Here is a 63,211-nt window from a genome sequence, read left to right as displayed (position 1 = left end):
GTTGCCAGGGGGCGGGGCCTGTCGCTAAGGGGAGAGAGCCGGCACCGCCCCCCGGGGCCGTTGCCAGGGGGCGGGGCCTGTCGCTAAGGGGAGAGAGCCGGCACCGCCCCCCGGGCCGTTGCCAGGGGGCGGGGCCTGTCGCTAAGGGGAGAGCCGGCACCGCCCCCCGGGCCGTTGCCAGGGGCGGGGCCTGTTGCTAAGGGGAGAGAGCCGGCACCGCCCCCCGGGCCGTTGCCAGGGGGCGGGGCCTGTCGCTAAGGGGAGAGAGCCGGCACCGCCCCCCGGGCCGTTGCCAGGGGGCGGGGCCTGTCGCTAAGGGGACAGAGCCGGCACCGCCCCCCGGGCCGTTGCCAGGGGGTGGGGCCTGTCGCTAAGGGGAGAGAGCGGGCACCGCCCCCCGGGCCGTTGCCAGGGGGCGGGGCCTGTCGCTAAGGGGAGAGAGCCGCACCGCCCCCCGGGCCGTTGCCAGGGGGCGGGGCCTGTCGCTAAGGGGAGAGAGCCGGCACCGCCCCCCGGGCCGTTGCCAGGGGGCGGGGCCTGTCGCTAAATGGGAGAGAGCCGGCACCGCCCCCCGGGCCGTTGCCCGGGGGCGGGGCCTGTCGCTAAGGGGAGAGAGCCGGCACCGCCCCCCGGGCCGTTGCCAGGGGGCGGGGCCTGTCGCTAAGGGGAGAGAGCCGGCACCGCCCCCCGGGCCGTTGCCAGGGGGCGGGGCCTGTCGCTAAGGGGAGAGAGCCGGCACCGCCCCCCGGGCCGTTGCCAGGGGGCGGGGCCTGTCGCTAAGGGGAGAGAGCCGGCACCGCCCCCGGGCCGTTGCCAGGGGGCTGGGCCTGTCGCTAAGGGGAGAGAGCCGGCACCGCCCCCCGGGCCGTTGCCAGGGGGCGGGGCCTGTCGCTAAGGGGAGAGAGCCGGCACCGCCCCCCGGGCCGTTGCCAGGGGGCGGGGCCTGTCGCTAAGGGGAGAGAGCCGGCACCGCCCCCCGGGCCGTTGCCAGGGGGCGGGGCCTGTCGCTAAGGGGAGAGAGCCGGCACCGCCCCCCGGGCCGTTGCCAGGGGGCGGGGCCTGTCGCTAAGGGGAGAGAGCCGGCACCGCCCCCCGGGCCGTTGCCAGGGGGCGGGGCCTGTCGCTAAGGGGAGAGAGCCGGCACCGCCCCCCGGGCCGTTGCCAGGGGGCGGGGCCTGTCGCTAAGGGGAGAGAGCCGGCACCGCCCCCCGGGCCGTTGCCAGGGGGTGGGGCCTGTCGCTAAATGGGAGAGAGCCGGCACCGCCCCCCGGGCCGTTGCCCGGGGGCGGGGCCTGTCGCTAAGGGGAGAGAGCCGGCACCGCCCCCCGGGCCGTTGCCAGGGGGCGGGGCCTGTCGCTAAGGGGAGAGAGCCGGCACCGCCCCCCGGGCCGTTGCCAGGGGGCGGGGCCTGTCGCTAAGGGGAGAGAGCCGGCACCGCCCCCCGGGCCGTTGCCAGGGGGCGGGGCCTGTCGCTAAGGGGAGAGAGCCGGCACCGCCCCCCGGGCCGTTGCCAGGGGGCTGGGCCTGTCGCTAAGGGGAGAGAGCCGGCACCGCCCCCCGGGCCGTTGCCAGGGGGCGGGGCCTGTCGCTAAGGGGAGAGAGCCGGCACCGCCCCCCGGGCCGTTGCCAGGGGGCGGGGCCTGTCGCTAAGGGGAGAGAGCCGGCACCGCCCCCCGGGCCGTTGCCAGGGGGCGGGGCCTGTCGCTAAGGGGAGAGAGCCGGCACCGCCCCCCGGGCCGTTGCCAGGGGGCGGGGCCTGTCGCTAAGGGGAGAGAGCCGGCACCGCCCCCCGGGCCGTTGCCAGGGGGCTGGGCCTGTCGCTAAATGGGAGAGAGCCGGCACCGCCCCCCGGGCCGTTGCCAGGGGGCTGGGCCTGTCGCTGAGGGGAGAGAGCCGGCACCGCCCCCCGGGCCGTTGCCAGGGGGCGGGGCCTGTCGCTAAGGGGATAGAGCCGGCACCGCCCCCCGGGCCGTTGCCAGGAGGTGGGGCCTGTCGCTAAGGCGAGAGAGCCGGCACCGCCCCCCGGGCCGTTGCCAGGGGGCGGGGCCTGTCGCTAAGGGGAGAGAGCCGGCACCGCCCCCCGGGCCGTTGCCAGGGGGCGGGGCCTGTCGCTAAGGGGAGAGAGCCGGCACCGCCCCCCGGGCCGTTGCCAGGGGGCGGGGCCTGTCGCTAAGGGGAGAGAGCCGGCACCGCCCCCCGGGCCGTTGCCAGGGGGCGGGGCCTGTCGCTAAGGGGACAGAGCCGGCACCGCCCCCCGGGCCGTTGCCAGGGGCGGGGCCTGTCGCTAAGGGGACAGAGCCGGCACCGCCCCCCGGGCCGTTGCCAGGGGGCGGGGCCTGTCGCTAAGGGGACAGAGCCGGCACCGCCCCCCGGGCCGTTGCCAGGGGGCGGGGCCTGTCGCTAAGGGGACAGAGCCGGCACCGCCCCCCGGGCCGTTGCCAGGGGGCGGGGCCTGTCGCTAAGGGGAGAGAGCCGGCACCGCCCCCCGGGCCGTTGCCAGGGGGTGGGGCCTGTCGCTAAGGGGAGAGAGCCGGCACCGCCCCCCGGGCCGTTGCCAGGGGGTGGGGCCTGTCGCTAAGGGGAGAGAGCCGGCACCGCCCCCCGGGGCCGTTGCCAGGGGGCGGGGCCTGTCGCTAAGGGGAGAGAGCCGGCACCGCCCCCCGGGCCGTTGCCAGGGGGCGGGGCCTGTCGCTAAGGGGAGAGCCGGCACCGCCCCCCGGGCCGTTGCCAGGGGGCGGGGCCTGTCGCTAAGGGGACAGAGCCGGCACCGCCCCCCGGGCCGTTGCCAGGGGGCGGGGCCTGTCGCTAAGGGGAGAGAGCCGGCACCGCCCCCCGGGCCGTTGCCAGGGGGCGGGGCCTGTCGCTAAGGGGAGAGAGCCGGCACCGCCCCCCGGGCCGTTGCCAGGGGGCGGGGCCTGTCGCTAAGGGGACAGAGCCGGCACCGCCCCCCGGGCCGTTGCCAGGGGGCGGGGCCTGTCGCTAAGGGGAGAGAGCCGGCACCGCCCCCCGGGCCGTTGCCAGGGGGTGGGGCCTGTCGCTAAGGGGAGAGAGCCGGCACCGCCCCCCGGGCCGTTGCCAGGGGGCGGGGCCTGTCGCTAAGGGGAGAGAGCCGGCACCGCCCCCCGGGCCGTTGCCAGGAGGCGGGGCCTGTCGCTAAGGGGAGAGAGCCGGCACCGCCCCCCGGGCCGTTGCCAGGGGGCGGGGCCTGTCGCTAAGGGGAGAGAGCCGGCACCGCCCCCCGGGCCGTTGCCAGGGGGCGGGGCCTGTCGCTAAGGGGACAGAGCCGGCACCGCCCCCCGGGCCGTTGCCAGGGGGCTGGGCCTGTCGCTAAGGGGATAGAGCCGGCACCGCCCCCCGGGCCGTTGCCAGGGGGCGGGGCCTGTCGCTAAGGGGACAGAGCCGGCACCGCCCCCCGGGCCGTTGCCAGGGGGCGGGGCCTGTCGCTAAGGGGAGAGAGCCGGCACCGCCCCCCGGGCCGTTGCCAGGGGGCGGGGCCTGTCGCTAAGGGGACAGAGCCGGCACCGCCCCCCGGGCCGTTGCCAGGGGGCGGGGCCTGTCGCTAAGGGGACAGAGCCGGCACCGCCCCCCGGGCCGTTGCCAGGGGGCGGGGCCTGTCGCTAAGGGGAGAGAGCCGGCACCGCCCCCCGGGCCGTTGCCAGGGGGCGGGGCCTGTCGCTAAGGGGAGAGAGCCGGCACCGCCCCCCGGGCCGTTGCCAGGGGGCGGGGCCTGTCGCTAAGGGGAGAGAGCCGGCACCGCCCCCCGGGCCGTTGCCAGGGGGCGGGGCCTGTCGCTAAGGGGAGAGAGCCGGCACCGCCCCCCGGGCCGTTGCCAGGGGGCGGGGCCTGTCGCTAAGGGGAGAGAGCCGGCACCGCCCCCCGGGCCGTTGCCAGGGGGCTGGGCCTGTCGCTAAATGGGAGAGAGCCGGCACCGCCCCCCGGGCCGTTGCCAGGGGGCTGGGCCTGTCGCTGAGGGGAGAGAGCCGGCACCGCCCCCCGGGCCGTTGCCAGGGGGCGGGGCCTGTCGCTAAGGGGAGAGAGCCGGCACCGCCCCCCGGGCCGTTGCCAGGGGGCGGGGCCTGTCGCTAAGGGGAGAGAGCCGGCACCGCCCCCCGGGCCGTTGCCAGGGGGCGGGGCCTGTCGCTAAGGGGAGAGAGCCGGCACCGCCCCCCGGGCCGTTGCCAGGGGGTGGGGCCTGTTGCTAAGAGGAGAGAGCCGGCACCGCCCCCCGGGCCGTTGCCAGGGGGCGGGGCCTGTCGCTAAGGGGATAGAGCCGGCACCGCCCCCCGGGCCGTTGCCAGGAGGTGGGGCCTGTCGCTAAGGGGAGAGAGCCGGCACCGCCCCCCGGGCCGTTGCCAGGGGGCGGGGCCTGTCGCTAAGGGGAGAGAGCCGGCACCGCCCCCCGGGCCGTTGCCAGGGGGCGGGGCCTGTCGCTAAGGGGAGAGAGCCGGCACCGCCCCCCGGGCCGTTGCCAGGGGGCGGGGCCTGTCGCTAAGGGGAGAGAGCCGGCACCGCCCCCCGGGCCGTTGCCAGGGGGCTGGGCCTGTCGCTAAGGGGAGAGAGCCGGCACCGCCCCCCGGGCCGTTGCCAGGGGGCGGGGCCTGTCGCTAAGGGGAGAGAGCCGGCACCGCCCCCCGGGCCGTTGCCAGGGGGCTGGGCCTGTCGCTGAGGGGAGAGAGCCGGCACCGCCCCCCGGGCCGTTGCCAGGGGGCGGGGCCTGTCGCTAAGGGGACAGAGCCGGCACCGCCCCCCGGGCCGTTGCCAGGGGGCGGGGCCTGTCGCTAAGGGGAGAGAGCCGGCACCGCCCCCCGGGCCGTTGCCAGGGGGCGGGGCCTGTCGCTAAGGGGAGAGAGCCGGCACCGCCCCCCGGGCCGTTGCCAGGGGGCGGGGCCTGTCGCTAAGGGGAGAGAGCCGGCACCGCCCCCCGGGCCGTTGCTAGGGGGTGGGGCCTGTCGCTAAGGGGAGAGAGCCGGCACCGCCCCCCGGGGCCGTTGCCAGGGGGCGGGGCCTGTCGCTAAGGGGAGAGAGCCGGCACCGCCCCCCGGGCCGTTGCCAGGGGGCGGGGCCTGTCGCTAAGGGGGAGAGCCGGCACCGCCCCCCGGGCCGTTGCCAGGGGGCGGGGCCTGTCGCTAAGGGGACAGAGCCGGCACCGCCCCCCGGGCCGTTGCCAGGGGGCGGGGCCTGTCGCTAAGGGGAGAGAGCCGGCACCGCCCCCCGGGCCGTTGCCAGGGGGCGGGGCCTGTCGCTAAGGGGAGAGAGCCGGCACCGCCCCCCGGGCCGTTGCCAGGGGGCGGGGCCTGTCGCTAAGGGGACAGAGCCGGCACCGCCCCCCGGGCCGTTGCCAGGGGGCGGGGCCTGTCGCTAAGGGGAGAGAGCCGGCACCGCCCCCCGGGCCGTTGCCAGGGGGTGGGGCCTGTCGCTAAGGGGAGAGAGCCGGCACCGCCCCCCGGGCCGTTGCCAGGGGGCGGGGCCTGTCGCTAAGGGGAGAGAGCCGGCACCGCCCCCCGGGCCGTTGCCAGGGGGCGGGGCCTGTCGCTAAGGGGAGAGAGCCGGCACCGCCCCCCGGGCCGTTGCCAGGGGGCGGGGCCTGTCGCTAAGGGGAGAGAGCCGGCACCGCCCCCCGGGCCGTTGCCAGGGGGCGGGGCCTGTCGCTAAGGGGACAGAGCCGGCACCGCCCCCCGGGCCGTTGCCAGGGGGCTGGGCCTGTCGCTAAGGGGATAGAGCCGGCACCGCCCCCCGGGCCGTTGCCAGGGGGCGGGGCCTGTCGCTAAGGGGACAGAGCCGGCACCGCCCCCCGGGCCGTTGCCAGGGGGCGGGGCCTGTCGCTAAGGGGAGAGAGCCGGCACCGCCCCCCGGGCCGTTGCCAGGGGGCGGGGCCTGTCGCTAAGGGGACAGAGCCGGCACCGCCCCCCGGGCCGTTGCCAGGGGGCGGGGCCTGTCGCTAAGGGGACAGAGCCGGCACCGCCCCCCGGGCCGTTGCCAGGGGGCGGGGCCTGTCGCTAAGGGGAGAGAGCCGGCACCGCCCCCCGGGCCGTTGCCAGGGGGCGGGGCCTGTCGCTAAGGGGAGAGAGCCGGCACCGCCCCCCGGGCCGTTGCCAGGGGGCGGGGCCTGTCGCTAAGGGGAGAGAGCCGGCACCGCCCCCCGGGCCGTTGCCAGGGGGCGGGGCCTGTCGCTAAGGGGAGAGAGCCGGCACCGCCCCCCGGGCCGTTGCCAGGGGGCGGGGCCTGTCGCTAAGGGGAGAGAGCCGGCACCGCCCCCCGGGCCGTTGCCAGGGGGCTGGGCCTGTCGCTAAATGGGAGAGAGCCGGCACCGCCCCCCGGGCCGTTGCCAGGGGGCTGGGCCTGTCGCTGAGGGGAGAGAGCCGGCACCGCCCCCCGGGCCGTTGCCAGGGGGCGGGGCCTGTCGCTAAGGGGAGAGAGCCGGCACCGCCCCCCGGGCCGTTGCCAGGGGGCGGGGCCTGTCGCTAAGGGGAGAGAGCCGGCACCGCCCCCCGGGCCGTTGCCAGGGGGCGGGGCCTGTCGCTAAGGGGAGAGAGCCGGCACCGCCCCCCGGGCCGTTGCCAGGGGGTGGGGCCTGTTGCTAAGAGGAGAGAGCCGGCACCGCCCCCCGGGCCGTTGCCAGGGGGCGGGGCCTGTCGCTAAGGGGATAGAGCCGGCACCGCCCCCCGGGCCGTTGCCAGGAGGTGGGGCCTGTCGCTAAGGGGAGAGAGCCGGCACCGCCCCCCGGGCCGTTGCCAGGGGGCGGGGCCTGTCGCTAAGGGGAGAGAGCCGGCACCGCCCCCCGGGCCGTTGCCAGGGGGCGGGGCCTGTCGCTAAGGGGAGAGAGCCGGCACCGCCCCCCGGGCCGTTGCCAGGGGGCGGGGCCTGTCGCTAAGGGGAGAGAGCCGGCACCGCCCCCCGGGCCGTTGCCAGGGGGCTGGGCCTGTCGCTAAGGGGAGAGAGCCGGCACCGCCCCCCGGGCCGTTGCCAGGGGGCGGGGCCTGTCGCTAAGGGGAGAGAGCCGGCACCGCCCCCCGGGCCGTTGCCAGGGGGCTGGGCCTGTCGCTGAGGGGAGAGAGCCGGCACCGCCCCCCGGGCCGTTGCCAGGGGGCGGGGCCTGTCGCTAAGGGGAGAGAGCCGGCACCGCCCCCCGGGCCGTTGCCAGGGGGCGGGGCCTGTCGCTAAGGGGAGAGAGCCGGCACCGCCCCCCGGGCCGTTGCCAGGGGGCGGGGCCTGTCGCTAAGGGGAGAGAGCCGGCACCGCCCCCCGGGCCGTTGCCAGGGGGTGGGGCCTGTCGCTAAGGGGAGAGAGCCGGCACCGCCCCCCGGGCCGTTGCCAGGGGGCGGGGCCTGTCGCTAAGGGGACAGAGCCGGCACCGCCCCCCGGGCCGTTGCCAGGGGGCGGGGCCTGTCGCTAAGGGGAGAGAGCCGGCACCGCCCCCCGGGCCGTTGCCAGGGGGCGGGGCCTGTCGCTAAGGGGAGAGAGCCGGCACCGCCCCCCGGGCCGTTGCCAGGGGGTGGGGCCTGTCGCTAAGGGGAGAGAGCCGGCACCGCCCCCCGGGGCCGTTGCCAGGGGGCGGGGCCTGTCGCTAAGGGGAGAGAGCCGGCACCGCCCCCCGGGCCGTTGCCAGGGGGCGGGGCCTGTCGCTAAGGGGAGAGCCGGCACCGCCCCCCGGGCCGTTGCCAGGGGGCGGGGCCTGTCGCTAAGGGGAGAGAGCCGGCACCGCCCCCCGGGCCGTTGCCAGGGGGCGGGGCCTGTCGCTAAGGGGAGAGAGCCGGCACCGCCCCCCGGGCCGTTGCCAGGGGGTGGGGCCTGTCGCTAAGGGGAGAGAGCCGGCACCGCCCCCCGGGCCGTTGCCAGGGGGCGGGGCCTGTCGCTAAGGGGAGAGAGCCGGCACCGCCCCCCGGGCCGTTGCCAGGAGGCGGGGCCTGTCGCTAAGGGGAGAGAGCCGGCACCGCCCCCCGGGCCGTTGCCAGGGGGCGGGGCCTGTCGCTAAGGGGAGAGAGCCGGCACCGCCCCCCGGGCCGTTGCCAGGGGGCGGGGCCTGTCGCTAAGGGGAGAGAGCCGGCACCGCCCCCCGGGCCGTTGCCAGGGGGCTGGGCCTGTCGCTAAGGGGAGAGAGCCGGCACCGCCCCCCGGGCCGTTGCCAGGGGGCGGGGCCTGTCGCTAAGGGGACAGAGCCGGCACCGCCCCCCGGGCCGTTGCCAGGGGGCGGGGCCTGTCGCTAAGGGGAGAGAGCCGGCACCGCCCCCCGGGCCGTTGCCAGGGGGCGGGGCCTGTCGCTAAGGGGACAGAGCCGGCACCGCCCCCCGGGCCGTTGCCAGGGGGCGGGGCCTGTCGCTAAGGGGACAGAGCCGGCACCGCCCCCCGGGCCGTTGCCAGGGGGCGGGGCCTGTCGCTAAGGGGAGAGAGCCGGCACCGCCCCCCGGGCCGTTGCCAGGGGGCGGGGCCTGTCGCTAAGGGGAGAGAGCCGGCACCGCCCCCCGGGCCGTTGCCAGGGGGCGGGGCCTGTCGCTAAGGGGAGAGAGCCGGCACCGCCCCCCGGGCCGTTGCCAGGGGGCGGGGCCTGTCGCTAAGGGGAGAGAGCCGGCACCGCCCCCCGGGCCGTTGCCAGGGGGCGGGGCCTGTCGCTAAGGGGAGAGAGCCGGCACCGCCCCCCGGGCCGTTGCCAGGGGGCTGGGCCTGTCGCTAAATGGGAGAGAGCCGGCACCGCCCCCCGGGCCGTTGCCAGGGGGCTGGGCCTGTCGCTGAGGGGAGAGAGCCGGCACCGCCCCCCGGGCCGTTGCCAGGGGGCGGGGCCTGTCGCTAAGGGGAGAGAGCCGGCACCGCCCCCCGGGCCGTTGCCAGGGGGCGGGGCCTGTCGCTAAGGGGAGAGAGCCGGCACCGCCCCCCGGGCCGTTGCCAGGGGGCGGGGCCTGTCGCTAAGGGGAGAGAGCCGGCACCGCCCCCCGGGCCGTTGCCAGGGGGTGGGGCCTGTTGCTAAGAGGAGAGAGCCGGCACCGCCCCCCGGGCCGTTGCCAGGGGGCGGGGCCTGTCGCTAAGGGGATAGAGCCGGCACCGCCCCCCGGGCCGTTGCCAGGAGGTGGGGCCTGTCGCTAAGGGGAGAGAGCCGGCACCGCCCCCCGGGCCGTTGCCAGGGGGCGGGGCCTGTCGCTAAGGGGAGAGAGCCGGCACCGCCCCCCGGGCCGTTGCCAGGGGGCGGGGCCTGTCGCTAAGGGGAGAGAGCCGGCACCGCCCCCCGGGCCGTTGCCAGGGGGTGGGGCCTGTCGCTAAGGGGAGAGAGCCGGCACCGCCCCCCGGGCCGTTGCCAGGGGGCGGGGCCTGTCGCTAAGGGGAGAGAGCCGGCACCGCCCCCCGGGCCGTTGCCAGGAGGCGGGGCCTGTCGCTAAGGGGAGAGAGCCGGCACCGCCCCCCGGGCCGTTGCCAGGGGGCGGGGCCTGTCGCTAAGGGGAGAGAGCCGGCACCGCCCCCCGGGCCGTTGCCAGGGGGCGGGGCCTGTCGCTAAGGGGACAGAGCCGGCACCGCCCCCCGGGCCGTTGCCAGGGGGCTGGGCCTGTCGCTAAGGGGAGAGAGCCGGCACCGCCCCCCGGGCCGTTGCCAGGGGGCGGGGCCTGTCGCTAAGGGGACAGAGCCGGCACCGCCCCCCGGGCCGTTGCCAGGGGGCGGGGCCTGTCGCTAAGGGGAGAGAGCCGGCACCGCCCCCCGGGCCGTTGCCAGGGGGCGGGGCCTGTCGCTAAGGGGACAGAGCCGGCACCGCCCCCCGGGCCGTTGCCAGGGGGCGGGGCCTGTCGCTAAGGGGACAGAGCCGGCACCGCCCCCCGGGCCGTTGCCAGGGGGCGGGGCCTGTCGCTAAGGGGAGAGAGCCGGCACCGCCCCCCGGGCCGTTGCCAGGGGGCGGGGCCTGTCGCTAAGGGGAGAGAGCCGGCACCGCCCCCCGGGCCGTTGCCAGGGGGCGGGGCCTGTCGCTAAGGGGAGAGAGCCGGCACCGCCCCCCGGGCCGTTGCCAGGGGGCGGGGCCTGTCGCTAAGGGGAGAGAGCCGGCACCGCCCCCCGGGCCGTTGCCAGGGGGCGGGGCCTGTCGCTAAGGGGAGAGAGCCGGCACCGCCCCCCGGGCCGTTGCCAGGGGGCTGGGCCTGTCGCTAAATGGGAGAGAGCCGGCACCGCCCCCCGGGCCGTTGCCAGGGGGCTGGGCCTGTCGCTGAGGGGAGAGAGCCGGCACCGCCCCCCGGGCCGTTGCCAGGGGGCGGGGCCTGTCGCTAAGGGGAGAGAGCCGGCACCGCCCCCCGGGCCGTTGCCAGGGGGCGGGGCCTGTCGCTAAGGGGAGAGAGCCGGCACCGCCCCCCGGGCCGTTGCCAGGGGGCGGGGCCTGTCGCTAAGGGGAGAGAGCCGGCACCGCCCCCCGGGCCGTTGCCAGGGGGTGGGGCCTGTTGCTAAGAGGAGAGAGCCGGCACCGCCCCCCGGGCCGTTGCCAGGGGGCGGGGCCTGTCGCTAAGGGGATAGAGCCGGCACCGCCCCCCGGGCCGTTGCCAGGAGGTGGGGCCTGTCGCTAAGGGGAGAGAGCCGGCACCGCCCCCCGGGCCGTTGCCAGGGGGCGGGGCCTGTCGCTAAGGGGAGAGAGCCGGCACCGCCCCCCGGGCCGTTGCCAGGGGGCGGGGCCTGTCGCTAAGGGGAGAGAGCCGGCACCGCCCCCCGGGCCGTTGCCAGGGGGCGGGGCCTGTCGCTAAGGGGAGAGAGCCGGCACCGCCCCCCGGGCCGTTGCCAGGGGGCGGGGCCTGTCGCTAAGGGGAGAGAGCCGGCACCGCCCCCCGGGCCGTTGCCAGGGGGCGGGGCCTGTCGCTAAGGGGAGAGAGCCGGCACCGCCCCCCGGGCCGTTGCCAGGGGGCGGGGCCTGTCGCTAAGGGGAGAGAGCCGGCACCGCCCCCCGGGCCGTTGCCAGGGGGCGGGGCCTGTCGCTAAGGGGAGAGAGCCGGCACCGCCCCCCGGGCCGTTGCCAGGGGGCTGGGCCTGTCGCTAAATGGGAGAGAGCCGGCACCGCCCCCCGGGCCGTTGCCAGGGGGCTGGGCCTGTCGCTGAGGGGAGAGAGCCGGCACCGCCCCCCGGGCCGTTGCCAGGGGGCGGGGCCTGTCGCTAAGGGGATAGAGCCGGCACCGCCCCCCGGGCCGTTGCCAGGAGGTGGGGCCTGTCGCTAAGGCGAGAGAGCCGGCACCGCCCCCCGGGCCGTTGCCAGGGGGCGGGGCCTGTCGCTAAGGGGAGAGAGCCGGCACCGCCCCCCGGGCCGTTGCCAGGGGGCGGGGCCTGTCGCTAAGGGGAGAGAGCCGGCACCGCCCCCCGGGCCGTTGCCAGGGGGCGGGGCCTGTCGCTAAGGGGAGAGAGCCGGCACCGCCCCCCGGGCCGTTGCCAGGGGGCGGGGCCTGTCGCTAAGGGGAGAGAGCCGGCACCGCCCCCCGGGCCGTTGCCAGGGGGCGGGGCCTGTCGCTAAGGGGAGAGAGCCGGCACCGCCCCCCGGGCCGTTGCCAGGGGGCGGGGCCTGTCGCTAAGGGGAGAGAGCCGGCACCGCCCCCCGGGCCGTTGCCAGGGGGCGGGGCCTGTCGCTAAGGGGAGAGAGCCGGCACCGCCCCCCGGGCCGTTGCCAGGGGGCGGGGCCTGTCGCTAAGGGGAGAGAGCCGGCACCGCCCCCCGGGCCGTTGCCAGGGGGCGGGGCCTGTCGCTGAGGGGAGAGAGCCGGCACCGCCCCCCGGGCCGTTGCCAGGGGGCGGGGCCTGTCGCTAAGGGGAGAGAGCCGGCACCGCCCCCCGGGCCGTTGCCAGGGGGCGGGGCCTGTCGCTAAGGGGAGAGAGCCGGCACCGCCCCCCGGGCCGTTGCCAGGGGGCGGGGCCTGTCGCTAAGGGGAGAGAGCCGGCACCGCCCCCCGGGCCGTTGCCAGGGGGCGGGGCCTGTCGCTAAGGGGAGAGAGCCGGCACCGCCCCCCGGGCCGTTGCCAGGGGGCGGGGCCTGTCGCTAAGGGGAGAGAGCCGGCACCGCCCCCCGGGCCGTTGCCAGGGGGCGGGGCCTGTCGCTAAGGGGAGAGAGCCGGCACCGCCCCCCGGGCCGTTGCCAGGGGGCGGGGCCTGTCGCTAAGGGGACAGAGCCGGCACCGCCCCCCGGGCCGTTGCCAGGGGGCGGGGCCTGTCGCTAAGGGGACAGAGCCGGCACCGCCCCCCGGGCCGTTGCCAGGGGGCGGGGCCTGTCGCTAAGGGGAGAGAGCCGGCACCGCCCCCCGGGCCGTTGCCAGGGGGCGGGGCCTGTCGCTAAGGGGAGAGAGCCGGCACCGCCCCCCGGGCCGTTGCCAGGGGGTGGGGCCTGTCGCTAAGGGGAGAGAGCCGGCACCGCCCCCCGGGCCGTTGCCAGGGGGCGGGGCCTGTCGCTAAGGGGAGAGAGCCGGCACCGCCCCCCGGGCCGTTGCCAGGGGGCGGGGCCTGTCGCTAAGGGGACAGAGCCGGCACCGCCCCCCGGGCCGTTGCCAGGGGGCGGGGCCTGTCGCTAAGGGGACAGAGCCGGCACCGCCCCCCGGGCCGTTGCCAGGGGGCGGGGCCTGTCGCTAAGGGGACAGAGCCGGCACCGCCCCCCGGGCCGTTGCCAGGGGGCGGGGCCTGTCGCTAAGGGGACAGAGCCGGCACCGCCCCCCGGGCCGTTGCCAGGGGGCGGGGCCTGTCGCTAAGGGGAGAGAGCCGGCACCGCCCCCCGGGCCGTTGCCAGGGGGCGGGGCCTGTCGCTAAGGGGAGAGAGCCGGCACCGCCCCCCGGGCCGTTGCCAGGGGGTGGGGCCTGTCGCTAAGGGGAGAGAGCCGGCACCGCCCCCCGGGGCCGTTGCCAGGGGGCGGGGCCTGTCGCTAAGGGGAGAGAGCCGGCACCGCCCCCCGGGCCGTTGCCAGGGGGCGGGGCCTGTCGCTAAGGGGAGAGCCGGCACCGCCCCCCGGGGCGTTGCCAGGGGGCGGGGCCTGTCGCTAAGGGGACAGAGCCGGCACCGCCCCCCGGGCCGTTGCCAGGGGGCGGGGCCTGTCGCTAAGGGGACAGAGCCGGCACCGCCCCCCGGGCCGTTGCCAGGGGGCGGGGCCTGTCGCTAAGGGGAGAGAGCCGGCACCGCCCCCCGGGCCGTTGCCAGGGGGCGGGGCCTGTCGCTAAGGGGAGAGAGCCGGCACCGCCCCCCGGGCCGTTGCCAGGGGGCGGGGCCTGTCGCTAAGGGGAGAGAGCCGGCACCGCCCCCCGGGCCGTTGCCAGGGGGTGGGGCCTGTCGCTAAGGGGAGAGAGCCGGCACCGCCCCCCGGGCCGTTGCCAGGGGGCGGGGCCTGTCGCTAAGGGGAGAGAGCCGGCACCGCCCCCCGGGCCGTTGCCAGGAGGCGGGGCCTGTCGCTAAGGGGAGAGAGCCGGCACCGCCCCCCGGGCCGTTGCCAGGGGGCGGGGCCTGTCGCTAAGGGGAGAGAGCCGGCACCGCCCCCCGGGCCGTTGCCAGGGGGCGGGGCCTGTCGCTAAGGGGACAGAGCCGGCACCGCCCCCCGGGCCGTTGCCAGGGGGCTGGGCCTGTCGCTAAGGGGATAGAGCCGGCACCGCCCCCCGGGCCGTTGCCAGGGGGCGGGGCCTGTCGCTAAGGGGAGAGAGCCGGCACCGCCCCCCGGGCCGTTGCCAGGGGGCGGGGCCTGTCGCTAAGGGGAGAGAGCCGGCACCGCCCCCCGGGGCCGTTGCCAGGGGGCGGGGCCTGTCGCTAAGGGGAGAGAGCCGGCACCGCCCCCCGGGCCGTTGCCAGGGGGCGGGGCCTGTCGCTAAGGGGAGAGCCGGCACCGCCCCCCGGGCCGTTGCCAGGGGGCGGGGCCTGTTGCTAAGGGGAGAGAGCCGGCACCGCCCCCCGGGCCGTTGCCAGGGGGCGGGGCCTGTCGCTAAGGGGAGAGAGCCGGCACCGCCCCCCGGGCCGTTGCCAGGGGGCGGGGCCTGTCGCTAAGGGGACAGAGCCGGCACCGCCCCCCGGGCCGTTGCCAGGGGGTGGGGCCTGTCGCTAAGGGGAGAGAGCCGGCACCGCCCCCCGGGCCGTTGCCAGGGGGCGGGGCCTGTCGCTAAGGGGAGAGAGCCGGCACCGCCCCCCGGGCCGTTGCCAGGGGGCTGGGCCTGTCGCTAAATGGGAGAGAGCCGGCACCGCCCCCCGGGCCGTTGCCAGGGGGCGGGGCCTGTCGCTAAGGGGAGAGAGCCGGCACCGCCCCCCGGGCCGTTGCCAGGGGGCGGGGCCTGTCGCTAAGGGGAGAGAGCCGGCACCGCCCCCCGGGCCGTTGCCAGGGGGCGGGGCCTGTCGCTAAGGGGACAGAGCCGGCACCGCCCCCCGGGCCGTTGCCAGGGGGCTGGGCCTGTCGCTAAGGGGACAGAGCCGGCACCGCCCCCCGGGCCGTTGCCAGGGGGCGGGGCCTGTCGCTAAGGGGAGAGAGCCGGCACCGCCCCCCGGGCCGTTGCCGGGGGCGGGGCCTGTCGCTAAGGGGAGAGAGCCGGCACCGCCCCCCGGGCCGTTGCCAGGGGGCTGGGCCTGTCGCTAAGGGGATAGAGCCGGCACCGCCCCCCGGGCCGTTGCCAGGGGGTGGGGGCTGTCGCTAAGGGGACAGAGCCGGCACCGCCCCCCGGGCCGTTGCCAGGGGGTGGGGCCTGTCGCTAAGGGGAGAGAGCCGGCACCGCCCCCCGGGCCGTTGCCAGGGGGCGGGGCCTGTCGCTAAGGTGGGTGGGGCCGGATGGGTCAGCCATCAGACCGCCTGCCCGCCCATCGCCGGGGGCGGGGCCCGTTGCTAAGAGCGTGGCGAGGAGTATCAGCACCACCCTCACCGGGCTATCGCAAGGGGTCAACACCTGTCGCTAAGGGCTGTGGTACACGGCTCCAGCCCCCACGGTGCCGTCACCAGGTAGCGGGGGGGGGGTGTCACTAAGTGGCGTGGAGAAGTGAGCGCGGCGAAGTGTCGCTACAGCCCGTGCACGGCTGCTGGCTGCAGTACCGCGGTTTGGTCGCACGGTGGCGGTAGAGAGCTAAAATGGCGCCACTGCGCATGCGCGGCTGCCCGCCTGCAGTACCGCGGTTTGGTCGCACGGTGGCGGTAGAGAGCTAAAATGGCGCCACTGCGCATGCGCGGCTGCCCGCCTGCAGTACCGCGCCTTGGTCGCACGGTGGCGGCAGAGAGCTAAAATGGCGCCACTGCGCATGCGCGGCTGCCCGGCTGCAGTACCGCGGCTTGGCCGCACGGTGGCGGCAGAGAGCAGAAAAGGGCGCCACTGCGCATGCGCGGCCGCCCGCCTGCAGTACCAGCATCTGCTTGCACGGCAACAGCAGCGGCCAGAGGAAAACTTCCCCCTCGGGAACGGGCGGCTTCCCGTCTGCCGTACCCGGTTTTGATCGACCGGTGACTGCCGCGAACGGATAAGGGGCGGGTGGAAATCTCTACCAGGGTAGCGGAGCTCCCGCCTGCAGTCCCGGGGTTCGGTCGCTCGGTGAAAGCAGCGCGCAGAAAACAACAGGTGGCCAGTGCGCATGCGCGCCTGCCCGCCTGCAGTACCGCGCCTTGGTCGCACGGTGGCGGCAGAGAGCTAAAATGGCGCCACTGCGCATGCGCGGCCGTCCGCCTGCAGTACCGCGGTTTGGCCGCACGGTGGCGGTAGAGAGCAGAAAAGGGCGCCACTGCGCATGCGCGGCTGCCCGCCTGCAGTACCGCGCCTTGGTCGCACGGTGGCAGCAGAGAGCAGCAAAGGCGCCACTGCGCATGCGCACTGTCCTCCCGCCTGCCCCACTCGCCCCCACCCCACGCCCGAGGGAGGAGAAGCAGCACAAACCACCTGGGGAAAAAGGTCCCCTTTCCCACCCCCACACCCCCCCCGGAGTAAGCCCCATCAGTTGCTGTAGGCCTGCGGCATCAGGGCTGGGACAGGGAGAGCAGCAAGTCAACAGGTCCTGGAGGGTTAAAGAAGAAAATCCATCAGGGGAACACAGCTGCCCTTCTGAAGGCAGGCTGCCCGGGGTGAGGGGGGCAGCCGTGCGTCGGGGCACAGGGCAGCCAGGCAGACCAGATGCCAGCGGCTGCCCTGCAAAGGAGTTGTGCGCTGCTGAGCCTTGGGCTTCGTTGGCTTGGCAGCGCCTCGCCTCGCCACTGCTCATCCTGCGTAAGCACGAGGCTTCAGCGAGCACAGAACAGGAGGCCAGGGGAAGCGGGGGGGAGGAATGTCACCGGGGAAAAAAAGTCATGCAGGGGGGCCATCTCAGGGGACAGCGTCTGGGAGGTCACAGACACACGCAGAGGGAGGGCGGGGGAGGAGGCGGACACTGCCGGACAGGGGCATGTCTGGGCAGACACGCCATGGGGAACGTGCATGGGGATGACTGACACCAGGGGGGTCCCCCCAGGATAATCCCCAACGGGCAACTCACCTGGGCTTACCTGCAGCAGATGATCCGCTCCAGATAACCGACCCACTCCGGAGAATCCATTCCGGATAAGCCCCAGCAATGCCCCTCAAACTGCTGCTGTTTCACCCCAAATTTTCCCCAATTTGGGGTTTTTGGGGCGGTCGTTTGGTGGTGCTGATTTCTGTTTGGATGGCTTGGCTTTTTTTGTTGTTGGGGGTTTTGGGGGTTTTACCTTATGGAAAAGCAAAAAAAGCCAAAGGAACAAAGTTGGGATTGCTTTTCCAAACGGTTCACTTCTGGGTCTCTTTGGCCCTTTCCACAACAAAGAAATCGGTGATTTTTGCTCCTGGTTTTGTGCATGAGAATGGTTAGTGGGGTTCCAACCCATCCAACCCCCCACCGCTTTTTTTCCCCCCCCCGCCCTTTCCAGCTGCACAAACCCAGCAGGAGTGGGCTTTCCCAGGAGCCCCCAATTGTTTTCTTTCCCCCAAACCTGTTTGGGTGTTTTGCCTGTTTGGGGTTTTTCACCCCCCATTGCAGACCCAGACTTGGGGGCTTTGGGGTGTTTGTCTGCCCTGGCAGCAGCTCCCAGGCGGCCTGCGCAGCCCCAGAGGGGGAAGTCCCCATCTGGGGGAATCGGCCCCAAATCGGGATGGGAGAAGGAGAACGGGAAAGGGGCAGCATTTGAAAGCGCTTTTGTGTCTTCAGTTGATTGGGGGGTGGGGGTGGGGTGTGTGTCCAATTTTTAAATCCTCTCTATAAACATCTCTGTCAACATGGTTTCTTTGCATTTTAAAACCTTATATAGCATAGACATTTGCACTTGTGTGTCTACTTACACATCCTTACAGAGTACATCTATATTTTATATATACTATCTATTTTACATTTACATACAACACCTGTTTAGACTTAGCTATTAAATTTACACTTACACCTACTTAGGCTATTTACACTTACACAGCATATCTATTTACACATACCTGTTCAGACTTCCATATTAACACGTATATAAACCACCTATTTAGGCTAGCTATCTGCTTACTTACCCTTTGACACTTCAATCTTTTTCGACTTCTCTATTTAGACATCTACTTACAGTTATACCTAGGCTTATTTCACTCTATATAACCTCTATTTAGATTACACATCTGCTTAGACTATGTAACACACACTAAGCGTAGATGCTCGCTCTAGCCAGACTTTCTTCTGCTTTGAATTCCTTCATCTATCCTTTTTCTTCATTTTAAACTCCTTTATTTTTTAATTTAGATATTTAGACAGTCGAGTTACTTTTGTGGTTTAAAACCCTGTATCTCAATGTAGAATTTTTGTATCCTGAAATCCGTTATATAATATAGGAGAGAGAAGTTCTTATTTTAAAATCCCTTTATACATCTATCAATTAATATGACATGTCAATATATATAAAATAAGAGGTTTTTGTAATAGCCCCCCTCAATTTTCAGGCATTTTGGGGCTGCAACCCCCCTTTTTGGGGGGGAACCCCTACATGACGCCCCCACTCACCTGTTCCTCTGACGCATTATCAGCTCCCCCAGTGACACCGGGGCGCCCCGCATGACATCATCACACCACCCCCCCCACCCCCCCCACCCCAATTTTATTCACCCCCAAGAAGGGCACTAAACAAGGGAATCTACTCCAACCTGCAGCTCATTACTTTAATAGTGCCATTTACAAAGGTACACACACACACACCCCCACACCCCCCAGAAAAGGGGGAGCTCTGCTAAAATCTAAAAGGTGGGGCAGCCCCCCAAACAGCTGCAGCCCCCCCAGCCCCTGTCCACAGGCTAGCGGCCGCCCCACGGCGGAGCGGGAGCGTGCCAGAGGACAGTGTCACATCTCTCTCGGGCTCTGCTCGGCCACGCTCCCGCGCTGGGATGGGCTCCCCGGGGCGACAAACAGCCCCGGTCCCTGGGGGCCCCGACTCTCCCCACCAGGCAGCCCTCGCGGCCGCACCTGCGGGGCACCCGCTGGAGACAGAGCCGGGAGCCCCCAGGCAGAGGGATGGCCCCTTACCTTCACCACGCTTAACGACCGGCAGGCAAACCCGGGCCGGGGGGCATCTCTTGAGCATCACGAGACACTGAGAAGACATCTGAAAAACAGAAATCCCAAACTATATTTCAGCACGTGAATAAAATAGCACAGAAGAAAATGGAGGAACTCAGTCAGCACAAGGGATAGGAAGGAAATTGAGCCGCAGCAAGATTCTGGGCAAACGGGTCACGTCAAAACACAACACCTCCTTTAAAAGCTAGAGGGACTGGAACACTTGAAAACGGTATTAAGACTAACCGATACCATTTTGAACAGATTCTTCGCGTAACACTGAACGCTCTGGCTGGTGCTGGAAAACGTCTCATCCCTTCCTTACGGCACCGCTGCGGGGAGATAACCCCGTGAGGCTGCGGGGCAAAGTTGTACCGTAACCGGAACCTCCGCTTACAGATCCGCCGCAGCAGCTACAGCCCTCGCCCTGCCGCCGCACGTCTTGCTGCCTGGCTCCACGAAGCCTGAAGCGAAGCGTCAAACTTGAAAGAGTAACGTAAAAAATTAAGAATAAATCTCAGTAATGCACTTTGTGCTGAGAAGGCGGGCGCGTGTTTACGCACATCCAATATGAGCGTCTAGGCTCTGAAAGCTTTCCATTTTCCTTCTGCGTTCATTTAACTCGCACAGCCGTTCACACCCGCCATAAGATTATCTATCTCCAAAATACACAGCAGCAACGTGACTGGGGGGTTTTGGCGTGTTATGGAGTCGGGAGGGACGTCCGCCCAGCTGCCCCGCCCAAGAGATGCTGCTGAACTGCCAGGGAAACGCGCATCGAAAGCGAGACTGAAATAAAATACTTAAGAGCGCTCCCTCAAAATACTGGTGGGAAAAAACCGCCCCCACCCCAACATTCAGTCGCCCCTCGTTAAAGGGGAGAAATAAAACATAGCAGCAAGGAGCTGGACAGAGAGAGATGAGGACAAACAAATAGCACGGGTCTACGTGACAGAGAACGTGGAATTAGAACACAGAGAGGGGGAGCCGGACAGAGAGAGAGGCCGAGAGAAAAATCTAGACGGGCTACGGCGGGCAGAGGCAGGAATTAAAACCTAGGGACAGGGAGCTGGACAGAGAGAGACGGAGATCACAGGGAACAGCGGCGGGTGCAGGAAGAACAGGAATTCAAGAATAGGGAAAGGGAGCTGGACAGAGAAGAACTCAGGCAGGCAAGTAACAGTAGCAGGGTACAGAGCAGAGCAGACGAACTAAAAAGCGCGGCGGGAGCGTTGAGGCAGACAGAGAGAGATTAAGAAAAAAGTCACGGGCTACGTGGCAAAGCAGGAGGAACTCAGAAACGGGGATGGCAACCAAGGGAGAGTGAGCTGGTGAAGGATAACGGGTATTCAAAGTGAGGGACGGGGAGCTGGGAAAAGCGAGGCAGAGAAAAACAGAATCACAGAGAGAATCACACAAAGCCAAAAAAGAAGAAACTGAACAACAGGAACAGGTGTAACCAAAGCGATGAAATCAACCAACCAGAGACGGTGTTCCATTACGGGAACACGGAGCGTACGAATCAGCGCATCTGTCGATCTGCATTTTAGTCCCTAGGCGATCGTTAATGTCAGCAGAACAACAGACAACGTGCTTCTGTCAGAAAAGGATGACAAAACGCGGTTTCGTGTAGCGCACTGAGAAAACTAGCCAAGACTGCCAAGATTAAGAGCCAAGAAGGTAAAAGGCAATTCTGGCAGGGGGAGATCGCGACCACCGACTCACGGACCACCACCGAGCCTGCGCAGTGATTTACATACGGAACGAGCCAGTTTGTACCGATCAGTAGACAGGACGATAATGAATATGTATGAATACGTAAAATTTTGATCTACAAATTCTACGGGAAAGGTGTGTGAGGTACGCACGCCAGGAGAAGCGATCCCCCGTGCATCTGGCGCCGTGAATAAAGAACGCCTGCTCTTTAATACTAGATTGGTGTTGAATAGATATTTCCGATTTTACCGTGTTTTTTGGTAACAGTTTTGGCACCCCAGATGGGAACCTGCTTTTGAATCTCGACGGATCCGCAGGACCGTGGGACCTGCAGTCAGCCCCAAGGAATTCTTGGGGAGAGCTTCCGATCCCCAGGCCAGAGAATTCTGAGAAAGATCCCCTGGACTGAAGTAAACAAGGCATTCGTTTAAGAAGAAACTTAGGTAGAATAATATGTGGCGTTAGCTTCCCACATAGGACAGGATAGTGGGTTTGAGTCCCACAGGCCTGCCCGTAAGGCGCGGCGAAAGCCACGCAGGGTTGGGGCCAAGAGGTACCTCGGTTGGTAAGTCTCTGCTAGGCGAAAGCCTGTGGAGCGGGACCCGAGGGTAGGGGGGTCTTCAACAGGGGGTTGAAGTCTCCAGGGATATCTAGCAGGGGGCTACAGATCCCAGTGGCGGATTCCCAGTGAGACCTCTAACGGGGGTTGGAGTCCCTCTGACTACTATTTGTGATAGTGCACTATCACAACTGCTAGTCGACTGGGAGATGGGAGCATTTCTGAGTAAGAAACCTATCCCACAGAGAACACCTTTGGGATGTACTTTGAAGCACTGGAAAGACATCGGGGGTGATGACCCACTAACTCGGAAACCATTAATTGAATATTGCAATCATTGGTGCCCAACGTATCAATTGGAAGGTGGGCACGAATGGCCAGAACAGGAGACATTGCAATATCATACCATCTTGCAATTAATGTTGTTTTGTAAAAAGGGAAGGCAAATGGGAAGAAGTGGCATATGTTGATTTGTTCTTTACACTGTGGAATCATCCAGCGTGGCAGAAACAGCGTGAGATATGTCCACAGGATTCTACAGCAATGTTTCTGAAAAGAGGAAAATGTGGTGAGAACTTGAAGTGTTGCTCTACTTGTGATACTGGATACTTCACTTGATGGAACTGACAAGAAAATAGTATTGAATACAGCCAGAAGGCAGGTGCAGGGAGCACATGCTAACAGGAATTTACAGAGAACAACGAATAAGAATTTTCCATCTACAAATCCCGAGTGGGACCCTAATCAGCCAGGACCCAGGGGAATGTTGACTAGATGTCAGAGACAGATTTTATTTGGAGTAAGACATGCAATGCCAAAAGCCATAAATTTTGACCCATTTATTAAGTGAGACAAGAATTAAAGGAGTCCCCCCCTTCAGCCTTTATGGAAAGGCTGAAGGTGACCACCAGAAAATATACTCATTTGAACCCAGAAAAAAACAGAAAAAGCAATTCAGTTGGTCTCTATATTCATAAGACAATCAGCCCCAGATTGGGGGGGGTGGGGGGGGGGAGTAAAAAAACCTTCAGAAACTAGAAGAACCTGAATCCAGAGATCTGGGTAAAATGCTTGAAGTAGCTTGGCATGAAGGAGACCAGAGGAATCAACCCTAGCTGAACACCTGGTTACACTGAAGCTAGGGAATGAAGAAATAGAATTTTTGGTAGATACGGGAGCCACTTCTTTGGTATTGAATACACGTAAAGAGAAAGTTGATCATAAACCAGTAGGTGTTGTTAGTGCGACAGGGCAAAGAAAAATTAGCCTTTCTTAGAGCCATTAAAGTTTAAATTGGAGAAGCAATGGGCAACTCACCAGTTTCTGTATATGCCTGAATGTCCACTGCCTCTGTTATGATGAGATCTATTAAGTAAATTAGATGCTCAAGTAACTTTTAAAGATGGAGAGATTAAATTACTAATACCAGAACAGAATCAAAAGCCACAGAGGCGAGAGCGTTTATGTTACAGGATTCCTCCAGGGAGGAACAGGTTCCCGAAGAAGTGGAAAACGTAGTAATTCCTTTGGTTTGAGCGAGCGGAGCTCCGGAGCGACCTAAGCGGGCAGAGCCGGTAAAAGTAACCTTAAAGCCTGGAGCCAAGCCGGTAAGGCAAAAACAATACCGTATTAAGCGAGAGGCTCGAAAAGGATTAGAGAAGTTAATTATAAATTTTTTTCAGAATATGAGCTCTTAGTAGAATGTGAATCAGAATATAGTACTCCTGTGCCGCCAGTAAAGAAATCTAGAGGCAAAGAGTATTAGCTGGTTCACGATTTAAGGGCTATATCTCAGGTGGTCCAAGATCTACATCCGGTAGTAGCTAATCCATACACTTTACTGACCTCTTTTAAAGGAGGAGCATAAATGGTTTACTGTACTAGATTTGAAGGATGCCTTCTTTTGCATACCTCCAGGCATAAAAAGTCAAAGCCTATTTGCTTTGGAATGGGAAAGCCCCACCACAGAATGAAAGACACAGCTAACATGGACCGTACTTCCACAAGGATTTAAAATTAGTCCTACGATATTTGGGACTCAGCTGGCAAGAAAAAAAATTAGAAATATAGAAATGTCTAGAAAAAACAGAACCCAGGGAGAGGCATACTGTTACAGAATGCAGACGACATTCTGATAGTGGCAGAAAGTAAAGAATAATGTTTTGAAATTTTTAAATTTTCTGGGCCAAGGAAGATGCGGAGTTTCCAGAAACAAAACCCAAATAGGAGAAGAAGCAGCCATTTATTTAGGATTTGAAATATCTCAGAGACAAAGACAATTAGAAAGTGAAAAGAAAGAAACTATTTGTCAAATTCCCGAACCTTGCGGCCCGAAGGAACTGAGAGCTTTTCTGAAAATAGTGAAATAGCGTCAGCTCTGGATTCTGAACTACAGACTGTATGTAAAACCATTATAGGAGGCACTGAAAGAATCAAAGGATAAATATTTAACCTGGACGCCCGGATGCCAAACGGCATTCAAAGAACTGAAAAGAGCCTCAGTGATGGCCCCTGCATTAGGCCTACCCGATTTCGCTAAACCTTTTGAGCTGTTTGTCCACGAAAGACAACATTTAGCCCTTGGAGTGCTGACACAGCGACTGGGAACCTGGAAGAGACCCGTGGGCTACTTCTCCAAACAACTCGACCACGTGAGTAAAAGATGGCCTGGATGTTTACGGGCAGTGGCAACAGCAGCGCTGCCGATCCAGGAAGCCCCAAAGTTAACAATGGGACAAAAGATGACAGTATGTGTCCCGCACATAGCGGTGACTGTTTTAGAACAAAAGGGGGGTCGTTGGCTATCCCTTAGCAGAATGTTGAAATATCAAGTTGTTCTGTTAGAACAAGACCATGTGGAATCGAAGACTACTGCTATACTGAATCCTGTATGTTTTTAACAACAGAAAACCTTACGGACAATTTCGAACACGATCGCTTGCTAACTATTGAACAAGTCTATTCCAGCAGACCAGGCCTGAGACACAAACCTCTGGGAAAATCCTGATCTGGAGTTGTTTACAGATGGAAGCAGCTCTGGGCGAGAAGAGAATGGCCGGATATGCTGTCGTTATCACCGCCGAGGGAATGGAGTCAGGGGCGCTGCCTGCGAACACCTCAGCACAGAAAGCAGTATTGGTAGCGTTGAAGCGAGCTCTGCGAATGGCAGAAGGACGAAGGATAAATATCTAGACTGATTCCAAACATGCATTTGGTGTGATCCACGATCATGGAGCTACTGGGAAGGAAAAAGGACTGCCATCAGCCCAAGAATCATTGATACAGCATAAAGAAGACATTCTCCAACTTCCGGAAGACGTGCAGAAACCAAAAGAAGTGGCGGTAAAGCGTTGCAAAGCTCATCGATTCGGCCAGACGGCTGTAAACATAAGCAAACGATTGACAGATAAAGCTGCAAAGAGGACTGCAGAGCAAGGTATCCTTGCACTAGTACCAGTAAAACAGATCGGAATTCCAAAGTTGAAACCGAGATTATTATAATAAATTGGATGAGCAATTAGCAGAACAATTGGAAGCATCACAAAACACAGAGAGATGGTAGGTAACACCAGAAAAACAAGTAATAATAATAACAACCCCACAAGTTATGACAGAACTTGCAAAAGAAAAGCATGAGCAAACACATTAGGGTGTAGATGCTACGGTTTTGAGTTTAAAAGCATCTGTAGCGTGTGTAGGCATGACAAGAATAATTAAACCCATGGTAGCTAAGTGTCCAATCTGTCCTAGAAATAATCCCCTGAACCAAAGGAAACCACCTTTAGGAGTAACAAAACAAAAAATTCTCCCGGAAATTATTAGCAAATTAAGTTCTCTGAGTTACCCAGACAAAATAGATATAGCAGTATTTGTTAGTGATGATGGACAAATTTTCTAGTTGGCCAGAAGCTTTCTCGTGCTGCACCAACAAAGCTAGAGTAGTAGTTAAAATGTTGCTGAAAGAAATAATACCAAGATTTAGAGTGCCAACAGGAATGTCCTCTGGGAGAGGACCACATTTTTTTGCAGAGGTAGTTCAACAAATTAATAAAATTTTGGGTATAAAATGGAACCTGCATATGCCCTAGAGACCACAATCAAGTGAAAACTTTGAGAAGATGAACCAAACACTGAACTGACATAGTGGAATATTATTGATCTAGGATGGAAGTATTGAGAAAATGATTATTTCAAAACTTCCAAAGGGGGGAAATGTAACCAAAGCGATGAAATCAACCAACCAGAGACGGTGTTCCATTACGGGAACACGGAGCGTACGAATCAGCGCATCTGTCGATCTGCATTTTAGTCCCTAGGCGATCGTTAATGTCAGCAGAACAACAGACAACGTGCTTCTGTCAGAAACGGATGACAAAACGCGGTTTCGTGTAGCGGACTGAGAAAACTAGCCAAGACTGCCAAGATTAAGAGCCAAGAAGGTAAAAGGCAATTCTGGCAGGGGGAGATCGCGACCACCGACTCACGGACCACCACCGAGCCTGCGCAGTGATTTACATACGGAACGAGCCAGTTTGTACCGATCAGTAGACAGGACGATAATGAATATGTATGAATACGTAAAATTTTGATCTACAAATTCTACGGGAAAGGTGTGTGAGGTACGCACGCCAGGAGAAGCGATCCCCCGTGCATCTGGCGCCGTGAATAAAGAACGCCTGCTCTTTAATACTAAATCGGCGTTGAGGAGTTGTTTCCGATTTTACCGCGTTTTTCGGTAACACACGGAGTCAGACCAAGAGGGCCAGAGAAAGACAAAATACCGACAGGCTACAGGACAGAGCAGGAGGAATAAAAAAATAAAAATGGAGCCAGAGCCAGGCAGAGAGAGGCGGAGAAAGAACAAGTAGCCACAGGCTACAGGACAGAGAGAGGGAGGACTGAAAAGACGGGGAGGCAGGGAGCCACTCAGAGCGAGATGGAGAAAGAGGGGGGGGGGTGCAAAAAAAAAAACTAAAAAAAATTTTGCAGCAGGTAAGGAAAGAGAGGGGGCCAGGGGGGAGAGACAGGGAGGGCCCAGGACGCACAAGAGAGGCAACGGGGCCCCAGTGGCCCAGGACTCACCGCGACTCTCGCTCTCAGCGCTGCTGGCACAATTTAGCCGTTCAGATGCTTCTTTCCCCTCCTCTCCGCCCTGCCTCTTCTGCAGCTCCAGACTCTAGGCCATCCTCCACCTGAAGAGAATACAAGGGTGTCTCACAGCTCTTACGAGATGAGGCTTCCTAGGCACGTAGCGTAGCCTAGCTCGCTCGTGCCGGAGCTGGGGGCAGGAGCACGGGGCAAGGGGGGCCAGGGGAGGCTGAGGGGGAGCTCTGGTGAGCTGGGGAGTCGGCTATCTTCTGCACCGTGGGCAGGGGGAAAAGGTCATCCTCCTCCTCCTCCTTTCCCTCTTCCCTTCTATCAGCTCCCGGGTAACTCCTGGGGCTGCCCTCACCCGCTCGCCTTTAGCATACCAGAAGCCTGCCTCGGCAGGTCGTTTGAAGCTTCCCATCCCACCAGCCCCAGTAGTGCAGGCACACAAGGAGACACCCCTGCACCCACCAAAGGGGCTCGCTCACCTCACCGGCAGCCCTAGGCCTCACCCGACACAGGGAATCGTGTCCGACACACCACCACGCTGCAGCAGGAGCGGAGGAGGCCTTTCCTTACCAGGAAGCAGCAACGAGCACGGCGGCATCACCTCGCAGGCACCGCAGCATCGCAGGGCTGTCACCTGCGGAGAGAGCAATGGGGATCACAGGGACGCCACCGCGCGTGCGCGGCTCCCGGGCTCAGTACCCAACTCTGGTCGCTGGGCAGCAGCATTATCTGAATTACTCTTCTCGATTAATACCATCCAGAAACCGTAACTTGGCTGCATCCACAGAGCTTCTATTCCTCTGCACCTTTCCCCCTCGCAGCCCCAGCAGCACTGTTCATTGCCTCTGCACCAAACAGCAAAGCATCTCGAGCATTTCAGTCCTTTCCTCTCGACTGCTTAAAAAAATCTGGTGCTTGCTACTGTCCATGCCACTGCCCCCCCCGCCCATGCCTGAGGGAGGAGAAGCAGCACAGCAAACCTGGGGAACAAGGTTGGGTCCCCCACCCCCGCAGAATAAGCCCCAGGAACTGCTTGTAGGCATGTGGCATCAGGGTTGTGATAGGGTTTTGTTTTGGTTTTCTTTTTTTTCCCCTGCCTTCTTTACATAATGTATTAATTGGGGTTGCTTTTCCAAACTACTGAGTTCTGTGGGGACTTTTTGTGCTTTTACCCTACAAAAAATGGTCATTTTCACTTTCGGTTTTGTGCATGAGAATGGTTGGTGGGTGCTTTTAGGTGGTTGTTCCTTCCCCACCACCACCCTTTTTTTCCCTTTCCAGCTGCACAAATCCAGCTGGAGTTGGCTTTCCCAGAAGCCCCAAGTTGTTTTCTTTCCACCAGAATTCTTTCTGTTTTTTTCACCCCCCATTGCAGACCCAGAGTCAGGGGGTTTGAGGTATTTTTGTGCCCAGGCAGCAGCTCCCAGGCTGCATAAGCAGCCCCACAGGGGGAAGTCCCCGTTTGAGGGAATCGGCCCCAAATTGGGATGGGAAAGTGAAGACAAGGGAAAAAAAAACCTGAATAACCTGAAAAAGAACACCTACTCCAGCCCACCAAGCACCGGTCACCTTGCCTGACTCACCTCCAGGGCCCAGATCACGCTCGGCTCATCGCTTAGCGCCCTCGGATCACAAAAAAAAAGAGTAAAACCCATAATGGAGCCCTATAGCCATCAGTCACATCTTCCCTCCAGTACTACACAGACTCACCTTCTTCCAGCGCTCCCCTGGGCTCTCCTCCGTTGCCCTGCACGACTCATCCACCTGCACCTGGAAAAACAGTGTTACTGAACAAGTCACCTGGAGGCACAGCAACAGCTTAACCATTCCACAGCTCTTGCGCCCCCGTAGGAATACCATCTAGAGCCCAACTACAGCCTGCCGTTAAAGGAAATGCGTTAAATCAAACGTTAAGCCCTCGCACGTACAAGCCGGAACAGCAAACACACGGCACGCTCGCGCACCCAGGGCGCAGCCCGACGGAGGTCCACAGGCACCTCGCCGGTCTGATGCGGAGCCGCCCAGCATCCCTGCGAGCACAGCTGCAGGCGCAACAGCAGTTTCACCTACACCCATCTCAGCGCGCAGCGCTTCTGAAGCTTTAAGCTGAAAGCCCTACCTTGACCCTTGGCCACACTAGAAGCGAGCCGTGGCTAGGACTCCACAGAAACACAGCAACACAAATTGCACACCCACAGCGGCGACAGCCTTGCAACTATTTAGACCAGGAACAACAGAGAAAAGTAAAACAGCTTCATCACCCGCACAGGAAAAGCAGCAGACGGAGACAAAGGGTCAGCATTCACAGCCCTTACAGAACACAGGCGTTCTCTCTCCTTCCACTCCTAAACCCATCCCCACTTAGGTCTAAATATCGCAGCCCTGCTGGGGCAATATCGAGAGCGGGGAACAAGAGCCCTGCCGCCCGCCGTTTGTGCGGCAGGACACAAAAACAGAGGGACATGTTTTGCCACACACAACCCTGAATCTCCTGAAAATTTATGTTTACCAAAAATAGCCATTTGGAACATATTCCCAAAAACATTCGGCAATGAAACGCTTACGTGCTTGACACCCGCACATTTTTGGGGAACTTGCTATTTGCTTCCTGGTTTTGCTGGTCTTCCCTCAGAAGTTCTACCTGCAGCCAAGTTATTCCCACCCGCCCGACCGGTTCAACCATTCACCTTCCTGGTATTACCAGCACATTGACACAGGCGAGGAACTTAACTGCTCTTCTAAAACTATCCAAATGACAATCACAGCCCTGAAAGAGGAGTGGAAGAGAAGAAAAGGAGAGATCAGGCAGCAAAGATGCCCTGCAGGCTGCTGCCAGCCAACACTGCACTCTTTTGTTAAAGCCACCCCACCCCCCCAAACGCAAAAATAAACCCCATGACTTTGTGGAGTGCGGTTTTTTTTTCTTTTCCGCAGTCCTTCTGGAGCTCATCCCTGTCTCAGCATCTTGTCTTGTCAGAGCATGAAGATGCAGATGATCTGTATCCCGACGACATCTGCATGGGATGAATACATTTTCAGAAATAGACCAGATCTGTGAGACTCCTGTCACCTTTGTGGTTTTAATAATCATAACTCAATTTTGTCGACTGACACACTTGTGAGAACTAACTTTGAAACTTAGCCTCTCCTTGGGGAAAAAAACGTGTTAGACACCAAATGAAACTGATTCAGAGCTCCGAACCACGATGGAGCCGATAGAGCTGCTGTGACTTAGTTTGTATGATTAATTAATTGGTTAATAACTATCCTAAGCAGCACAGAAAGAAGAGCTGGACCCAAAGAGGGTGTGCTGTGCTGGATCCAAAAAGCACCCTTCCTCCAGAGACCCGCCTCAGGTGGCGAGTTCGCTCTGGTGCATGCCGGCCTCCCGAACTTCGGGGTCCGATGTGACCGGACCCCCACCTCCGGGGAGGGTCCGCGTACCCTGCCCAACCCCTGCTTTCCCCTGCAGCCCCCAATGCCCCCACCCCACCCCAACCCCCCAGCCTGCACAAGCAGCCAAACCGGCTTCTGCTTTTGGCCCCCAAACCAGCTCACTTTGGGACCGTTTCTGAGCTAAAAAGCCCAGCTGCTGAGCCTGTTCTCAAGTCCCAAAAATGCAGCACTCGACCTCTGCTCCTCAGCCCCAAACCACACGACTTAGTCCCCTCGGTCAGGCCCTCAAAACGCACGACTCGATCTGTTTCAGGGCCCCGGCGTCAGCCACAGGAGCCTGCTCCCACGGCCCAGGAACAGAAGAGCTGCGCTCTCCCCGCTCAGGGACCAAACCAGCTGAGCCTGGCTGCGTCCCGGCCCCCTCCGCAGTCCCCACGGGCAACGCTCAGGGCCGCGGAGAGCGCAGCCACCCCGCAGCCCCGCACCCCCACGGCCCACGCGGGCACTGTCGGGGAGGCCTCGGGAACTGAACTGCGCGGGCCCGGCCCCGCACCCCGGCGGGGCAGCCCAGCGCCGGCCCGGCAGCGCTTTCCTCCTGCTCTCGCAGGCCTCGTTTCCCCGGCACCGCCGGGCCCGCACCCCAACCCCACAGGGGGCCGGGCCCAGCCCGCCTCCAGCAAACCGCGGCGGCAGCAGCCGGGGTCCCTGCCTGCCTCGCGGGCAAGGGGGGGACCCGCCCGGCACCGCAGGGGCCCCCGCCGGGGTCGCCGCCGCCGCCCGACCCCGACGAGGAGCAGCCGAGAGCCGGGTGGGGCTGCCCCTACTTCCCCACGGCCGGGCACGGGCTCGGCCCCAAAACCCAACCACCGACCCACGACAGCGCTCGGCCCGGGGCCGCTGCTGCCCGCAACCCCCCCCCCCCCGGGGACTCCGCGGACCGGGAGACCCCACAGCCGAAACCCGCCGACCCACAGCGCGCCCAGCCACGCACGCGGCTCCTCACCTGCCCCCCGGCGCGGCTCCGGCTGCCCCACGGCCCGGCACGGAGCCGAACCCGGCCACCGGACCATCCGCCGCCCCCCCGCAACCCCCGGACGCTCCGGGCCGGTTCTCGTCCCTTTTCGCTCCGACGCCTCGAGCCGAGCCGGCCCCGCTCCTCCGAGCTACCGGCGGTGCCCGCTCTGCTGCTCGGGGCCGGGCCCTGTTCTCACCCGGCCGCGAGAAGCCGCCCCGGGGTCTCCTCGGTGCGTCCAGCCCCGTGCCGTGCCGGAGCGGGGAGAGCCGGGTACGAGCGCGGAGCCCTGGGGCAGGGGTTGCCCCAGTGCCGCCGACGGTGTGGGGGGGGTGTGTCGTCGTCCCCCGCCCCACGCGGGGGGCGCACACACGGTACACCCGCGGGCAGGGGCATCCCCGGGGAGCCGTGCGGCCGGGCTGCGCCGTAGGAGGGGAAGGTGATGTTGGTTTCCCATTTTCCCCGCAGCCTGATCCTCCCCCCTCCCCCGTACTGAGTTGCCCCCCCCGCCCACCCCTTCCCGCGCGTTACAGCCCGCGAAAAAGCTTTTAACAACCCCATCGACAACACTCCCTTTATCCCTCTTCCAGCAGCAGCAGCAGCGAGAGATTAAGCCAACTGCAGCAGAGAGGAGGAAGGCAAGGAGAGCCTTTTCAAGCAAGGGCAGGACAAAAATGCACGGCGTGGACAGGCACAGGAGAGGCTGCGTTATCTGGAAAGCACAACACCTACCCAAGGGCAGAAAATAAGGAACGAATCGTTTCCAAGGAGCTGCAGCAGACAGGTCACCTTTTTCTTTATTGCTCTCCTGCCCTTTGTTATCCAAAGCGATAGGCTTCACCACCGGGCAGAAAATAGCTGCCTAGATTTACACGGACAACCAGAAACAATCAAGCCACCCAGGAAAAAGTTCACAGCAGAGGTATAACACATCAGCAGCTAAAACATTTGTTACGCAGGCACAACCAGGCACTAAACAAAGGCTTTCCAACATTGGAGATCTAGAACAGGTAGACATTAGCACAGAAGCGCAAGGGGCTCCGTCACCCTGCGCAAATCTCCCCGTGCCTACACACGCACACGTTCAGAAGTTTTTTATCAGAAAACGCCTGACTGAGCCATTTGCCACAGTCACGAGACTCACGACATGACACACGAGGTGGGCCCAGAGTTTTAAGGCAAAAATACCTCCCCCGCCCCCCACCCGAGATCTTTCAGGCTCCAGACCTGCCATCTCCCCGCACCAAACCTCCCCGGCCAAAGGGTTTCAGGTGGCCCAAAACACAGTACACAGAAAATAAACGGGGAAAGCCCTACATTGTGCAAAAGAGAACGATGCCCGACCAGGGCTTCTCTGCGGGGCCCGAGCTCGGCACGGAGCCAGCCCCCGGCACGAGCCCGGCCCCGGGGCCGGCACGGAGGAGCCAGCCCCCCCCCGGCACGAGCCCGGCCCCGGGGCCGGCACGGAGGAGCCAGCCCCCCCCCTCCCCCGCCCGGCCCCGGGGCCGGCGCGACGGAGCTCCCCCCCCCCCCGCCCGGCACCGAGCCCGGCCCGGGCCGGCGACGGAGCCCCCCCCCCGCCCGGCCCAGGGTCGGGCCCGCACGGAGCCCCCCCCACCCCCGGCCCACAAGGAGCCCCCACCGCTGCCCGAACTCACCCACCAGCGCTCTCCGGCCCCCGGCTACGGCCGCGCTGCTCTCTCAGGCGGCTGCCGCAGACGAGGATCGGGAGCCGCCAGGCCTCCACGAGTCCCGAGGGGATGCCGGCCACCGCAGGGGATGGCTGCCTGCCGCCGGACTGCCGCGGCGCTCCCCGCCCAGCTCCGAGCAGGCTCCGCCGGCCACGGGCTTCCCACGCCGGGCCGCAGAGGGGCCCCGGCACCGCAAAGAGACCCCTCGCGACCCGGCCGCCCCACGCACCTCTCCCACCTCCGCTCCGCCGCGCACGCGCCACCGGAAGCCCGGGCCCCGCGGGGCGGCCCTTAGAGGGCGGCCGGAAGGACCGGCCCCCACCGGCCCCGCCCCCGCGCCGGACCGCCCCCGCGCCCAGCCGGTGAGCGCCAGCGCCCCCTGCTGGCCGGGCCGCGCTCAGCTCGCGAGGGCGCCGAGGGCCGGGCGGGGCGGGACGCGCCGGCTCGGGGCCGGCTCCTTTCGGGGCGAGCGGGCGAGCGAGAGACCCCTGCGGGCCCCGGTCACGGCCGGGCAGAGCCGCGCGCCCTCCGGGAGCGGCTGAACGGGGCTGCCGCTCGTGACACGTACCGAGCCGTCCGCGACGGGAGCGAGCAGAGGAGGAAGGGGCCGGCGGCCGCGGGGCCCTGCCCGCAGGCACGGGGGGGGGGGTGCGGGCTGGGGCCCGTGGGGCCGCCCTGCTGGGCCGCTGCCCTGCGCCGCACCGCGCTGGGGGCTGGGGCCCGACCGGCGCCGGGGGACCGGGGGCAGCCACGAGCAGGGGGCCTGAGCTTAGCCACGGCCTGCAAAACACCCCGCAGCGTGAGACGCTGCGAGGCCAAGGTGGTCCTTGGCAATGGGGGCGCCTGGGCTCGGCCTCCGCCGTACCCGTCCTGGGTCTGCGTGGCGTTCCAGGGGAACGGTGTTCTCCTTGTGCGGAAGGTGGGCTGGCCGTTCGGCCGTGCCCCGGCCGTTACCGATACTGCCAGAGGCGCTCGCACGCTCTGGCCCGTTACTGCTGCGGGACCGCGCCGTAGCCGAAAGAAGAGGTGTTGTGTTTTCTCACAGAAAAGCCTCCTACGGTCAGTGGAAGAAATAACCTCCTTCCGTGGCACTGACTCTTTTCGTCCAGTCCATAGCCGGCTTTCGGCTTTTGTCTTTACAGCATTCAGTTTGCTTTCTGCCAAGCTTTCTACCTGCTGTGAAACATTTGGATGGTTTTTTCCTGTTGCTTTTTTTCCCCCCTACTTGCTCCACAACTCCCACACCAACCACCCAGCGCGGCTCGCCTTTCAGCCCCCAGACCCAGGAGCCTTGCCCTGGGACGGCCCGTACATGTCAGCAGAGTTGTTCCAGCTCTCACCCTGTCCCTACCCAGCTGAGGACGTCTGTGTCCGTGAGAGACACCCAGACACTGCCCCTGCAGCGTGGCAGTCCCCTGCCCCGTCAGTGAAAACTGCGGCAATATCGGCTAAGTTTAAAAGCGTCGGCAGGAGGTGCAGGATACGTAAATAAAGCGGCGGTTGGCTGCCGGGTACGGGTGCGATATAAATACATTTTGTTTACAGGCCTTCGTGCCTATTCAGCGTTGAACGGCACCGCAGCCCACCCACCCCGGGGCTCACGGGGCTCGGAGAAGGGTCTCTCCAAGGGCACAACCTAAGGCAGCGCAGGAAGCCCAGCTGCCACGCTCCCAGTCGCTACGGGACGCTTGCTTACAGCTACACCGACGAGGGTGCGGATGAGGCTGGAACTAGCAGAAATGCTGACTCTTCTGGCCTTTTATTTGCGGAAGGCACAGCGCGCGAGCCTCGGCGGCTCACAGGAGAAGCGTGCGGCGCTGCCGGACTCTCATTCTCAGCTCACGTACTACTGCCAAAGCTCCTGCCCTGTGCTGTGCCAGATGCCGGCTGGCGTGAGCACCTGGGCTCCTGAGGGACCCCCTTGTCCTGAGAGCCAGAGGTACTCGCTTCCCTTTGCATGAGGCCTGTAGGAGATAGACCCTGCAATTTAAAAAATCTGTATCAAACGTGGCAGACTCAAAGGGGGGCATTTTAAAAAAGGCAGGTTTGTTTTCTTTTTTAACTTTACGATCTACAGCCTAGCAAAGAGCTCCCTTTCAGTGTCAGTCGCTTGGCCTTCTCCCCTACTGACGAGGTCCCAGCCTCCCGGTGAGATCTCGCTGGAGATATTCTCAGTTTCCCTCAGGTACGGGGCTGCCCTGGCCCGAGGCCAGCGAAGAAGCTGACTTTGCCCGTGCCTGAATCAGCAACACGTCCAGCAGGCGACTTGCAGAGCCCAGGGAACCCTCGTAAAGAGGTTTGGGGGTGGGCCGCGCCACATCTGCGGCATCGGCCGTGGGAAAGGACCGGCGCAGTAAAGCAGGTGGGTGAAACCGCGGTCCGCGCCAATACGTGCTGCTGCCTGGGGCATCGCTTTGCTGCGGGTCAAGTCAGATGCTCTCTGTAAGAGTCAGTCAGGGCAAAGGCCGCAGCAGATGTCTTTTCTGCTCATTTTAACAAAGGCTGGACGGAGCCCCTAGAGGAAGGCACTACGCGTCTTGCTGGGTCTGTTTGCCTGCCTTCTCGTAAGCCGTCGCGGAAACTTGCACGAGCAAAGCCTGTGCAAGCTGACGACAGCCACGCACGGTTGAAGAGGGAGCAGACGGTGAGAGCAGAGGTGCGCGCTCAGGCTGTGCGCTGGAAGCTAATGCTAATGCTGCAAAATAAAGAGTGGATTTTCTTTTTTGGGTTTAGGTGAGCACTAAACATGACATGTGCGTGTGTGCGTGTGTCTCTCGCAGGTTTTTGTCATACACCCCACCCCCCCGCCCCAAAAAAACCACCCGCACATGCCACGCGTTAAACAGTGGTTTTCCATTGTACTTAGACGTGCTTACATAGGTGTGTTGGTTTTTTTCTTTTTTCTTTTTTAATGCAGAAACAGCAATACGATAGATTTAATACAGCTAGCAATTAGATGGGTGTAGCTTTAGAGCGTCGGCTGTTTACAAAGCAACTGCACACCTTCTTTAACTCACAGTTTAAACAGGTAAACTTGCAGTGCATCACACGTGCTTTGTACAGTCACGGTCCACACGGCAGGCCAGATGCTTCCCCCTGCCTTGTCCTTGTTCCCCCGACTCCGACGGGACCGCCGAGGCCACCCTGGGGACAGCGCCGCTTTCTAGCAGCTGGGTTGCTTGCCTGGACGCCCCACAGACAAACAGTCATTTCCCCACTGAACCTCTTCTCAAATATTTTCCTAGCCCTGCAGGCCCCAGGTCCTTTGGTTCATATTTCCTTTTTTCCGGGCTTGATGCACAGGACCGACGATTTCCAGAAACAGAAACAGAGGCTGATTCAGTCCAGGCTAAACATTCTCTGACCTAAACCAAACTGCCTTCGAAGAGATAGCTGTACTGTAGGCACCACCTCGGGAACAGAAGTTGCCCTGTCATTAAAAAAAAAAAAAAAAAAAAAAAAAAAGGAGGAAAACAAGGCATTTCAGGCTGAGGAGGCTGAACGGTGTGCTGGGGGCGGTGGGGGGCTGGAAAGAAACAGTTCAGACGATTAGAGCGAGCTTGGCGTTGCAAAGCGTGCCATTATTTTTAATTCGGCAGTCAGAAGAAAATAGATTCTGACACTGATTTCCTGCGTGCTGCGGGAGTTCTCTCCTCAGCATTCCTGTGCACCATTTTACTTTTGTGTCCCGTCCGCTTCGCTTTTGCGCTGTAGCTCTCCGGTTCTAGCTACGCTTCCCACCACCCCCATTACGCTTTGACAAGCCCAGCTCTCACTGTGCTTCCCTTCCCTTCCCGTATGTGCGTGCAGGGAAAAGCCCGCGCGTCTGCCACTACAGGACACGCTCTGGGGGGCAGGAGAGATGACGACGCTCCCTGACAGAGGACACAGCTGAGGGGCGGTCCGCCGGGGCCGGGGAGATGGCAGCACCTTCCCTCAGCTGCCCCATCCGAGCACAGGTGCAGGTGCACACTGAGGAGAGACAAGCAGGCAGGAGCCGCAGAGCGAGAGAGAAAATAAAATTCACGGGCGGGTGCTACTTGCGTCTCATTTTTAGCGCAAGACATTAATTCTCAGCACATTCTTGGAGCTGCCCCTTTGGGACTCACGGAGAAGAGGGAGGTTGGCCACGCGGTGCAGCCCAGCTCTGCTTCCCCTAAATGGTTTTACTGTTCAGGTGTTGCCCTAATCTGGCCGGTACCCCCGCAAAGAGTTTGGGATTTCTGCTGCCTCTCCGGGCCAGCCACAGACCCCGACTTCATCGCAGCGAATGACCCTGCACTCGTCAGAGCGGTTGCCGAGTCACATCCCGCTGCCTTCCCTGCAGAACTGGAGACCCTTTTTCAGCCCTTGCCCCCTCTTCTCTCAGCTCGTCGCCCGTCCCTTTACCAGTGCCGGCACCGATCCTGCCTCCAGCTCGCCCTGTCCCCACCTGCGAGCGCCCAACAGGAGCTAAATGTCTCCTCAAGGATGCACGGAAGAGACGCGCAGGTAACCCAGCACAGACCCCCTGCAAACATCTTCTTTCCATTTGCTTTCCTCTCCTGACACGAAGGGATGACTTAGGAAAAGCGTACTGCTCGCATTTCACCTGCACCGCTTCTACTTTCACTCTCGCTCCCCTTGGCAGTAATTAATAGCGGTGGCGGGGGGGGCTGGGGCATTCCCCCAAAGCGGCTGCGGTTACATCCGGGCGGTTGTGGCACTCCATTAGCTTTGTAATTTTTAAATCTAAATCTTCTGGAATTGTTAGTTCTGGTCAGGAATCACCCGTACCTGCAAATTTTCTTAATAGCTACGCTTGAACCCAGCCACTGTTTAACAGCTCACCTTTATTTCTCTTCATTTAAGAACCCAAAGCTTCGTTTACTGCTTGGGTTGGAAGCAGGAGCTGTCGCTGCCTCCGAACTTTCTAACAGCCCTGTTACAATTTCAGTACTACCCGCTCCCGATTTAGCTTTCCGGGTCGATTTTCATTCTAGATTCTAAAATTTCCTTATTTTGTTTCTGATCAGGAGTCATTAATGCCTGCAGTTGATTTAATAACGGCTGCATTTAGATTGAGCTATTAATGACTCGCAACTCTATTTATGGCATAAAAAAGGACTGCCTTTATTTTTTTTAATTACAGATTAGGAATAATGACCGCCTGGTTTGTTCAGTAATAGCTGCGATTAAATTGAGTCACGACTCCTCCCTAAATAATATGTGTTTATTTGCACTCCTACAATTTAACCTCCCCTTCACTGGTCAGGGGCACCGACAAGTGCCCGCGCGTACCTCCGCGCCCCCTGCGCCGGCTCCCCAGGGAGCAGCCTCGTACCCTGACCAGAGTCTGCAGCGGCCCGTTGTCGGCCCAGCTCCTCGCCCTCGAGCGGCGGATCCGCTGCTGCCCAGAGGGGACGGAAACGGCGCGGGGTAAATGATAATGTGAAATGATAAACGAATAAAATGATCTCACAAGGGGGAAGAAAACCAGCAAAGCAAAAACCAAACCCCAAACAGAACACCATACCACTAAACCGCCTCACCGCCCCCTCAGCGCCCAAAACAGCATCCCGGGAGAAAAAAGGCAAAGCAGGCCACAAGGGACCTTTCTAGTACAGCTGCTGCCAAAGAGCGCCAAGCTCTGGAAGCCTTACCTCAGGCAACGCCTCCGCTTCTCTAAACGCCAGAGCACGCCTGCCCGGGGGGCTGAGACAGCCCCAGAGCTGCGACCGCCCGAGGGAACACGGGAGCCCCGGCGCCAGAGGAGCCCGGGGGCAGCGAGAGCTGCCCGAGCCCCGGCTGGGGCTCTTCGACCCCCGGGCCCCGCCCCCGCCCTTCCCACAGCGCCCCGCGAAAGGGGCGGGCCGAGCCCCCCGAGGGGGGAAGGCCCCGGGAGCCGTACGGGAGCCGCCTGGAGCTCCCGGCGCGGGAGGGGGGGGGGAGAGAAAACACCCAAACCGAGCCCCCCCCCCGAGCGGAGCAAACACAGGCTCGGGCCGTTGCCGGGGGGCGGGGCCTGTCGCTAAGGGGAGAGAGCCGGCACCGCCCCCCGGGCCGTTGCCAGGGGGCGGGGCCTGTCGCTAAGGGGAGAGAGCCGGCACCGCCCCCCGGGCCGTTGCCAGGGGGTGGGGCCTGTTGCTAAGAGGAGAGAGCCGGCACCGCCCCCCGGGCCGTTGCCAGGGGGCGGGGCCTGTCGCTAAGGGGATAGAGCCGGCACCGCCCCCCGGGCCGTTGCCAGGAGGTGGGGCCTGTCGCTAAGGGGAGAGAGCCGGCACCGCCCCCCGGGCCGTTGCCAGGAGGTGGGGCCTGTCGCTAAGGGGAGAGAGCCGGCACCGCCCCCCGGGCCGTTGCCAGGGGGCGGGGCCTGTCGCTAAGGGGAGAGAGCCGGCACCGCCCCCCGGGCCGTTGCCAGGGGGCGGGGCCTGTCGCTAAGGGGAGAGAGCCGGCACCGCCCCCCGGGCCGTTGCCAGGGGGCGGGGCCTGTCGCTAAGGGGAGAGAGCCGGCACCGCCCCCCGGGCCGTTGCCAGGGGGCGGGGCCTGTCGCTAAGGGGAGAGAGCCGGCACCGCCCCCCGGGCCGTTGCCAGGGGGCGGGGCCTGTCGCTAAGGGGAGAGAGCCGGCACCGCCCCCCGGGCCGTTGCTATGGGGCTGGGCCTGTCGCTAAGGGGAGAGAGCCGGCACCGCCCCCCGGGCCGTTGCCAGGGGGCGGGGCCTGTCGCTAAGGGGAGAGAGCCGGCACCGCCCCCCGGGCCGTTGCCAGGGGGCGGGGCCTGTCGCTAAGGGGAGAGAGCCGGCACCGCCCCCCGGGCCGTTGCCAGGGGGCGGGGCCTGTCGCTAAGGGGAGAGAGCCGGCACCGCCCCCCGGGCCGTTGCCAGGGGGCTGGGCCTGTCGCTAAGGGGAGAGAGCCGGCACCGCCCCCCGGGCCGTTGCCAGGGGGCTGGGCCTGTCGCTGAGGGGAGAGAGCCGGCACCGCCCCCCGGGCCGTTGCCAGGGGGCGGGGCCTGTCGCTAAGGGGAGAGAGCCGGCACCGCCCCCCGGGCCGTTGCCAGGGGGCGGGGCCTGTCGCTAAGGGGAGAGAGCCGGCACCGCCCCCCGGGCCGTTGCCAGGGGGTGGGGCCTGTCGCTAAGGGGAGAGAGCCGGCACCGCCCCCCGGGCCGTTGCCAGGGGGCGGGGCCTGTCGCTAAGGGGAGAGAGCCGGCACCGCCCCCCGGGCCGTTGCCAGGAGGCGGGGCCTGTCGCTAAGGGGAGAGAGCCGGCACCGCCCCCCGGGCCGTTGCCAGGGGGCGGGGCCTGTCGCTAAGGGGAGAGAGCCGGCACCGCCCCCCGGGCCGTTGCCAGGGGGCGGGGCCTGTCGCTAAGGGGAGAGAGCCGGCACCGCCCCCCGGGCCGTTGCCAGGGGGCTGGGCCTGTCGCTAAGGGGATAGAGCCGGCACCGCCCCCCGGGCCGTTGCCAGGGGGCGGGGCCTGTCGCTAAGGGGAGAGAGCCGGCACCGCCCCCCGGGCCGTTGCCAGGGGGTGGGGCCTGTCGCTAAGGGGAGAGAGCCGGCACCGCCCCCCGGGCCATTGCCAGGGGGCGGGGCCTGTCGCTAAGGGGACAGAGCCGGCACCGCCCCCCGGGCCGTTGCCAGGGGGCGGGGCCTGTCGCTAAGGGGAGAGAGCCGGCACCGCCCCCCGGGGCCGTTGCCAGGGGGCGGGGCCTGTCGCTAAGGGGAGAGAGCCGGCACCGCCCCCCGGGCCGTTGCCAGGGGGCGGGGCCTGTCGCTAAGGGGAGAGCCGGCACCGCCCCCCGGGGCCGTTGCCAGGGGGCGGGGCCTGTCGCTAAGGGGAGAGAGCCGGCACCGCCCCCCGGGCCGTTGCCAGGGGGCGGGGCCTGTCGCTAAGGGGAGAGAGCCGGCACCGCCCCCCGGGCCGTTGCCAGGGGGCGGGGCCTGTCGCTAAGGGGACAGAGCCGGCACCGCCCCCCGGGCCGTTGCCAGGGGGCGGGGCCTGTCGCTAAGGGGAGAGAGCCGGCACCGCCCCCCGGGCCGTTGCCAGGGGGCGGGGCCTGTCGCTAAGGGGACAGAGCCGGCACCGCCCCCCGGGCCGTTGCCAGGGGGCGGGGCCTGTCGCTAAGGTGGGTGGGGCCAGGTGGGTCAGCCATCAGACCGCCTGCCCGCCCATCGCGGGGGGCGGGGCCCGGTGCTAAGAGCGTGGCGAGGAGTATCAGCACCACCCTCACCGGGCTATCGCAAGGGGTCAACACCTGTCGCTAAGGGCTGTGGTACACGGCTCCAGCCCCCACGGTGCCGTCACCAGGTAGCGGGGGGGGGGGTGTCACTAAGTGGCGTGGAGAAGTGAGCGCGGCGAAGTGTCGCTACAGCCCGTGCACGGCTGCTGGCTGCAGTACCGCGGTTTGGCCGCACGGTGGCGGCAGAGAGCAGAAAAGGGCGCCACTGCGCATGCGCGGCTGCCCGCCTGCAGTACCGAGCCTTGGTCGCACGGTGGCGGCAGAGAGCTAAAATGGCGCCACTGCGCATGCGCGCCTGCCCGCCTGCAGTACCGCGGTTTGGCCGCACGGTGGCGGCAGATAGCAGAAAAAGGCGCCACTGCGCATGCGCGGCTGCCCGCCTGCAGTACCGCGCCTTGGTCGCACGGTGGCAGCAGAGAGCAGCAAAGGCGCCACTGCGCATGCGCACTGTCCTCCCGCCTGCCCCACTCGCCCCCACCCCACGCCCGAGGGAGGAGAAGCAGCACAAACCACCTGGGGAAAAAGGTCCCCTTTCCCACCCCCACACCCCCCCCGGAGTAAGCCCCATCAGTTGCTGTAGGCCTGCGGCATCAGGGCTGGGACAGGGAGAGCAGCAAGTCAACAGGTCCTGGAGGGTTAAAGAAGAAAATCCATCAGGGGAACACAGCTGCCCCTCTGAAGGCAGGCTGCCCGGGGTGAGGGGGGCAGCCGTGCGTCGGGGCACAGGGCAGCCAGGCAGACCAGATGCCAGCGGCTGCCCTGCAAAGGAGTTGTGCGCTGCTGAGCCTTGGGCTTCGTTGGCTTGGCAGCGCCTCGCCTCGCCACTGCTCATCCTGCGTAAGCACGAGGCTTCAGCGAGCACAGAACAGGAGGCCAGGGGAAGCGGGGGGGAGGAATGTCACCGGGGAAAAAAAGTCATGCAGGGGGGCCATCTCAGGGGACAGCGTCTGGGAGGTCACAGACACACGCAGAGGGAGGGCGGGGGAGGAGGCGGACACTGCCGGACAGGGGCATGTCTGGGCAGACACGCCATGGGGAACGTGCATGGGGATGACTGACACCAGGGGGGTCCCCCCAGGATAATCCCCAACGGGCAACTCACCTGGGCTTACCTGCAGCAGATGATCCGCTCCAGATAACCGACCCACTCCGGAGAATCCATTCCGGATAAGCCCCAGCAATGCCCCTCAAACTGCTGCTGTTTCACCCCAAATTTTCCCCAATTTGGGGTTTTTGGGGCGGTCGTTTGGTGGTGCTGATTTCTGTTTGGATGGCTTGGCTTTTTTTGTTGTTGGGGGTTTTGGGGGTTTTACCTTATGGAAAAGCAAAAAAAGCCAAAGGAACAAAGTTGGGATTGCTTTTCCAAACGGTTCACTTCTGGGTCTCTTTGGCCCTTTCCACAACAAAGAAATCGGTGATTTTTGCTCCTGGTTTTGTGCATGAGAATGGTTAGTGGGGTTCCAACCCATCCAACCCCCCACCGCTTTTTTTCCCCCCCCCGCCCTTTCCAGCTGCACAAACCCAGCAGGAGTGGGCTTTCCCAGGAGCCCCCAATTGTTTTCTTTCCCCCAAACCTGTTTGGGTGTTTTGCCTGTTTGGGGTTTTTCACCCCCCATTGCAGACCCAGACTTGGGGGCTTTGGGGTGTTTGTCTGCCCTGGCAGCAGCTCCCAGGCGGCCTGCGCAGCCCCAGAGGGGGAAGTCCCCATCTGGGGGAATCGGCCCCAAATCGGGATGGGAGAAGGAGAACGGGAAAGGGGCAGCATTTGAAAGCGCTTTTGTGTCTTCAGTTGATTGGGGGGTGGGGGTGGGGTGTGTGTCCAATTTTTAAATCCTCTCTATAAACATCTCTGTCAACATGGTTTCTTTGCATTTTAAAACCTTATATAGCATAGACATTTGCACTTGTGTGTCTACTTACACATCCTTACAGAGTACATCTATATTTTATATATACTATCTATTTTACATTTACATACAACACCTGTTTAGACTTAGCTATTAAATTTACACTTACACCTACTTAGGCTATTTACACTTACACAGCATATCTATTTACACATACCTGTTCAGACTTCCATATTAACACGTATATAAACCACCTATTTAGGCTAGCTATCTGCTTACTTACCCTTTGACACTTCAATCTTTTTCGACTTCTCTATTTAGACATCTACTTACAGTTATACCTAGGCTTATTTCACTCTATATAACCTCTATTTAGATTACACATCTGCTTAGACTATGTAACACACACTAAGCGTAGATGCTCGCTCTAGCCAGACTTTCTTCTGCTTTGAATTCCTTCATCTATCCTTTTTCTTCATTTTAAACTCCTTTATTTTTTAATTTAGATATTTAGACAGTCGAGTTACTTTTGTGGTTTAAAACCCTGTATCTCAATGTAGAATTTTTGTATCCTGAAATCCGTTATATAATATAGGAGAGAGAAGTTCTTATTTTAAAATCCCTTTATACATCTATCAATTAATATGACATGTCAATATATATAAAATAAGAGGTTTTTGTAATAGCCCCCCTCAATTTTCAGGCATTTTGGGGCTGCAACCCCCCTTTTTGGGGGGGAACCCCTACATGACGCCCCCACTCACCTGTTCCTCTGACGCATTATCAGCTCCCCCAGTGACACCGGGGCGCCCCGCATGACATCATCACACCACCCCCCCCACCCCCCCCACCCCAATTTTATTCACCCCCAAGAAGGGCACTAAACAAGGGAATCTACTCCAACCTGCAGCTCATTACTTTAATAGTGCCATTTACAAAGGTACACACACACACACCCCCACACCCCCCAGAAAAGGGGGAGCTCTGCTAAAATCTAAAAGGTGGGGCAGCCCCCCAAACAGCTGCAGCCCCCCCAGCCCCTGTCCACAGGCTAGCGGCCGCCCCACGGCGGAGCGGGAGCGTGCCAGAGGACAGTGTCACATCTCTCTCGGGCTCTGCTCGGCCACGCTCCCGCGCTGGGATGGGCTCCCCGGGGCGACAAACAGCCCCGGTCCCTGGGGGCCCCGACTCTCCCCACCAGGCAGCCCTCGCGGCCGCACCTGCGGGGCACCCGCTGGAGACAGAGCCGGGAGCCCCCAGGCAGAGGGATGGCCCCTTACCTTCACCACGCTTAACGACCGGCAGGCAAACCCGGGCCGGGGGGCATCTCTTGAGCATCACGAGACACTGAGAAGACATCTGAAAAACAGAAATCCCAAACTATATTTCAGCACGTGAATAAAATAGCACAGAAGAAAATGGAGGAACTCAGTCAGCACAAGGGATAGGAAGGAAATTGAGCCGCAGCAAGATTCTGGGCAAACGGGTCACGTCAAAACACAACACCTCCTTTAAAAGCTAGAGGGACTGGAACACTTGAAAACGGTATTAAGACTAACCGATACCATTTTGAACAGATTCTTCGCGTAACACTGAACGCTCTGGCTGGTGCTGGAAAACGTCTCATCCCTTCCTTACGGCACCGCTGCGGGGAGATAACCCCGTGAGGCTGCGGGGCAAAGTTGTACCGGAACCGGAACCTCCGCTTACAGATCCACCGCAGCAGCTACAGCCCTCGCCCTGCCGCCGCACGTCTTGCTGCCTGGCTCCACGAAGCCTGAAGCGAAGCGTCAAACTTGAAAGAGTAACGTAAAAAATTAAGAATAAATCTCAGTAATGCACTTTGTGCTGAGAAGGCGGGCGCGTGTTTACGCACATCCAATATGAGCGTCTAGGCTCTGAAAGCTTTCCATTTTCCTTCTGCGTTCATTTAACTCGCACAGCCGTTCACACCCGCCATAAGATTATCTATCTCCAAAATACACAGCAGCAACGTGACTGGGGGGTTTTGGCGTGTTATGGAGTCGGGAGGGACGTCCGCCCAGCTGCCCCGCCCAAGAGATGCTGCTGAACTGCCAGGGAAACGCGCATCGAAAGCGAGACTGAAATAAAATACTTAAGAGCGCTCCCTCAAAATACTGGTGGGAAAAAACCGCCCCCACCCCAACATTCAGTCGCCCCTCGTTAAAGGGGAGAAATAAAACATAGCAGCAAGGAGCTGGACAGAGAGAGATGAGGACAAACAAATAGCACGGGTCTACGTGACAGAGAACGTGGAATTAGAACACAGAGAGGGGGAGCCGGACAGAGAGAGAGGCCGAGAGAAAAATCTAGACGGGCTACGGCGGGCAGAGGCAGGAATTAAAACCTAGGGACAGGGAGCTGGACAGAGAGAGACGGAGATCACAGGGAACAGCGGCGGGTGCAGGAAGAACAGGAATTCAAGAATAGGGAAAGGGAGCTGGACAGAGAAGAACTCAGGCAGGCAAGTAACAGTAGCAGGGTACAGAGCAGAGCAGACGAACTAAAAAGCGCGGCGGGAGCGTTGAGGCAGACAGAGAGAGATTAAGAAAAAAGTCACGGGCTACGTGGCAAAGCAGGAGGAACTCAGAAACGGGGATGGCAACCAAGGGAGAGTGAGCTGGTGAAGGATAACGGGTATTCAAAGTGAGGGACGGGGAGCTGGGAAAAGCGAGGCAGAGAAAAACAGAATCACAGAGAGAATCACACAAAGCCAAAAAAGAAGAAACTGAACAACAGGAACAGGTGTAACCAAAGCGATGAAATCAACCAACCAGAGACGGTGTTCCATTACGGGAACACGGAGCGTACGAATCAGCGCATCTGTCGATCTGCATTTTAGTCCCTAGGCGATCGTTAATGTCAGCAGAACAACAGACAACGTGCTTCTGTCAGAAAAGGATGACAAAACGCGGTTTCGTGTAGCGCACTGAGAAAACTAGCCAAGACTGCCAAGATTAAGAGCCAAGAAGGTAAAAGGCAATTCTGGCAGGGGGAGATCGCGACCACCGACTCACGGACCACCACCGAGCCTGCGCAGTGATTTACATACGGAACGAGCCAGTTTGTACCGATCAGTAGACAGGACGATAATGAATATGTATGAATACGTAAAATTTTGATCTACAAATTCTACGGGAAAGGTGTGTGAGGTACGCACGCCAGGAGAAGCGATCCCCCGTGCATCTGGCGCCGTGAATAAAGAACGCCTGCTCTTTAATACTAGATTGGTGTTGAATAGATATTTCCGATTTTACCGTGTTTTTTGGTAACAGTTTTGGCACCCCAGATGGGAACCTGCTTTTGAATCTCGACGGATCCGCAGGACCGTGGGACCTGCAGTCAGCCCCAAGGAATTCTTGGGGAGAGCTTCCGATCCCCAGGCCAGAGAATTCTGAGAAAGATCCCCTGGACTGAAGTAAACAAGGCATTCGTTTAAGAAGAAACTTAGGTAGAATAATATGTGGCGTTAGCTTCCCACATAGGACAGGATAGTGGGTTTGAGTCCCACAGGCCTGCCCGTAAGGCGCGGCGAAAGCCACGCAGGGTTGGGGCCAAGAGGTACCTCGGTTGGTAAGTCTCTGCTAGGCGAAAGCCTGTGGAGCGGGACCCGAGGGTAGGGGGGTCTTCAACAGGGGGTTGAAGTCTCCAGGGATATCTAGCAGGGGGCTACAGATCCCAGTGGCGGATTCCCAGTGAGACCTCTAACGGGGGTTGGAGTCCCTCTGACTACTATTTGTGATAGTGCACTATCACAACTGCTAGTCGACTGGGAGATGGGAGCATTTCTGAGTAAGAAACCTATCCCACAGAGAACACCTTTGGGATGTACTTTGAAGCACTGGAAAGACATCGGGGGTGATGACCCACTAACTCGGAAACCATTAATTGAATATTGCAATCATTGGTGCCCAACGTATCAATTGGAAGGTGGGCACGAATGGCCAGAACAGGAGACATTGCAATATCATACCATCTTGCAATTAATGTTGTTTTGTAAAAAGGGAAGGCAAATGGGAAGAAGTGGCATATGTTGATTTGTTCTTTACACTGTGGAATCATCCAGCGTGGCAGAAACAGCGTGAGATATGTCCACAGGATTCTACGGCAATGTTTCTGAAAAGAGGAAAATGTGGTGAGAACTTGAAGTGTTGCTCTACTTGTGATACTGGATACTTCACTTGATGGAACTGACAAGAAAATAGTATTGAATACAGCCAGAAGGCAGGTGCAGGGAGCACATGCTAACAGGAATTTACAGAGAACAACGAATAAGAATTTTCCATCTACAAATCCCGAGTGGGACCCTAATCAGCCAGGACCCAGGGGAATGTTGACTAGATGTCAGAGACAGATTTTATTTGGAGTAAGACATGCAATGCCAAAAGCCATAAATTTTGACCCATTTATTAAGTGAGACAAGAATTAAAGGAGTCCCCCCCTTCAGCCTTTATGGAAAGGCTGAAGGTGACCACCAGAAAATATACTCATTTGAACCCAGAAAAAAACAGAAAAAGCAATTCAGTTGGTCTCTATATTCATAAGACAATCAGCCCCAGATTGGGGGGGGTGGGGGGGGGGAGTAAAAAAACCTTCAGAAACTAGAAGAACCTGAATCCAGAGATCTGGGTAAAATGCTTGAAGTAGCTTGGCATGAAGGAGACCAGAGGAATCAACCCTAGCTGAACACCTGGTTACACTGAAGCTAGGGAATGAAGAAATAGAATTTTTGGTAGATACGGGAGCCACTTCTTTGGTATTGAATACACGTAAAGAGAAAGTTGATCATAAACCAGTAGGTGTTGTTAGTGCGACAGGGCAAAGAAAAATTAGCCTTTCTTAGAGCCATTAAAGTTTAAATTGGAGAAGCAATGGGCAACTCACCAGTTTCTGTATATGCCTGAATGTCCACTGCCTCTGTTATGATGAGATCTATTAAGTAAATTAGATGCTCAAGTAACTTTTAAAGATGGAGAGATTAAATTACTAATACCAGAACAGAATCAAAAGCCACAGAGGCGAGAGCGTTTATGTTACAGGATTCCTCCAGGGAGGAACAGGTTCCCGAAGAAGTGGAAAACGTAGTAATTCCTTTGGTTTGAGCGAGCGGAGCTCCGGAGCGACCTAAGCGGGCAGAGCCGGTAAAAGTAACCTTAAAGCCTGGAGCCAAGCCGGTAAGGCAAAAACAATACCGTATTAAGCGAGAGGCTCGAAAAGGATTAGAGAAGTTAATTATAAATTTTTTTCAGAATATGAGCTCTTAGTAGAATGTGAATCAGAATATAGTACTCCTGTGCCGCCAGTAAAGAAATCTAGAGGCAAAGAGTATTAGCTGGTTCACGATTTAAGGGCTATATCTCAGGTGGTCCAAGATCTACATCCGGTAGTAGCTAATCCATACACTTTACTGACCTCTTTTAAAGGAGGAGCATAAATGGTTTACTGTACTAGATTTGAAGGATGCCTTCTTTTGCATACCTCCAGGCATAAAAAGTCAAAGCCTATTTGCTTTGGAATGGGAAAGCCCCACCACAGAATGAAAGACACAGCTAACATGGACCGTACTTCCACAAGGATTTAAAATTAGTCCTACGATATTTGGGACTCAGCTGGCAAGAAAAAAAATTAGAAATATAGAAATGTCTAGAAAAAACAGAACCCAGGGAGAGGCATACTGTTACAGAATGCAGACGACATTCTGATAGTGGCAGAAAGTAAAGAATAATGTTTTGAAATTTTTAAATTTTCTGGGCCAAGGAAGATGCGGAGTTTCCAGAAACAAAACCCAAATAGGAGAAGAAGCAGCCATTTATTTAGGATTTGAAATATCTCAGAGACAAAGACAATTAGAAAGTGAAAAGAAAGAAACTATTTGTCAAATTCCCGAACCTTGCGGCCCGAAGGAACTGAGAGCTTTTCTGAAAATAGTGAAATAGCGTCAGCTCTGGATTCTGAACTACAGACTGTATGTAAAACCATTATAGGAGGCACTGAAAGAATCAAAGGATAAATATTTAACCTGGACGCCCGGATGCCAAACGGCATTCAAAGAACTGAAAAGAGCCTCAGTGATGGCCCCTGCATTAGGCCTACCCGATTTCGCTAAACCTTTTGAGCTGTTTGTCCACGAAAGACAACATTTAGCCCTTGGAGTGCTGACACAGCGACTGGGAACCTGGAAGAGACCCGTGGGCTACTTCTCCAAACAACTCGACCACGTGAGTAAAAGATGGCCTGGATGTTTACGGGCAGTGGCAACAGCAGCGCTGCCGATCCAGGAAGCCCCAAAGTTAACAATGGGACAAAAGATGACAGTATGTGTCCCGCACATAGCGGTGACTGTTTTAGAACAAAAGGGGGGTCGTTGGCTATCCCTTAGCAGAATGTTGAAATATCAAGTTGTTCTGTTAGAACAAGACCATGTGGAATCGAAGACTACTGCTATACTGAATCCTGTATGTTTTTAACAACAGAAAACCTTACGGACAATTTCGAACACGATCGCTTGCTAACTATTGAACAAGTCTATTCCAGCAGACCAGGCCTGAGACACAAACCTCTGGGAAAATCCTGATCTGGAGTTGTTTACAGATGGAAGCAGCTCTGGGCGAGAAGAGAATGGCCGGATATGCTGTCGTTATCACCGCCGAGGGAATGGAGTCAGGGGCGCTGCCTGCGAACACCTCAGCACAGAAAGCAGTATTGGTAGCGTTGAAGCGAGCTCTGCGAATGGCAGAAGGACGAAGGATAAATATCTAGACTGATTCCAAACATGCATTTGGTGTGATCCACGATCATGGAGCTACTGGGAAGGAAAAAGGACTGCCATCAGCCCAAGAATCATTGATACAGCATAAAGAAGACATTCTCCAACTTCCGGAAGACGTGCAGAAACCAAAAGAAGTGGCGGTAAAGCGTTGCAAAGCTCATCGATTCGGCCAGACGGCTGTAAACATAAGCAAACGATTGACAGATAAAGCTGCAAAGAGGACTGCAGAGCAAGGTATCCTTGCACTAGTACCAGTAAAACAGATCGGAATTCCAAAGTTGAAACCGAGATTATTATAATAAATTGGATGAGCAATTAGCAGAACAATTGGAAGCATCACAAAACACAGAGAGATGGTAGGTAACACCAGAAAAACAAGTAATAATAATAACAACCCCACAAGTTATGACAGAACTTGCAAAAGAAAAGCATGAGCAAACACATTAGGGTGTAGATGCTACGGTTTTGAGTTTAAAAGCATCTGTAGCGTGTGTAGGCATGACAAGAACAGTTAAACCCATGGTAGCTAAGTGTCCAATCTGTCCTAGAAATAATCCCCTGAACCAAAGGAAACCACCTTTAGGAGTAACAAAACAAAAAATTCTCCCGGAAATTATTAGCAAATTAAGTTCTCTGAGTTACCCAGACAAAATAGATATAGCAGTATTTGTTAGTGATGATGGACAAATTTTCTAGTTGGCCAGAAGCTTTCTCGTGCTGCACCAACAAAGCTAGAGTAGTAGTTAAAATGTTGCTGAAAGAAATAATACCAAGATTTAGAGTGCCAACAGGAATGTCCTCTGGGAGAGGACCACATTTTTTTGCAGAGGTAGTTCAACAAATTAATAAAATTTTGGGTATAAAATGGAACCTGCATATGCCCTAGAGACCACAATCAAGTGAAAACTTTGAGAAGATGAACCAAACACTGAACTGACATAGTGGAATATTATTGATCTAGGATGGAAGTATTGAGAAAATGATTATTTCAAAACTTCCAAAGGGGGGAAATGTAACCAAAGCGATGAAATCAACCAACCAGAGACGGTGTTCCATTACGGGAACACGGAGCGTACGAATCAGCGCATCTGTCGATCTGCATTTTAGTCCCTAGGCGATCGTTAATGTCAGCAGAACAACAGACAACGTGCTTCTGTCAGAAACGGATGACAAAACGCGGTTTCGTGTAGCGGACTGAGAAAACTAGCCAAGACTGCCAAGATTAAGAGCCAAGAAGGTAAAAGGCAATTCTGGCAGGGGGAGATCGCGACCACCGACTCACGGACCACCACCGAGCCTGCGCAGTGATTTACATACGGAACGAGCCAGTTTGTACCGATCAGTAGACAGGACGATAATGAATATGTATGAATACGTAAAATTTTGATCTACAAATTCTACGGGAAAGGTGTGTGAGGTACGCACGCCAGGAGAAGCGATCCCCCGTGCATCTGGCGCCGTGAATAAAGAACGCCTGCTCTTTAATACTAAATCGGCGTTGAGGAGTTGTTTCCGATTTTACCGCGTTTTTCGGTAACACACGGAGTCAGACCAAGAGGGCCAGAGAAAGACAAAATACCGACAGGCTACAGAACAGAGCAGGAGGAATAAAAAAATAAAAACGGAGCCAGAGCCAGGCAGAGAGAGGCGGAGAAAGAACAAGTAGCCACAGGCTACAGGACAGAGAGAGGGAGGCCTGAAAAGACGGGGAGGCAGGGAGCCACTCAGAGCGAGATGGAGAAAGAAGGGGCGGGGGGGCGCCAAAAAAAAAAAAAAAAAAAATTTTGCAGCAGGTAAGGAAAGAGAGGGGGCCAGGGGGGAGAGACAGGGAGGGCCCAGGACGCACAAGAGAGGCAACGGGGCCCCAGTGGCCCAGGACTCACCGCGACTCTCGCTCTCAGCGCTGCTGGCACAATTTAGCCGTTCAGATGCTTCTTTCCCCTCCTCTCCGCCCTGCCTCTTCTGCAGCTCCAGACTCTAGGCCGTCCTCCACCTAAAGAGGATACATGGGTGTCTTACCGCTCTTACGAGATGAGGCTTCCTAGGCACGTAGCCTAGCTCGCTCGTGCACTACACGCCCGTACCCAACTCCCGGTTACGCGTACAGACCCTGCGGTGCACGTTGGTGGCCTGGCCCGCTGCGGGCTACGAAGGGGGATCCTCCCTCCCTCACCTGCAGGGACAGGCTCTCTCTTGCCTGCGGCAGGAAGGCAGCTGGCAGCCAGAGCGCCTTCAGTTTCTTCTGCTTTACCTTTCGTTGGCGTCTCCAGCTTCAGCCGAGGCAGCTCCTGTCCACAGCCGGGAAGGGCTCTGTGTGTCCCTTTTCGCCCCCGCGCTGCGAGGATGGCAACGCCGGGCAGAGAGAAGCCACGCAAGCCTGAGACGGCTGCAGTCAACGGCATCCCCGGGGGAAGGACAGACAACCACGTCCTCAGCACGGTCTCTGGGAGAGGGAAAGAAGAAACAGCGACCGTCATTACCGTCGATCGACCCTGGCCAAAGCCCCTCCTTGCGCAGGGGCTTCTGGACACACCGCCCCTTCCCCGCGCTACTGCTAAGGGCCCCTGCGCCGAGGGGGAATCCAGTGCGCTCGAGGGCCGGCTCGCTGCCTTCACGACAGGGCCTGGGGGCGGCCAAGGGCTACGCAGCACGCTTCCGGGGAGGTGCCGGGGCTGGGGGCAGGCGCACGGGGCAAGGGGGGGCCAGGGGAGGCTGAGCGGGAGCTCCGGTGAGCCGGGGAGGCGGCGGCCATCATCTGCGCCCTGGGCAGGGGGAAAAGGTCCTCCTCCTTTCCCTCTTCCCTTCTGTCAGCTCCCGGGGAACTCACCGCTTCTCGGGGAGCGGCCGCACCTGGAAGCCCCCAGAAATCAACACGAATCCAACCCCCAAAATACACCGCGCCTACCGTACGCGGCACGGCCGCCCGGCACCCGAGCGCCGGAACACCGCGCCTCCCGCCGCGCCCCGGCGAGCCACGTGACAGGGCCGGCAGCCACTGCGCCAGGACTACAGCTCCCGGCACGCTCTGCGCCACAACACGGCCGCCCGGGAGCCGCGCGCCGCAAGGACTACAGCTCCCGGCACGCTCTGCGCCACAACATGGCCGCCCGGCAGCCGCGCGCCACAAGGACTACAGCTCCCGGCATGCTCTGCGCCACAACACGGCCGCCCGGCAGCCGCGCGCCGCAAGGACTACAGCTCCCGCCATGCTCTGCGCCACAACACGGCCGCCCGGCAGCCGCGCGCCGCAAGGACTACAGCTCCCGCCATGCTCTGCGCCACAACATGGCCGCCCGGCAGCCGCGCGCCACAAGGACTACAGCTCCCGGCACGCTCTGCGCCACAACACGGCCGCCCGGCAGCCCCCCGCCACAAGGACTACAGCTCCCGGCACGCTCTGCGCCACAACATGGCCGCCCGCCCAGCCGCCACACGCACCACCACAGCTCCCGCCACGCCGCGAGCCCGCCCTCCCCGCTCTCTCACCCTGCGGGGCACCGTCCCTCCCGCCGATGCACCCGGAAGCCCCACCGAGCCCTCAGCACAGCCTCGCTCTCCCCACCGCCCGCTCCGACCCGCCGCTGCCCCGCCGCAGCCCTCCTCGGGGCTTGACCCGGCACGCAGCGGCCCCCCACCCAGCCCCCGCTCACCTCCTCCCTCGCTACACTCGCAGCCCGCTGACGCTCGGCCACAGCTCCGCTCCGCTCCGCCCTCGGCTCACACTGGCCCCCCGGAGCAGGGCACCACCCCTTTTCCAGCGAGGAGCCGGCACCGCCAGCCCCACTGCCCGCACCTGGGGCTCCTCCAGCCAGACCCCGCCCACAGCTGAGGCGCAGCAGCAACGGGGGGCCCCCTCCCCTCACCCCCACAGTGCACCACCTCCTCCCCCGGGCTCCATCACAGCCCCTTGCCCCACGCCAAGGGAGCGCAAACGCAGCCCTCAGGCCAAAGGAGAGGGCAGGTGTTTGTGCAGGCGCGCACGTAACAAGTCCCAGGAGCGATTCGTGGCTCAGGGTCCCCAACGCTCCCCCTGCCCCAAGGCCACCTCGGCCGCCGTTGCCGCAGCCGCACGGAGCTGGTGGTGGCTGGGATAGTGCTCATTTTCTCCACAGTAGCTAGGAAGGGATACGTTTTGGATTTATGCTCAAAACACCGTTAATAATGTAGAGATGTTTTGGTTCTTGCTGAGCACGGCTTCCACAGTCAGGGCCTCTTCTGGTTCTCTCAGTGCCCCACCAGCAAGTAGGCTGGGACAGCTGGGAAAGCTTTCCCAGCTAACTGACCAAAGGGATATTCCATACCATTTGACATCATGCTCAGCACACGCAGCTGGGGGAAGAAGGGGGAGTCCTTGGGGGGGGGGGGGGGCTATGGCATTTCTCTCCCTAAGTAACCATGACACATGACAGAGCCCTGCTTTCCCAGAGGTGGCTCAACACCTGCCCGCCGAAAAGGAGGAGTGAATTAATTCCTTGCTTTGCTTCCACGCACAGCTTTTGCTTTACCTATTAAACAGTCTTGATCTCAGCCCATGATTTTTCTCACTTTTACCCTTCCAGCTCTCTCCCCCAGCCCACTGAGGGTGGAGCGAGCAAGCAGCTCCCTGGTGCAGAGTTGCCAGCTGGGGCTAAACCACGGCACGCGCTTGTCCGCGTTTGGCAGGGAAGGGACCGTCCGTCGCCTGGCTCCTGGAGCGACGGGCTGCTGGGCAGAGGGGGAGGCCACCAAAGGTGAGGAGCAGGGCACAGGACAGTAGGAAGAGAGAAGAGAAGAGAAGAGAAGAGCAGCAGCCAGCTGGACGGGGGCGGGGGGGCGTGTGTGCGTGTAGTGAGAAGGCACGAGGCAGGGAACAGGACGGCCAGAGAAGGACAGGGAGCCTGACGGAGGTGGAGATACAAGCAGCAGAGAGAGGGGAAGAGAGGCAGCAGAAAGAGGGGGGAAGAGCAGGACACAGACCAACAAAGAAGGAAGAGGAGCAGGCTGGAGACGCACAAAGAACCTGGGGCAGGCAGCACGACAGCGAGGGAGGAAAGAAGAATAGGGGCAGGAAGCTGGACCGAGCGCGATGGAGACAGACAAGACAAGCGACAAGAACAGGGCAGAAAGGGAAGAATGAAGCCACGGGGACAGGGAGCCGAGACAGCCAACAACGGAGGGAAGGGGCCGGGGAGGGAACACCACAAAACAAACCATGGGGCTACGTGGTACAGAGCACGAGAAGGCAGAGAATTAAGAATTAGGGACAGGGAGCCAGAGAAACAACAACAAAAAAAACACCCAAAACAAAGGGAGATGGGGAGCAAAAGGAATCGCAATGCGTACAGAAAGGAGAGAGAAACAATTCTAAAACAGGGTCACGGGGAAGCCAGAGACAGCAAGATGGAGAAAGGACAAAAGCTACAGGCTACAGGGCAGAGAGGGAAGAATTAATGAATAGACACAGAGAGCTGGGCAGAAAGAGATGGAGAAAGGCTGAAGATCACACGGCCAACAGGGAAGAGAGAAGAGAGGGAGGAATTTTCAAAACAGGGGCAAGAAGCCAGAGAGAGGGAGAGAGGCGCAACAATAAAATGGGGACAGGCCACAGGGCGGCGAGGAGGGAATCGATGAATAAGAACAGGAGACCAAAGAGAACACAATGTAGAATGGAAAAAAGGAACAGCGGCCTACAGGGAAGGAGGAATTAAAGATCAGGCACTGGGAGGCAGACAGAGACACATGAAGAAACAAGTAGGAAAAAAAAAAAAAAAACCACACAACGGCAATGGGCTACAAAGACAGACAGAGAGGGAAGAAATAAAACATAGCAGCAAGGAGCTGGACAGAGAGAGATGAGGACAAACAAATAGCACGGGTCTACGTGACAGAGAACGTGGAATTAGAACACAGAGAGGGGGAGCTGGACAGAGAGAGAGGCCGAGAGAAAAATCTAGACGGGCTACGGCGGGCAGAGGCAGGAATTAAAACCTAGGGACAGGGAGCTGGACAGAGGGAGACGGAGATCACAGGGAACAGCGGCGGGTGCAGGAAGAACAGGAATTCAAGAATAGGGAAAGGGAGCTGGACAGAGAAGAACTCAGGCAGGCAAGTAACAGTAGCAGGGTACAGAGCAGAGCAGACGAACTAAAAAGCGCGGCGGGAGCGTTGAGGCAGACAGAGAGAGATTAAGAAAAAAGTCACGGGCTACGTGGCAAAGCAGGAGGAACTCAGAAACGGGGATGGCAACCAAGGGAGAGTGAGCTGGTGAAGGATAACGGGTATTCAAAGTGAGGGACGGGGAGCTGGGAAAAGCGAGGCAGAGAAAAACAGAATCACAGAGAGAATCACACAAAGCCAAAAAAGAAGAAACTGAACAACAGGAACAGGTGTAACCAAAGCGATGAAATCAACCAACCAGAGACGGTGTTCCATTACGGGAACACGGAGCGTACGAATCAGCGCATCTGTCGATCTGCATTTTAGTCCCTAGGCGATCGTTAATGTCAGCAGAACAACAGACAACGTGCTTCTGTCAGAAACGGATGACAAAACGCGGTTTCGTGTAGCGGACTGAGAAAACTAGCCAAGACTGCCAAGATTAAGAGCCAAGAAGGTAAAAGGCAATTCTGGCAGGGGGAGATTGCGACCACCGACTCACGGACCACCACCGAGCCTGCGCAGTGATTTACATACGGAACGAGCCAGTTTGTACCGATCAGTAGACAGGACGATAATGAATATGTATGAATACGTAAAATTTTGATCTACAAATTCTACGGGAAAGGTGTGTGAGGTACGCACGCCAGGAGAAGCGATCCCCCGTGCATCTGGCGCCGTGAATAAAGAACGCCTGCTCTTTAATACTAAATCGGCGTTGAGGAGTTGTTTCCGATTTTACCGCGTTTTTCGGTAACACACGGAGTCAGACCAAGAGGGCCAGAGAAAGACAAAATACCGACAGGCTACAGGACAGAGCAGGAGGAATAAAAAAATAAAAATGGAGCCAGAGCCAGGCAGAGAGAGGCGGAGAAAGAACAAGTAGCCACAGGCTACAGGACAGAGAGAGGGAGGACTGAAAAGACGGGGAGGCAGGGAGCCACTCAGAGCGAGATGGAGAAAGAGGGGGGGGGGTGCAAAAAAAAGAACTAAAAAAAATTTTGCAGCAGGTAAGGAAAGAGAGGGGGCCGGGGGAGAGACAGGGAGGGCCCAGGATGCACAAGAGAGGCAACGGGGCCCCAGTGGCCCAGGACTCACCGCGACTCTCGCTCTCAGCGCTGCTGGCACAATTTAGCCGTTCAGATGCTTCTTTCCCCTCCTCTCCGCCCTGCCTCTTCTGCAGCTCCAGACTCTAGGCCATCCTCCACCTGAAGAGAATACAAGGGTGTCTCACAGCTCTTACGAGATGAGGCTTCCTAGGCACGTAGCGTAGCCTAGCTCGCTCGTGCCGGAGCTGGGGGCAGGAGCACGGGGCAAGGGGGGCCAGGGGAGGCTGAGGGGGAGCTCTGGTGAGCTGGGGAGTCGGCTATCTTCTGCACCGTGGGCAGGGGGAAAAGGTCATCCTCCTCCTCCTCCTTTCCCTCTTCCCTTCTATCAGCTCCCGGGTAACTCCTGGGGCTGCCCTCACCCGCTCGCCTTTAGCATACCAGAAGCCTGCCTCGGCAGGTCGTTTGAAGCTTCCCATCCCACCAGCCCCAGTAGTGCAGGCACACAAGGAGACACCCCTGCACCCACCAAAGGGGCTCGCTCACCTCACCGGCAGCCCTAGGCCTCACCCGACACAGGGAATCGTGTCCGACACACCACCACGCTGCAGCAGGAGCGGAGGAGGCCTTTCCTTACCAGGAAGCAGCAACGAGCACGGCGGCATCACCTCGCAGGCACCGCAGCATCGCAGGGCTGTCACCTGCGGAGAGAGCAATGGGGATCACAGGGACGCCACCGCGCGTGCGCGGCTCCCGGGCTCAGTACCCAACTCTGGTCGCTGGGCAGCAGCATTATCTGAATTACTCTTCTCGATTAATACCATCCAGAAACCGTAACTTGGCTGCATCCACAGAGCTTCTATTCCTCTGCACCTTTCCCCCTCGCAGCCCCAGCAGCACTGTTCATTGCCTCTGCACCAAACAGCAAAGCATCTCGAGCATTTCAGTCCTTTCCTCTCGACTGCTTAAAAAAATCTGGTGCTTGCTACTGTCCATGCCACTGCCCCCCCCGCCCATGCCTGAGGGAGGAGAAGCAGCACAGCAAACCTGGGGAACAAGGTTGGGTCCCCCACCCCCGCAGAATAAGCCCCAGGAACTGCTTGTAGGCATGTGGCATCAGGGTTGTGATAGGGTTTTGTTTTGGTTTTCTTTTTTTTCCCCTGCCTTCTTTACATAATGTATTAATTGGGGTTGCTTTTCCAAACTACTGAGTTCTGTGGGGACTTTTTGTGCTTTTACCCTACAAAAAATGGTCATTTTCACTTTCGGTTTTGTGCATGAGAATGGTTGGTGGGTGCTTTTAGGTGGTTGTTCCTTCCCCACCACCACCCTTTTTTTCCCTTTCCAGCTGCACAAATCCAGCTGGAGTTGGCTTTCCCAGAAGCCCCAAGTTGTTTTCTTTCCACCAGAATTCTTTCTGTTTTTTTCACCCCCCATTGCAGACCCAGAGTCAGGGGGTTTGAGGTATTTTTGTGCCCAGGCAGCAGCTCCCAGGCTGCATAAGCAGCCCCACAGGGGGAAGTCCCCGTTTGAGGGAATCGGCCCCAAATTGGGATGGGAAAGTGAAGACAAGGGAAAAAAAAACCTGAATAACCTGAAAAAGAACACCTACTCCAGCCCACCAAGCACCGGTCACCTTGCCTGACTCACCTCCAGGGCCCAGATCACGCTCGGCTCATCGCTTAGCGCCCTCGGATCACAAAAAAAAAAAGAGTAAAACCCATAATGGAGCCCTATAGCCATCAGTCACATCTTCCCTCCAGTACTACACAGACTCACCTTCTTCCAGCGCTCCCCTGGGCTCTCCTCCGTTGCCCTGCACGACTCATCCACCTGCACCTGGAAAAACAGTGTTACTGAACAAGTCACCTGGAGGCACAGCAACAGCTTAACCATTCCACAGCTCTTGCGCCCCCGTAGGAATACCATCTAGAGCCCAACTACAGCCTGCCGTTAAAGGAAATGCGTTAAATCAAACGTTAAGCCCTCGCACGTACAAGCCGGAACAGCAAACACACGGCACGCTCGCGCACCCAGGGCGCAGCCCGACGGAGGTCCACGCGCACCTCGCCAGTCTGATGCGGAGCCGCCCAGCATCCCTGAGAGCACAGCTGCAGGCGCAACAGCAGTTTCACCTACACCCATCTCAGCGCGCAGCGCTTCTGAAGCTTTAAGCTGAAAGCCCTACCTTGACCCTTGGCCACACTAGAAGCGAGCCGTGGCTAGGACTCCACAGAAACACAGCAACACAAATTGCACACCCACAGCGGCGACAGCCTTGCAGCTATTTAGACCAGGAACAACAGAGAAAAGTAAAACAGCTTCATCACCCGCACAGGAAAAGCAGCAGACGGAGACAAAGGGTCAGCATTCACAGCCCTTACAGAACACAGGCGTTCTCTCTCCTTCCACTCCTAAACCCATCCCCACTTAGGTCTAAATATCGCAGCCCTGCTGGGGCAATATCGAGAGCGGGGAACAAGAGCCCTGCCGCCCGCCGTTTGTGCGGCAGGACACAAAAACAGAGGGACATGTTTTGCCACACACAACCCTGAATCTCCTGAAAATTTATGTTTACCAAAAATAGCCATTTGGAACATATTCCCAAAAACATTCGGCAATGAAACGCTTACGTGCTTGACACCCGCACATTTTTGGGGAACTTGCTATTTGCTTCCTGGTTTTGCTGGTCTTCCCTCAGAAGTTCTACCTGCAGCCAAGTTATTCCCACCCGCCCGACCGGTTCAACCATTCACCTTCCTGGTATTACCAGCACATTGACACAGGCGAGGAACTTAACTGCTCTTCTAAAACTATCCAAATGACAATCACAGCCCTGAAAGAGGAGTGGAAGAGAAGAAAAGGAGAGATCAGGCAGCAAAGATGCCCTGCAGGCTGCTGCCAGCCAACACTGCACTCTTTTGTTAAAGCCACCCCACCCCCCCAAACGCAAAAATAAACCCCATGACTTTGTGGAGTGCGGTTTTTTTTTCTTTTCCGCAGTCCTTCTGGAGCTCATCCCTGTCTCAGCATCTTGTCTTGTCAGAGCATGAAGATGCAGATGATCTGTATCCCGACGACATCTGCATGGGATGAATACATTTTCAGAAATAGACCAGATCTGTGAGACTCCTGTCACCTTTGTGGTTTTAATAATCATAACTCAATTTTGTCGACTGACACACTTGTGAGAACTAACTTTGAAACTTAGCCTCTCCTTGGGGAAAAAAACGTGTTAGACACCAAATGAAACTGATTCAGAGCTCCGAACCACGATGGAGCCGATAGAGCTGCTGTGACTTAGTTTGTATGATTAATTAATTGGTTAATAACTATCCTAAGCAGCACAGAAAGAAGAGCTGGACCCAAAGAGGGTGTGCTGTGCTGGATCCAAAAAGCACCCTTCCTCCAGAGACCCGCCTCAGGTGGCGAGTTCGCTCTGGTGCATGCCGGCCTCCCGAACTTCGGGGTCCGATGTGACCGGACCCCCACCTCCGGGGAGGGTCCGCGTACCCTGCCCAACCCCTGCTTTCCCCTGCAGCCCCCAATGCCCCCACCCCACCCCAACCCCCCAGCCTGCACAAGCAGCCAAACCGGCTTCTGCTTTTGGCCCCCAAACCAGCTCACTTTGGGACCGTTTCTGAGCTAAAAAGCCCAGCTGCTGAGCCTGTTCTCAAGTCCCAAAAATGCAGCACTCGACCTCTGCTCCTCAGCCCAAAACCACACGACTTAGTCCCCTCGGTCAGGCCCTCAAAACGCACGACTCGATCTGTTTCAGGGCCCCGGCGTCAGCCACAGGAGCCTGCTCCCACGGCCCAGGAACAGAAGAGCTGCGCTCTCCCCGCTCAGGGACCAAACCAGCTGAGCCTGGCTGCGTCCCGGCCCCCTCCGCAGTCCCCACGGGCAACGCTCAGGGCCGCGGAGAGCGCAGCCACCCCGCAGCCCCGCACCCCCACGGCCCACGCGGGCACTGTCGGGGAGGCCTCGGGAACTGAACTGCGCGGGCCCGGCCCCGCACCCCGGCGGGGCAGCCCAGCGCCGGCCCGGCAGCGCTTTCCTCCTGCTCTCGCAGGCCTCGTTTCCCCGGCACCGCCGGGCCCGCACCCCAACCCCACAGGGGGCCGGGCCCAGCCCGCCTCCAGCAAACCGCGGCGGCAGCAGCCGGGGTCCCTGCCTGCCTCGCGGGCAAGGGGGGACCCGCCCGGCACCGCAGGGGCCCCCGCCGGGGTCGCCGCCGCCGCCCGACCCCGACGAGGAGCAGCCGAGAGCCGGGTGGGGCTGCCCCTACTTCCCCACGGCCGGGCACGGGCTCGGCCCCAAAACCCAACCACCGACCCACGACAGCGCTCGGCCCGGGGCCGCTGCTGCCCGCAACCCCCCCCCCCCGGGGACTCCGCGGACCGGGAGACCCCACAGCCGAAACCCGCCGACCCACAGCGCGCCCAGCCACGCACGCGGCTCCTCACCTGCCCCCCGGCGCGGCTCCGGCTGCCCCACGGCCCGGCACGGAGCCGAACCCGGCCACCGGACCATCCGCCGCCCCCCCGCAACCCCCGGACGCTCCGGGCCGGTTCTCGTCCCTTTTCGCTCCGACGCCTCGAGCCGAGCCGGCCCCGCTCCTCCGAGCTACCGGCGGTGCCCGCTCTGCTGCTCGGGGCCGGGCCCTGTTCTCACCCGGCCGCGAGAAGCCGCCCCGGGGTCTCCTCGGTGCGTCCAGCCCCGTGCCGTGCCGGAGCGGGGAGAGCCGGGTACGAGCGCGGAGCCCTGGGGCAGGGGTTGCCCCAGTGCCGCCGACGGTGTGGGGGGGTGTGTCGTCGTCCCCCGCCCCACGCGGGGGGCGCACACACGGTACACCCGCGGGCAGGGGCATCCCCGGGGAGCCGTGCGGCCGGGCTGCGCCGTAGGAGGGGAAGGTGATGTTGGTTTCCCATTTTCCCCGCAGCCTGATCCTCCCCCCTCCCCCGTACTGAGTTGCCCCCCCCGCCCACCCCTTCCCGCGCGTTACAGCCCGCGAAAAAGCTTTTAACAACCCCATCGACAACACTCCCTTTATCCCTCTTCCAGCAGCAGCAGCAGCGAGAGATTAAGCCAACTGCAGCAGAGAGGAGGAAGGCAAGGAGAGCCTTTTCAAGCAAGGGCAGGACAAAAATGCACGGCGTGGACAGGCACAGGAGAGGCTGCGTTATCTGGAAAGCACAACACCTACCCGAGGGCAGAAAATAAGGAACGAATCGTTTCCAAGGAGCTGCAGCAGACAGGTCACCTTTTTCTTTATTGCTCTCCTGCCCTTTGTTATCCAAAGCGATAGGCTTCACCACCGGGCAGAAAATAGCTGCCTAGATTTACACGGACAACCAGAAACAATCAAGCCACCCAGGAAAAAGTTCACAGCAGAGGTATAACACATCAGCAGCTAAAACATTTGTTACGCAGGCACAACCAGGCACTAAACAAAGGCTTTCCAACATTGGAGATCTAGAACAGGTAGACATTAGCACAGAAGCGCAAGGGGCTCCGTCACCCTGCGCAAATCTCCCCGTGCCTACACACGCACACGTTCAGAAGTTTTTTATCAGAAAACGCCTGACTGAGCCATTTGCCACAGTCACGAGACTCACGACATAAGACACGAGGTGGGCCCAGAGTTTTAAGGCAAAAATACCTCCCCCGCCCCCCACCCGAGGTCTTTCAGGCTCCAGACCTGCCATCTCCCCGCACCAAACCTCCCCGGCCAAAGGGTTTCAGGTGGCCCAAAACACAGTACACAGAAAATAAACGGGGAAAGCCCTACATTGTGCAAAAGAGAACGATGCCCGACCAGGGCTTCTCTGCGGGGCCCGAGCTCGGCACGGAGCCCCCCCCCGGCACGAGCCCGGCCCCGGGGCCGGCACGGAGGAGCCAGCCCCCCCCCGGCACGAGCCCGGCCCCGGGGCCGGCACGGAGGAGCCAGCCCCCCCCCGGCACGAGCCCGGCCCCGGGGCCGGCACGGAGGAGCCAGCCCCCCCCCGGCACGAGCCCGGCCCCGGGGCCGGCACGGAGGAGCCAGCCCCCCCCCGGCACGAGCCCGGCCCCGGGGCCGGCACGGAGGAGCCAGCCCCCCCCCCTCCCCCGCCCGGCCCCGGGGCCGGCGCGACGGAGCTCCCCCCCCCCCCGCCCGGCACCGAGCCCGGCCCGGGCCGGCGACGGAGCCCCCCCCCCGCCCGGCCCAGGGTCGGGCCCGCACGGAGCCCCCCCCACCCCCGGCCCACAAGGAGCCCCCACCGCTGCCCGAACTCACCCACCAGCGCTCTCCGGCCCCCGGCTACGGCCGCGCTGCTCTCTCAGGCGGCTGCCGCAGACGAGGATCGGGAGCCGCCAGGCCTCCAGGAGTCCCGAGGGGATGCCGGCCACCGCAGGGGATGGCTGCCTGCGGCCGGACTGCCGCGGCGCTCCCCGCCCAGCTCCGAGCAGTCTCCGCCGGCCACGGGCTTCCCACGCCGGGCCGCAGAGGGGCCCCGGCACCGCAAAGAGACCCCTCGCGACCCGGCCGCCCCACGCACCTCTCCCACCTCCGCTCCGCCGCGCACGCGCCACCGGAAGCCCGGGCCCCGCGGGGCGGCCCTTAGAGGGCGGCCGGAAGGACCGGCCCCCACCGGCCCCGCCCCCGCGCCGGACCGCCCCCGCGCCCAGCCGGTGAGCGCCAGCGCCCCCTGCTGGCCGGGCCGCGCTCAGCTCGCGAGGGCGCCGAGGGCCGGGCGGGGCGGGACGCGCCGGCTCGGGGCCGGCTCCTTTCGGGGCGAGCGGGCGAGCGAGAGACCCCTGCGGGCCCCGGTCACGGCCGGGCAGAGCCGCGCGCCCTCCGGGAGCGGCTGAACGGGGCTGCCGCTCGTGACACGTACCGAGCCGTCCGCGACGGGAGCGAGCAGAGGAGGAAGGGGCCGGCGGCCGCGGGGCCCTGCCCGCAGGCACGGGGGGGGGGTGCGGGCTGGGGCCCGTGGGGCCGCCCTGCTGGGCCGCTGCCCTGCGCCGCACCGCGCTGGGGGCTGGGGCCCGACCGGCGCCGGGGGACCGGGGGCAGCCACGAGCAGGGGTCCTGAGCTTAGCCACGGCCTGCAAAACACCCCGCAGCGTGAGACGCTGCGAGGCCAAGGTGGTCCTTGGCAATGGGGGCGCCTGGGCTCGGCCTCCGCCGTACCCGTCCTGGGTCTGCGTGGCGTTCCAGGGGAACGGTGTTCTCCTCGTGCGGAAGGTGGGCTGGCCGTTCGGCCGTGCC

The 63,211-nt window shown here is 61.6% G+C and overlaps 3 long non-coding RNA genes across 8 annotated transcripts; all 3 read right to left on the bottom strand.

Moving 5' to 3' along the window:
- Positions 1–16,665: 16,665 nt before the first annotated feature.
- LOC135310929 (uncharacterized) lies at positions 16,666–25,904 on the bottom strand. Of its 3 annotated transcripts, XR_010370869.1 has the most exons (4): positions 25,811–25,904; positions 18,700–18,935; positions 18,421–18,499; positions 16,666–16,720 (listed from the first exon to the last, which is right to left on the bottom strand). It is a non-coding gene; the product is annotated as an uncharacterized LOC135310929 (long non-coding RNA). The 3 variants fall into 3 exon arrangements; XR_010370870.1 differs by lacking the exon at positions 16,666–16,720 and having other exon boundaries at positions 18,263–18,499; positions 18,706–18,935; XR_010370868.1 differs by lacking the exon at positions 16,666–16,720 and having other exon boundaries at positions 18,265–18,499.
- Positions 25,905–34,762: 8,858 nt separating this feature from the next.
- Positions 34,763–37,331, bottom strand: LOC135310928 (uncharacterized). The gene is made up of 2 exons (XR_010370867.1): positions 37,205–37,331; positions 34,763–35,354 (listed from the first exon to the last, which is right to left on the bottom strand). It is a non-coding gene; the product is annotated as an uncharacterized LOC135310928 (long non-coding RNA).
- A 4,176-nt stretch (positions 37,332–41,507) lies between these two features.
- Positions 41,508–56,103, bottom strand: LOC135310932 (uncharacterized). Of its 4 annotated transcripts, XR_010370875.1 has the most exons (5): positions 56,012–56,103; positions 50,662–50,771; positions 43,548–43,783; positions 43,269–43,347; positions 41,508–41,568 (listed from the first exon to the last, which is right to left on the bottom strand). It is a non-coding gene; the product is annotated as an uncharacterized LOC135310932 (long non-coding RNA). The 4 variants fall into 4 exon arrangements; XR_010370876.1 differs by lacking the exon at positions 41,508–41,568 and having other exon boundaries at positions 43,106–43,347; positions 43,554–43,783; positions 56,012–56,102; XR_010370874.1 differs by lacking the exons at positions 41,508–41,568; positions 56,012–56,103 and adding an exon at positions 51,030–51,144 and having other exon boundaries at positions 43,106–43,347.
- Between the last annotated feature and the right edge of the window lie 7,108 nt (positions 56,104–63,211).

This window comes from Phalacrocorax carbo, unplaced genomic scaffold (assembly GCF_963921805.1).
Source record: "Phalacrocorax carbo unplaced genomic scaffold, bPhaCar2.1 SCAFFOLD_91, whole genome shotgun sequence".
Taxonomy (NCBI): Eukaryota; Metazoa; Chordata; class Aves; order Suliformes; family Phalacrocoracidae; genus Phalacrocorax; species Phalacrocorax carbo.
This window is presented reverse-complemented; position numbering and strand designations above follow the sequence as displayed.